Source organism: Limanda limanda, chromosome 1 (genome assembly GCF_963576545.1).
Source record: "Limanda limanda chromosome 1, fLimLim1.1, whole genome shotgun sequence".
NCBI classification, from domain to species: domain Eukaryota; kingdom Metazoa; phylum Chordata; class Actinopteri; order Pleuronectiformes; family Pleuronectidae; genus Limanda; species Limanda limanda.
This window is the reverse complement of record NC_083636.1, coordinates 12,950,506-13,022,594: the sequence shown is the minus strand read 5'-3', so window position 1 is coordinate 13,022,594 and position 72,089 is coordinate 12,950,506. Positions and strand designations below refer to the sequence as shown.

At 43.1% G+C, this 72,089-nt stretch overlaps 1 protein-coding gene across 2 annotated transcripts; it reads right to left on the bottom strand.

The window, feature by feature from the left end:
- Window positions 1-43,807: 43,807 nt before the first annotated feature.
- Window positions 43,808-70,711, bottom strand: mdfic (MyoD family inhibitor domain containing). 2 transcript variants are annotated; one of them, XM_061075252.1, is made up of 5 exons: window positions 70,503-70,711; window positions 70,064-70,361; window positions 67,359-67,457; window positions 52,637-53,020; window positions 43,808-46,265 (listed from the first exon to the last, which is right to left on the bottom strand). In XM_061075252.1, the coding sequence occupies exons 2-5, from the start codon at window positions 70,152-70,154 to the stop codon at window positions 46,015-46,017; spliced, it is 825 nt and encodes a 274-aa protein (XP_060931235.1). In that variant the 5' UTR covers window positions 70,155-70,361; window positions 70,503-70,711; the 3' UTR covers window positions 43,808-46,014. The 2 variants fall into 2 exon arrangements, with proteins under 2 accessions (XP_060931235.1, XP_060931227.1); XM_061075244.1 differs by having other exon boundaries at window positions 70,064-70,274.
- Between the last annotated feature and the right edge of the window lie 1,378 nt (window positions 70,712-72,089).

The window sequence follows — 72,089 nt, the reverse complement described above, 5'->3', positions numbered from 1 at the left end:
TCAGTGATTATGAATTGGGTTTTCTCACCTCTGGACCAGAAGCCTCGCTCTTCATGGATTCAGCTTCTAACTATGACTTGGAGGTTCCTGAGCTGCAGAGGCAGCTCTGCAGCCGCCTCTGCCGGATCCTGTCTCCATGCATTGTGTCTGAATGAGTAGGTGGTCTGCGCAGTATACCTGCGTCTGCCTAGCCTGCCTCACTGAGAGCCGGGCCATTAATCTGCCCTGACTGATGATGAGCATTAGCATACAGCACATAGCCGGAGAAACTGGTGTGCAAGTGTGTGTGTGTGTGTGCGAGCGCGTGCAAGTGAAAGTTTGCGCTTAAGTGGGCAAGTGGTGTTAAAGCGCCTGCAATTTTGTGCGCGCGTGTGAACGTTTGCACACGCGAGCTGTGTCTGCGTGTGTGTCTGAGTACAACTTCCAAACCCCCCCCCCCCTCCTTCATGACTCACTCCGACCACTTCCCCTCCACTTCCTGTCATTAAGACACACTCAGCCTTCCCTTCCTTCCTTCAAAAATATTCTCAGCAGTTTTTTGTCAATCCAGTAATAATTCAATTTAGCAGGACTGGCCGGGCTAGGACTGCCATTAGTTTGGAGGAGGTGATTTAAGATTGATGACTTGTGTCCCCCGGGAGACGATTCCTCATCTTTTCGGGGAGAGGGGGGGGGGCAGCGAGGGAGGGGGGGAGCCCGCCGGTGGCCGGGGCGCCTCGGCTTGCACCGGGCGTAGGAGTCGTCGAGCGAATTAAGGTCCCGAATTGATTTCCTCCAAATTTGAGCTGACTAATGTGACAAGTGGCAGCTGTGAGCGCCTCAGCACCGCGGCCTCGGCTGTCTCCTCCGGGCTCCTCATTGTGACATGGTGCCGATGCAGGTGACGCAGGGAGAGAGTTGCACTGCTGTTTCGCACTCACAGGTGCGCACACACACACACACACACACACACAGACACAGACACACACTCACTTAGACACACACACGCTGCAGCTGGTTCACGTGGACACATCTCAGGATGGAGACAGACAAAGTCATGCAGGGCGCCGCAAACACACACACACACACACACATCCAAGTACACACACCCCTGTGACACAGTGTTGTGCGGAGCTGCTCACCCGTCACACTCAAGTCAGTGACACAAATTACAGGCGAGGACTGGATGAGGGGAGCGTTGCTTGGCCCTGACACAGACACACACGGGCACAGACACACACACACACACACACACACACACACACACACACACACACACACACACACAGCTACACTGCTGACAAGGAACAGGTCAACATGATGACACTGGTGAATAATTCAAGAGAAAACTGAGAGTGAAAGAGAGAGCGTAGTGAACAGAAGGAACTTAGAGAGATGGTTGATATATACAATAAATAAAAAAGAGTGGAGGGGAGGCATCAGTCTGAATGCATACTGTACATACTGTGTTCCTTTATAAATCATAAACCTTGTCACACACACTTGTACATAGGGCTGGGCGATATGGGAAAAAATGTTATCACGATATGTTTTTCCATATTGATCGATCTCGATTCTTATCACGATATGTAGTTTTTGATCAGTTTCCTGAAGCCGTCCCTCTCCACTGTGCTCAGGGGCATCATATCTGTAGCTAAGCAATAAGTAATAGCGCTCGTTATATTTTTTCCCCGCTTCGATTGTTTTCATATGGGGCAATGGCTGCAAAACACGACTGGATGGACTGTTGTTTTGCTAACATAGCATCGCTAACGTTAGCGATGCTAACGGGAGACGTAGTGGTCTTGCCTGTCTCTTTGTTTGGTGTCGTGCAAACTTGAGTCAAACCAGAGTCAAACTCTCTGTGTAATCACTGGGATGGAGCCGTCTCAGGTGATTGAAAAGGTTTGTGGTGTTTCCCGTCCTGGCTGGTACCGACCGCCGGCATTTTGCAGACCGGCTTCGTCTGCTCCTCGTCCTTTTAGCCGTATCCAAACCACGTCCACACAACTGACGTCGCGTTACGCTTTTTTTCGACAATGTCTTCGGTTCCGGGTGATGTAGTGATGTCGCTCTCACATTCGGCATTATTTTTCGCTGTCCCCGACTTCAGTTTCACTCATTTTTTCTCCTTTTTCCAACTTTGTTCTGTCTTGTTGTCTCTCTCGCAACTGCAGCAGCTCTCACGATGGGAAGGGGGCGTGTCGTGTCCTAACTGCAGCCGGCAGCCGGCAGACTCCGACACTGTTGTTGCGCTTACTTTTGCCACGTGAGATCGAATACATGTCACGAGGAGATAATCGAAATCGATCAAAATTTTATCGCGATCCCGAATCGGGATCGAAAAATCGCCCAGCCCTACTTGTACACTATCACGACAACGTTGTACTCGGACGATAAAGTTCCATTTATCCAGGATTAATGAATTTTCCTGTTAATTTCCTTCAAACTGCAAATCAATAAGGTAATTTAAAGTACCCAAGTTGTATTTTCTTCCACTGCAACAAAACTTACAAGCAGCAGATGTTTTGGTTTTCAGCGGCGCCTGGTCCCAGGACTCTGAACGTCCCCGCAGGTCCGTCTCAGTCCTCGTGACAGGTTAGAGACGGCTGAGAGGAACCTTTCGCAAACACTGTCTTTCTTTTTCCTCAACGAAAAAAAAAAAAGAGAAAGTGCAGCCCTTGACAAGTCAATGTTGGAATTGGTTTCACGCATGAATGCAGCCTTTAAGACAAAAGCACCTCAGGAGATAATTACAGTGTCAAGCATACCCTGCCAAGTGCCTGACGATTGCCCAATATTTAGCTTTAATTAAATCAAAGCAGAAATGTAATTTCTCCTGAGTGAACCATACACAGAGTGGATTCCCAGAAACACACAACATGGCTGACTAATGCGTTTCCTTTGTCCCTGTCACGTTGACTATCGCTTGTTATGGCCCCAAACCTCTCCCGTGTCCTGGAGGTTAACCATCTCACTGCTTCCTCTCAGGAATGGGAAGAAGAAGAAGGAGCAGGAGGAGGAGGGAGAAAAAAAGAGTCTACGGCTGGTATGTTTACATGTGGGAGCTGCAAATTAGCCGTAAACAATTGGAAATTGTGTCCGGAAGCTTTTTAGCGTCAGTCGTGTCAAGAGGCCACGCACTGGGATGTGTCTGCTGCTTATTCAAGCAATTTGCTTTTTTTCCCTTCAAAATCTTTAAGCTCCGAACACCTGCTTTGTGAAAGTGTGCATGTCTGACTAATTTTCTTTTAACTTTCTTCACACTTAACTGCTGTCATTTTAAGAATCCAGCACAATGCGCCTACACGCTGAGGCAGGGACAATTACCTCTTAATAGCTGCAAAACTTTATAATGAAAGAACCCATTTTTTTTCCATCAACATTTAAATATGAGGGGTTGAACTTGCGTCATGTATCAAGGCTGAGTCATGGCAGCAGCAACTCAGGTCAAACTCCTCCAGGCCTTTTCATCTCTGTCCCCTGTCCCTTCAGCAGCTAATTGGCATCTGTCGTTCGTGGGCAAGTGAAACAATAATAATTAGACGATGAAGAAGTAGAAGAAGAAGAAAAAAAAGAATAACAATAACAAGAGTATGAGGAAGAAGAAACATTTGAATAAGAATCATAATATGATTGAGAAAACCCATAAGATAATAAAAAAGAACAAAAACAACAACAAGAGCCTCTTTAGTAATAAGAAGAATATCAAGAAGAAGTATAAGAATATGAAAAAAAAATAAGAATACAAGTAATAAGAATAATAAAAAAATAAGAATGTAAATGAGTATGCGAATAAGAATATGAATAAGAAGGTTAGGAGGACAAATTATTGTTATCATAATTATATTACCACCACCACTACTGTCATCACCACCATCATAATCATTATAGGAACAAGAGCACTACAAAGCCTGCACAATACATAGAGGCCGTAGATGGGGAAAAAAATATCAAGATGCAATTCCTCCCCATCTTCCAAAAAAGAAAACAGAGAGATATATGCATAAAGGTTGCAAATATGAAACAACAAGCGTGGAACAAAAACAGCAGTGAGAGTCTTCAGGATCTCTGATTGTGAGCTGAGATAAAGTTGAGGCCGTGTCGAGTTTACCTCTGATTTAACTTCTCATAATGTGTGGCGAGCAGGCAGCTTCCAGCTTGAGACTTTCTTTTTTTTTCTTCTTCATTAGAGTGCTGTGCTGTGTATGCGTGGAAATGTACATGTTTCCCTCCCCGGGACCGCGGAATTAAAAACAGCCTCTTTCTGTTTGGACTGCTGCACGGGAAGCCGCGGATGGCAAAAGGTCAACACGAAATGAATATGGGCGTTAATATTCCTCGTGCAAACTCAGCTCTGTGTCAAAGTTCTGACTGAGGTCTTTAGAAAAAGTTTAATAAGAGCTCGCCGTGTGTGATCTGTGCTCGGCACCTGGAAAAGTTCACCGAGCGAGTACGAGCGACACACACTCACACACACTCACACACACTCACACACGTGCACATTGTGAAACTGTAAAGCGTGCCGTATACGTGAAAATCACAGACGTCTTTGAAGCCACTGAGTGAGGGAGCGGCGGTGCAGAGGGGGCTGTGGGGTCTAATTGATTGTAAAACAGTTTAAAAGGTGCTGGAAGTGCAAAAAGACTGAGGTTGTGTGGAGTGCTCAAGGATGTAATTACTGTTATGACGTGAGGGGGGGATTTGACTCCACAAATTCCTTTAAACTGTCAAACGGTGTATGTAAACACGGCAGCACAGCGCTTCTGAAAAAAAAACCCGGAAAAGATTCAAATAGAGGAGAAGTGCTACCGCAGAAGACGCTAATTCCGATGGTTGCATGTCAGATGTTAAACTGAAAGACCCACACAACTGCAGTAAAATAAACAATAACATTTAAATATTTGCTTTTTCGCTTAAAATAGAATTTGTCTGTCGCTAAAGGGAAAACCAGCTCATTTTTATGCATGTGGGATTCTTAAGTGGCCCCATCTGTTGAGCTCTACCTGCTGTTATTTATCCAGCTCCTTGTTTAAGAATGCACAACTGCACGTGTCCCTAATTAATCTGGCCGACAATTAGATATTGTTTCAACTCGCAGCAGAGTGCAATTAGCATGTGGCGGTCTGCATATGCCGGTGACGGGCGCAGGCGCTTTTTCTTTTACCCCACTTGTGCAGAACTCCTCGTAATGATCCTCTCAATGTTGTTGATGGAGAAATAATCCATTTCTCCTTTTGTTAAGCGGCACCTTCACAGTTTCGTTTACTCCATATTAAACCAGCTCATTAGCATTAACAGTTTACTGGTGCGGTGCCCGTTCTAAACATGGTTGTGTTAGTGTTGCTTGTGTGTTGGAAATGCTGTGCAGAGCTTTTCATAAACAGTCTATGGTGCAGAGTGACGTTAGACAACTGTGTTCATCCTACCTGGTTTATCAGCAATGAAGATTTTATGGTCAATATCTTCAACAAAATTTAACAGAATTTGATTTATTATTGCTGATGCGTGTGGTTTAATAAATAAGTTTAAATGATTTACTTAACAGGCATTACATGTTGGGTATTTCAGACGTTTGTTAAACAAGCAACACATTCTTCAGACCCAAGTTGACGTTATTTTTTGAATCTTGATAAAAAGCAATAAAATTAATGCTTGTAAAAAAGGAAGTGATTATAAGAGTGTTGCTGTCATAACAGAGATCAGATCTTGTTGCCGGCTGTCTGTCAGTTTCTCAGTCTGATATGGTGAAATTAGATAAATCTAATTATCAGGATCATGCGGCAGAGATGTTGACTCACGGTTTGACACAGTTGTCGACCAAATCGCACCAAATACAACACTGCACTTCCCAGGGCCGTCAAGAATCCACATGTCAAGTGTGAAGCAGATAAGATGAACGATTTACAAGATATGCATTCCACACACAAACAGAAGTTTGTGGAATTAGGTAGAAAGTGCACTTGGTCTGTGGCGTGAAAAACTGGTCAGGAGTTTGGAAGAGGTAGGTAACATCGTGAAAGACCACCTCAAACTTCTGCTGCGAGTGCGATCTGACTGTGATCACTCACTCTCTCGATATTCTTTGGGCAAAAATAAATTAAACATCCCATTATTTTCTCCTCACTGAAAGGTTTCCTCTATCATCCTCTGGTTGGACGCCCCAGGCCTCAAGGAGAGAAAAAGTAAAGGCAACAGGGGAAAGTAGGAAAAAGAGCTAAGTAGCAGAGCCTCACACCCTGATCAGACTTGCCTGGATCGTGTCCCCCCCCCCCTTTTTCTTTGCCATAGCAGTTGCCCGGGTGACGCTTCACAGACCGCGCTGACCTTCCACAATTTCCAACCGTCAATCTAAATGGGAGCCCCTTATCTCATCTGCTCCCCCGCTCACACCCCCTTTCTTTGTAGATGTGCACATCTTTTTATTCTAAATCCAGTCATTATTGTTCCTCTCCACTGGCCAGCAGGAAAAGCCCTGCTGAAGTTGGGGAGTTAATTGAGCATGTCTCTCTCTCTCGCTGCCGGCTCGGAGGGCGAGAGCGACTGGCTCCACTGTCTGGCTGCTGCTGCTTGGCTTTACTGGCTAGCCCCTCTTTCTGCTCGACGTATTTGCCTAGATTGCCGATGCCGGGGCCTGGCCGAGGATGTCTTGTCCACCGGACTTCACTTGAGCATTCATGTCTCGGCTGCGGCAGCATCCGCTCATTACGGAGAGAGAAGTGTCAGAACAGGAGAAACCAGACGACTAAGACTCCTCTAATGTAATCTGGACACAGAACTTTTTCCTGCTTAATGATATGATAGCCTGACTTTATTTTAACTGGTGCCCTGTCAGGCCTAACAGCTTGAAGTTAGGGGTCCGCGGAGCTCCCTGCATTGCAGAGCTGCTTTCCTCTGCAAGTCTTTTGTGCTTTCAAGATGTAAAACTCGCACACCCGAAGCCCTGGCTATCTTACAACGGGCACATTGTTACCTAGGCAACAATTAAACACACACCTTACAGACTGATATAGCTCAGAAAGATTTAAAGCCTAATCTGAAATGTTTCTCGCTCCTTGGGGGAACTAAAGGTGAAGTCGGTTATCTGCCATTATTTGGTTTAAAACATTCCCAGCAGTATCCAACATCTCTGCCTATTTGATTCACTTTGAGCATGTCTCTCTCCTGGATGCATTCATCCTCCCTAAACTCCTGAGTTGGAGTGGTTCGCCTCAGGCAGAGGAAGCAATAATGTGAACCCTGGAGAGCTATTCAGAGTGAAGAGGAGAGTGGAGAGGAGCCTCTTGCACGGTTCTCCTCCAGCGGGCCGTTTGGGAGGCTAAACGGCGCCGATATCCCTTATTAAACCATCTGGCTGATGCTAATTAGATTATCAGAGATAAAGAGAAGGAGTTTTCTTTGTACATTTTAATGAGATAATGTGTCAGGCGATTGCGAGGAGGAGCGTTATTTTCCGAGCACAAGAGTTTTTCAGGTAATAATGTACAAGAAAGAACAGATGCGAAGATGGGAATGATTAATAGTGGATTAATCTGGAAAAATCTTGCATACATGAGGGAAAAACGATTAGGATAATGAAAGTCTTGGTCTTTTTGTTTAGCGTCCTTACTACGGGAAAAGACTTCCGAGGAAAAAACACAGGATAAACCTCATGGTCTGTGTCATTTGACCACCAGCAAACTGACCAAAGATTATATATCAATCATCAATTTTTTTTACTTTTTGATTTCTAATGCAGAGCTTGGCTGAATTAGAAGAGAGGTTTCGGCCATTCAGGCACACGGTCAGATAGATTTCCCGGCTAAAGATAGCGTTTGGAAGCTCTCGCCCCTAATGAGAGCAAGGAGGGGGACTATTGATTAGGCTTGTCACCAGAGAAGAACATAAAAGTACACATTCAATAAGGGACTTCATATCCCGTTCGGCTAGTGTAAAGGTTAAGAGCTGGAGAATATCGCCTGGATCGATATTTGTCTGCAACTTCACGTATGGTCCACCACTACCACCACTGCAGCCGCTGCTCAGTCCTCGCTGCGCTAACTCAAGTCACATATGAAAGGCCACAGGAGGCTTATGGGACTTTGTGGCTCCTGTTCGACAGACCCATTTTCAAACAAACACCAATTTTTTTTGCATTCCTCTGCCCCTTTATGTGACTGACACTCGGGAGGAAGCGGACCGGAGATAACGTAACAGCAGATATTGGAGGTTATTAAGATTTAATAGCCTATGTACACAACTGCCTGCGTGTTCTCCTCTTACAATAAATAACTAACTCAATTTCCCTGTGGTAATGGAAGGAGAGAGGCTGCTTAAGCAAGACAAATGAAGGGTTTGCAGCACCGGGTAACAACATTAGCTGGCTAATTAAACAACAATGGAGGATGCCGCCGACTCTCGCCATAATTATGCAATGTGGTTTTAATGAAAAAGGTTAACTGCGCAGAAGAAATGGAACGGTGGAGTCTCCCTGCGCCTGCACGCAACAAAAACGCACTTCCTCCTATTTGTCTCGCTCTTATCGGGGGAGAGTGATATGTATTTCTGCAAGTGCATTGTCTCTTCCTAATGGCAGCTCTACACACTTCACAGATGGATGCCCGGTGAAATGGAGAGAGCGGCAGTATTGTGTGGCCCCGCAGTGTCGCTGGGATGACTGCGGAGGCTCGGCTTACTGTCAGCCCGAAAGAAAGAAAACGCAGAACTTACTTAAAGTGCTGTGCTCAATGAGTATGTGATTGCCGTAGATGGCGGACACAGTTTCTTCCAGGATTGAGACAATGGAAAAGAAGCCGCTGTCCTCCACAAATAAACAGCTGGGTGACGTCATATAACGGGATTTCAAATGTCACTTCAAGTTGACTTTGTAGCTACAGGATGTGAAGAAGGGCAGTGTGTGTGTTCTGAGGCCTCACCCGCTTCCTCTCAAAACGCAATTAACTGCGGCCCCCTGCTGCGAGGTGTTCATGGCTATTCCACGTGGACCCATTTTCATGGAGACACTTAAATATTCTATTAATTGATAATGTAAATACCCTTCGGGTTTTAGAGGATCTCTGTTGCACTCGAGATTCGGGGGGGAGAGATTCGTGCATGTGGTGGTTTATAAGCAAGGAGCATGAAAAAAGAAAAACACTTAAAGCCCCTAAAACAACACCTGCGCTGCTCCTCTGTCCGTCCTGAACCTTGGGACCTGCATAAACGCGGGTGTGAAACTATTTTGGACCGTGGGGCGGCTGTTTTCTGCATCCCAGGCCATGGGCCCATTAGATGTGCCTGTGAATGTGTTTTTATTGGGGTAAGGGGTTGCGTTTTCAAATGCTGGGTTATGTGCTCACCATGGATCCTTCTCCCAATAAAAAAACGGGGAATGAGACGCAGGTGGGTGCAGCCCAAGACGGAAAAAGAAAGAGATGTGTGATGAGGTCAATGTCGGTCGGGGGGGGGGGGCGGGGGGGTGAACATGTGCTAAAACCAAAGTCACCTGCTATGCTGATCTTACTACCCTCCGTCATTATTTCGATTTTGTGTCGCTACAGAACTTGCTGATTCTATGGGGTTAAGGATTAATTCAAACAGGCCACAGTGCAAAACAACACCTGCAAGGCTAGTGCCGTGTTTTTTTAAACGACTTAATCTGACCTGCAAATAACACAGCACTTGCTTTTGCTTTTTTAGAAAACCATAAACTGTAAATAAAGATGGACGTCCATCTGCTGCCAAAAAAAGTCATGACGTTACAAAAGGAAACCCTAACTTGTAAATGACAGAAACCATCTTTGAGAAAATAGAATTCCATGTGCATTTTTACTTTTTGCTTTGGCCCATGTCCCATAAACTTCCATGGAGGAGGCAGGGTTTATGACCTATACCGTAGCCAGCCACCAGGGGGAGATCAAGACGCTTGGCGGGCTGTCAAGTCCTCGATCTTCGTATACAGTCTATGAAGAAAGGTTTTACAGTAAGCTCTAAAAGCACAGCAATGTTATTTATTCACAACAAGCCGCTGCTCTGGAATGTTTGAACAACAACTGTGATGATCAATAATACAGCTGTTTGACTGTACATGTTGTACAAGTGTTAATTATTCACTAAACAAAGTGACACAAAAGTCCATTAGTGTTGCTCTTCTACAAAACGAGAAATTACCGCCGGCGCGCGTCCAATCTTAGGAATTATGTTTTATTGGTGTAGCGCTTAAAAAATGCATGATACAAAATATTTATCTTTGTTTTTCTTCAAAGGACTCGGGATGCAAATCTCCAATGATGAGTTCTAAATGGATGGTGTCTTTTCAAAAATGTATGCACCGCACAAAGCCTCGTCCCAGTGTGCAACTTGAGAGGCTTTTTTCATGAATTTGTTATGAAATGTTGGTTGACAAATACAAAAACATGAATACTGAAAGCATTTTGCTTTATGAGTTGACACATTTAATATGCTGACTAAAAGCCTACAGTTCTAAATTACTGTGCGTGACTGCCTGTGTGTGTCTGTGTGTGTGTGTGTGTGTGTGTGTGTGTGTGTGTGTGTATTGTACGTCTCAGCCACTTAAAATGCATTCTGTGGAGAAGAAGCTCACTTAGAAAAACATTCTTGTACCTCAAGGCTTCATAAACACCCTTGCATGCATTACACAGATAAGATGCTGCTGTGCATATTGTACAACTTCAAAACATGCTCTCATTGCATTCATCAAAACCCTGCATGACTGATTAGAATGGAAGTGCATTAAGCTTTAATACAGATGCCTGAGAAGCCTAAACACAACCCAACAGCTGAGTCCGCGGCGCCGGCACGCACACGGCAGCGCCGCGGACACAAAAGGGAACGGCAGATTACCATTTAAATGCTTCACTGTAACCACACGCGTTTGATTCCCGAACATTATAACAAAGCGACCAGACAGATGTTGAAAGAAACAGGTTGATAAGCAAATTTTGCGGGCGATACTCCTTTGTATTTGCGGTGGAATGTGCAACAGTGCGAGCTGCCGTGTGACTTATTTGACGGAAAAAAAACTCCAGAAAAAAAGATTGCTAACAGATATATTGAGCTGGATATGACATTTTACGCGAGGGGGGGGGGGGTTGGGATTAACAGAATTATTTTCTGATGGAGCACATCGACAGTAATTTACAATTCTCCCACCCCCTCTTTCTTTTGTGGGTAACACCTCACTGCAGGGAATACCACTTCTAACTTTTGACTCTTTTAATATTCAGTGTTTGACAAAAATACAAAAAAGCCTCGTCGCTTTGCTCGGAGAGAAATTGTCACAGAAGAAAACGATAAATAGCACTACAACCGGTGTGACTGAACCTTGTTGTGTGAAGATCAGAGTCCCAAAATCGCACCTGACAATTCAAACACCGAAAGTTATACACACACGCGCTCGCGCACACACACAGACACACTTTATGTCTCCCCTGTCTCGCTCTCCGGGGGCGCTGCTTTATTAATGAGTTCGACACATAAAAAGCATCCGGAGGACAGAAAGTGTCACTCATCAAAAAAGGCTGTTTTTGAACAGTCTTGGCGCATGTTAAAGAATTATTCTCTTTCATAACGACAAGAGACAATCAGTGATTGCCGGGGCTTTTTCAGATGACCAGACCGTGAGTCCTTATTCTCAGACATGGCATGAATATTGAATGTAAAGTGTGCAAAGTTGGGCTGCCTGGTGGGAGAGCGCGAGGACTGAAGGCTGTAGACATTTGGTGCTGTTCATTATGACTGTTTGCAATGGGAAAGAGTGTGTGGTTTTGTCAGTGTGTGAATGTGTATGTGTGTGTGTTTGTCTACGTGCTTGTGTGCGAGGAAGAGACAACATGAGGGTGTGATTAATTTCATTGATTAAATGCAATGTTTTGGGTAAATACAGATATGGGTAAACCACAAATGAATAGAGCCGATCGATAGGATTGATTTTTGTGCGAATAAACTTTCGGGCCGGCTCAATAACAGCTGCTTTCTCAAGACTAACCTGCCAAGGCCGGTAATAACAAACCGCCATATGACAGGTAAGTGAAAAGCTTCTCTACACACAATCCACAGAATAAAGTCCACCTGCGATGATTTGGATCTTCAACTGACTAAAAATACACACGGACACAGTGCAACTAAAACCCAGCAGTGTGCCACTTCATGCACAGCCCACACACATGTACATAGGGAACACACATGTGCAACAAGGTGACACCACAGCACTAATGCCAGGCGATGACACACACTCAAGCCGTGCACTCACCTCACAAACACACACACGCCGAGCTCTGCTCCCGTGTGATCTTGCCTGTGCCTTCCCAGGACTAGAACAAATAATGGGGGGGAAGTCGACTGTGGGATTTTGAAGCTCTGCCTGTCAGTGACAGTGTCAGCCCTGCATCTCTCTCTACCAAACACACACCTTTGCTGCCCCCCCTTACTAAAACAGCATAGGGAACAAGGCCTTTGAATAATAAATACTCCAAAGTTCCTACACAGCACCGGCCAGAGATGCCCATCCGGCAAACAATGTTGATGTGTGGAGGAGGAGAGAGCCGTGGAAGGACCCTGGATGAATACAAGATACCGGTTCAGACACAACACAGGAGCGGAGCAGGGGCTTCGGGGGAAGCGAGTCGGGCCCTGCAAGAGCAAGGGAGCGAGTGGCCTGAAACTTCAAAATCCCCTGTATACACACACAGAGACAACTGACATTCCTGCAAGGAGATGGTACAAGTGCAACATAAGCAAAAAAAAGAAAGTTGGAGACTTTTTCTTGTGAAAGTGCAGGAAGAGAACAGTCCAAACGAAAGATACAAAGCAGAGCGAGTGTGCAAAGCTCCTAATTTAGAGGATGGCATGTGGAGTGTGGCCTGTTTTCCAAACTTTCCCCTCCAAACCAAAAGAAGTTTTTAGGAAGTATCTTATACCAATGTAGGTTTACCAATTGTATCCATGAACCATTGCAGACAAAGGCCAGATGCTGTTGGCTTTTTCGATCAGTGGTTTATACTCTTCCCAGTCTTCATTAAGATTATTAAGAACTTTGAAAAATAACCCGAAGGCCTCTAATGATCAGCATTAACAGCTTACTCACAGACACAAGGATGATAAAGAAGTGGCCCCTCCGTACTTCACTTTCCCTTCAGGAGGTGTAACGTGGGAAGATGAGGGTCGGCTGATGAACACGGGGCCATTGCGCTGGTTGATGTGTCCGTCGTCAGCCGATATTTAATCCTCCGGTTCCGCAGCGTGGCCTGAACATGACAGAAAATCATTAGCCACCGTGGGCCGTTAACTGTCACATGAGTGATTGAATAGGCAGTGAGCCGTGGAGTTTTGTATGGCAGTTAAACGTCTGCCCTGAAGACTCCGCGGTGGCGGCCCATTGAGGTCAATGATGAGGCGGAATTGGCAGGCGGCCACTCCCACTCTCTGAGGAATGGGATTCACTGACAGTCTCACGACGGAGGAGAGGGGTCAAACATAGTTTGCAGCAGTGGTAATACAGTAACAGCACATTGACTCAAATGGGATATTTACAAGAATCTTCTTTTTGGCACTACTTTACACTTTTATCCTACTGCAGTTCAGAGGCACACATTGTACTCACTCTACTCACTTGTTTCTAGATCCTATGTATTCTGCAGAATTACTGTAGTTGAACCCATCCTTCCTAACATCATCACGTGGGTCCGGCCATAGACCACATCTTTGATCTGGACTAACTTTTGGTCTGTTGGTTCAGACCGTGTTCCGAGGCACCTTTCACAACATCATCACATGTTAAGGGGGCAATTCAAAAGGTAGGAGCAGCAAATATAAAGTAAGTGAAACTACAATGTCACTCAGTGGAGCACGTACTTCTGCCATTCCCAGGACAGTCCCCTCGTGAAACCAACTTCAAATTCACTAGATCTGGATTTTTTTTAATTTGGATCTGCACCTAATTATACAGTCGCCTAAACGTGACAGCTTATTCGTCAAGATCCAGAAATCATTCTCTGAGAAATCAACAAAAATGTTGAAAAATACTCATCTCGTAAAATTAAAGAATGATGGGTCCACACATACATTGAAAGTGTTCTTTCATAATTCATACAACATAATTCTGCCAAGTTTCGTGGAAATCCATCCAGTAGTTTTTGCGTAAACCTGCAAACCAACAGACAAAGAAACGCAGATAGAAACAACCTCCTTGTCTCTTTGTCTCTTCTTTACCAGCAGCAACATCAAAGTGATGCACACATCAATGCATCGCTAATTATAGTGCAGTAATATAGTATTCATTATACACTGTGAGCATCGAGTAAAAACCACTGCATGCATTAGGGCTTTTACAGTGAGGCTCTGCAGAAGCTGGCACAACATGCTGCCTCTGACATTACAACACATCCAAGTTGGCAACACTACAGTCTCAATGGGCAGTCTAAAAATACCACTTGGTGAAACACTTTCCCTCAACCGTCCAGCCTCCTGCCACACACGTCCACTGCACCTCCTTCCCCTCGGAGCCCTGACATGTGTGGACCTTGCTCAGCTGCTCTGTGTAACCTAAACATAAGCCCGGCTGTGTTATCCTCCGGGGCCGAATCTCCATACGGTTCCCCCGTGGCCTCCGTCTGCCTCCTGGAGAAGAGTAGGAGGCCCCCGCTTCGCACACAACCTCCCTGACGTGAGGGGTGAGTGGAGAGGGGGGCAGGGGGGGGGGGGGTTCTCTCTTGGGTAACGCAGTCCACTTTAAGAGGACGGACCACGGATGCCATTAATGTGAGATAATTCCGCCCGTCCTTTGCACCGCGCCACACGTTCATTAAAGTCACCGCTGTTAAATGTTTCTCTCCATTTCCTCTTTTCTCTTTTTTAATAAAGGAACACATGAAAGAGGGAGCGAGGGAGAAAAAAAAGAGGCAGGAAATTGTCAAATTATAAATTGAGCCGCTGCTTCAATTATTTGCTTGGTTTGATAATAACATGTGGTTAATTTTTGAACGAGGTTAATTACAAGAGGGTTAATGATATTCTAATAAAAAACCAAGAACTCATCACATTCCCCTGCCTAAATTACACTGACACATATGAACCAAATATTTTCCTCAATTAATTCCTAATTGTTAATAAATATCTTACATTTCAGGGGGCGCGCGCACGAGGCCGAGGCCGCGTCCCCCCCCGATGACATATTTGAACAGATCCTCGACACATTCTGTAACAGTAATTGCGATAAACCGACTTCTCGCTGGAGGTAATCTGACGCCGGCCGCCTTTGGTAGGTGGCCAATTTATTTCATGAAGTGGGGCAGATCTTGCACTTGCTGCACGCGGCGTTATTGAGTCGTGGTGCGCGCGTGTGAGAGAGGGGCCGAGAGACAAAGAGGAAGAGGGAGCGAGAGAGAGAGAGAGAGAGAGAGAGAGAGAGAGAGAGAGAGAGAGAGAGAGAGAGAGAGAGAGGGACAAACAGGGGGCAGGTAGGTGCAATCGCTCATTCACACCGGCGCTGCTTGACGCTGAGCCCTACGGGGCATGATTACTAGGCCCTGGGTGATCCTTCAGCTCGCCGCCTGACACTTGCTGCCTGCCTCCCTCCCATCCCTCGCTCTTTTTTTCCCCACCCCTTTCACTCCTCTCTCCTCAATCCATCTCTTCATATCTTCCTTTCTTCAACTCCATCTATCTCGCTCTGCAAGTTGTTTTATTTACTTCCCATAAACGCGTCGCTGTGTCGCGATAATGTCTTCCTGCCACTCGGATAAATAAAGCCGGTCCGTCTCTTTACAGTGGCCGGGACACTTCCAGTTAATGTCTCCTCGTCCGCCTCTGTTATTTATCAGACTTCAGACATGCGTTTACTGTGTACGAGTCTCCCCCGCGGCACGTTTCAACGAGGATATTAGATTTCATGTGCGGAGGAATAAGTGGTATCTCGCTTCGGGGGGAAATGTTCCCTCTTTTCAAACAGTAAAATTAGGACTTTGACATCCGCGTTGTAGACATCGAGTTGAAGCTTTGAGCCGGATCACCTTTTATTGGAGTAAACAGCTGCATGGGCCTTTCTTCCTTAGAACCATTTCCACTGTGACAACCAAGGTGGCTGTTCATGTTGAATGTTGTTTCCCCGGCACTTTGTTTTCATTGGACAGATTTACACATCGCCATGAGAGTCCCATCAGGGCTGTAAAGTCTCAAATATATGTGCTGGCTTTCAACCTTTTTAAGATGAGGCTAATTTACTTTTCTTCACTAGTCTGACACGTTTATGATCAGTTTCCTCTTCTCCTCCACACGCTCTATTCACCCCACTGTCACTTGACCCCTGGAAACGTCACACCAGTTGACAAGATCAATATGCAGGATATGGACAGATGCATGGATTGGTAAGATATCGCAAGAATCACTTACTCACATCATCACCACCGATTTAATTAATTGAATCAGTTTAAGTATGAAAATTACCCTGTCCACACTTACATGAAAAAAGAATTCTGACGACATGAACAATAAAGAATGACCCTCATTTTCCCTTAACTGCAATCAAACTGCACACAATTATAAACATCAGTTCCCCAGACATCATGCAAATTATCTCAATTGAGAAGCTTAAACTATAAAAATAAGTCTTATTATACATTTAAAAGTAACTTCAATGATTATATTTAAATAGTTGCTGATTGACTTTTTCAATGCAATCAATGAATTTGATTAACTGCTGAATAAATTCTATAGTATTTTCACCTTGAATCAAAACAGAGGCTATCTGAACATATGCTGTGTTTATGTATAACTGTTAATGTATCTCACCCACTCTCCTGAAGTTGCACAAGGAGAGCAGCTACACAACTGACAGCAACACAAATAGTCAATGTGGCCACAGTTTTTCAGTGCAAACATGCAAACCTTGATAATTAAATTTTGATTAAAATTAGGGTAAATCATGGAATACAAATGTGTCAGTTTAATTAGCTACAAGTTCAATATCTTGCAGGCAAAGATGATTTATTCCTGGTAAACTTCCCTGCCCTCACTCAAATGAAAGAAAACTCACAAATTGTCTCTCGGAAAACAGTAATAAATCAAAAATAGCAAGTAGGAAACTAATACTAAAGTGAGCACATTAAAAACCTGAATATTTCCGTCCAACAGTCCAGGCGATAAAATCGGACAGATACGGCCAGAGCCTTGCAGGAAAAAAAGTTAGGGAGTGTGAGCTGATAAAACTGCTTGAATTTAAGCTCATAGTCTCTGGGTTTAATCTGCTCTTGTTAGAAGGACACAAGGGACCTGTGGTGACTTTTTAGGGGGCTAAAACATTACCATGATGGGCTCGCAGTATCCTTTCATGCTCTATCCAACAGAGTTCATATAGACATGCTTGGCTTAAAACCACCTTGTTAACAAAAAAGAGAGCGAACAAAAAAAATTGCACCCTGTAAAAATCCTGACACTTCTGCAGCGTGCGTAGTTGAATTTTTCAAACACTTGTCTTTTCTTTACCATAATAGATGTCAGTTTTCTCTGATGTAGCTGGAGTAGGGGGAGCGGCACGCGGAGGGTCTCACTCTTTCCGCATTTGAAGCTATCACTCAATAGCGAATCTGTGTTGTTCGACATCAAACGGAGGAGACATTCGCGGCATCACCTGCCGAGCGCTCCAAAGGGATGAAGCAAAATATCTTCAAATCACTTGTCCAAGACATTTCCCCCTATTAAGGCTGCCTGCGCACAGGCTTTAAGGCGGAGACAGGCCTTTAGATAAGCTAACCAAACCCGAGTGGTACAGCCGGGAGATCACACGCACTGTCTGTGCTCTATTACAGAACTCCCTTGCAATGGCGTGCCATTAAAAAACTAAAGAGAGGGCTCAACATTTGACGGAGGTAAATAAATAGAAAGATCTGTTTCTGTGCAAGAAAACAGCAAATCAGAAGAAAAAAGAAACAAATTAACAAATTAATGTGTTGGACAAAGGGAGAACAGAGATAAACTCAACATCACCTTCCGCTCACTGTGCCAATCACACATTGTTGTATGGATGGATAGATGGATATATCGAGATAAAGATATTATAGATAGATAGAGAAAGATAGAGAGAGAGAGAGAAATGTAACTTATAATTTTTTCTCATTAAATGCACGTTATTTTGAGGATTCTGGGTTTTTCTGGTCAAAGATCTGTTCTCAGAGTCAAAAATAAAAATGTTTCAACTTTCCATTGCATCTGTTTGTGCACCTGTGTGTGCGTGCACTTCTTCCATGTGTGTGTATGCCTCTAATAGTAAATACATGGTGCCAGCACTACAATGCTAGGTGCGTTTTGGTTTGTCAGTGTGTATGAATGTATGTATGTATGTGTGTGTGTGTTGTGTGTGAGTGTGTGTGTTGTAATCTCAGCAGCAGATCATGTTTTCTAGGCCTCAGATGAGGCAAAGCAGCTTTGGCAGCGGGCCGTTTCATCTCAGGCACTGGGGCCCAAAACAAAGAGAAAATGATTGATTTGATGATGAATTATTTAGAGGTGGAGGGCTGAGGAACGAAACCAGCCATGCTGGAGAGTGAGAGGGAGAGAGAGGGACAGAGAGAGCATAGAAACCAGGGAGAGAGGCGGAGAGAGAGAGAGTTCAGCTTCCCTTTATCGCTCTCTCTCCTTGTAGAAGATGGGAATCCGAGTAAAAACTTTCCCCTAATTGTACTAATGCGTGTCACCGCAAATTTGCCGATATAAAATATTGATGTGGACGCAATGACAGGGCTGTGCGGCGCACAGAGCTGATTGGAGAGGAGAGGTGTTTGCACAGGGATCTATAGGACGTTTGAACCTACATGTAACACTACACCCAAGACAGAGGAGGGGAGAAGACGCTCCTCAGCTCCACACATTCGCCCTTTCACCACAAAACTGTCTGGATCTCTCCATTTTTAGCCCGGACCCACTTTCGCTGCGTGTTTACCTGCAAGTGAGCCAATAATATTTTGACTGGCAGCAAGAAAACAACACCGCTTCTTCACCGAATGTCAGCGGCAGAGCTGTGTGAGTGAAGGCAGCTGCCGACCACTGTGTGATGCCCACTTGGACCACAGGGGGCACTGATGTGATATGTGAGGAGGAGACAGGCAAGAGGGGAGGGAGAGAGGAAAAGAGACTTGGGGAGAGAGAAAGAGGGAGAGAGAGAGAGGAGGAGAAATGCAATGAGGCAAGGCTACAGGGATGAACGCAAAAAGCGTCTCTCTCCCTCCATTTTTTCAATATCCCCTCCTCATGAAATTTCATTTGGATTGTAAATGTTCAGTAATTTACCATCATAAATGTGTAATGGGCCCCTGAATCCAATGACATTGTGCTGGCTAATCAACTCATTTGAAAATGAATATAGATCTATTAAAGGGAACTCAGCATTTCCCCTTTGTTAAGACTGGCATGCTGTCAAACATGGGAACACTTCCTGAAAAGGAGGGGGAGTTTTTTTGGGGATCGGGATCCTCATCAGGGAAATGAAAGAATTAATCTACTCATCAGATGTTTTGATCTTAAATAGAGATGATTTATGAGATTAAGTGCTCGTGCTAAATTTGTTTTGTCGTTCGGGCTCATTCAAAAAAAATAAAATAAAAGCAGTGACGGGAAGTTAATGACACTTCAGTTCCAGTTGCTGGAGAAAAAAAAAAGCAAAAATCTAATTCTGGAATTTTTAAACTGTTCCTTGGTCCCAGCTGCAGACAGCGACAGAATCCTGCAGAAAACACACAATAACACACACACACACACGCCAGGATTACTGCTTCTTATCTATGTGAGACGAGGCCCGAGGCGCTACCTACAAACACTTAATCAAATACCAAGTTCAACTCGTGGCAGCCAGTGAGTCTTACAAATAGAGAGCGATGAGGAGAGAGGGTGGAATGCAATTTGCGAATGTTGTGACTCGACGGGTGCGTGAGTGAGTGAGTGTGTACAATGCGCTCTCAGGGCGCGTAAATCGGCGCCCGGTAAAAACCAAATAATGCATGGAGGAGTTTTAAGTAGTGTAACATTTTCCGGCAGAGATACAGACAGATGAGGGAAGGGAAAAACCAACAAAATGAGTTTCAGTGGGCTGCTCGACGACAACGTGCTTCTAAATCCATTCAATGGCCTCCTTGTGCACCAGGGATGGGGTTCGGAGCTGAAATCCAATCTGATCGGGAGGTACCAAGTTAACATTGCGCTTAACTCTGATGGCCACACATTCTCTAAGAAGACACACATGCACAAACATGCAAAGACACACTCATGCATTGGGGAAATTAGTCCTCTGCATTTCACCCATCTGGTGCAGGACACACTGCAGAGCAGAGCAGTGGGCTGCCAGGTACGGCGCCCGGGGAGCAGATGTTGGGGGAGTAAGGTGCCTTGTTCAGGGGCACTAGACAGGGTAGGGAGAAGAGTCCTTTTGAACTTTGGACAGGTCCAGGTTCGTTACACCATCCAGGCAAGTTTCCGCCGAAACTCCGAGGAGACGAACCGTGGAGTCGAACCAGCATCGAACCAGAGACCCCTTCTCTGCCAGTAGTCCAAGTTTTCTGCCACTAGTCCACCGCCTCTCTACACAGCTCTGGCAGCACATAAGTCGACACGACAAAATGCCTAAAGCCAAACGGTCAAAAGTGTGTCTGTATAACTCCTGAAAGGAGAACGCACCTAGCGACGCACAGGATACAGGATGTTGCATGGCAGGATAAAAGTGATCTCTCTTCCCTTTCAGGTCTTTCAGTTCTCCTCGTGGACACCACACGTGCCCGGCTGTTGAAACCACGGTGAAGGATGACTCATCTGAAGAATATATGACTTCTTTCCACATCTCTGTCGACCAGCGCCTATGGTTTTTGCACCACTGAATTCTCAAACATGGAGGATTGCAAATGAGGGGTTTATGCAGTGCAACTGTACTATTATATCCCTCTCTGTTTAACTGTCGACAGGCTGATCTCGCTGACCTTGACATTCTCGGGCACATGGGAGTTGCTCTTGTGTTTTTCTGCATGACATTAACAGTACAGTCTTCAAAGGAGCACTGTCCACCACACATTTCCAATATTATTTACTGACATCTTTCCTATATTCCCTATAAGACTATGAACTCCTGTTATTTGTGTTTCTAAGTCAGTTCAGTCTTTTCAAAATCAGACAACAGGACCTTCCCAATATTTGTATACATGCAGCAATTCACATGTCTAGCAGCATCTGCGTCCGTTTAGTTTCTCTTCTTATTTATTCAGGTTAATAGATTAATTTGTCACCAGCCAGGTCACGCAACCAGTGGTCAAACTTTTAGATCAACTTTATCGTTACTCTATTTCCAATTCAATCAGAAAATCATCCTCAGCAAAAATACTCAGGAGGACCTGGACTTCATTGTCGGCCCATATGTCATCGGCTTTCTTCTGTAGCTACATAATGTCCATACAAAAGATTTATTTTATTATACGAAACTACAGGTTTTAAGAAATTAAATCAAATACAGAAGTACTCAACCGATCAGGTATATTTAGTGCTGCAAGCCCCTCCCCAAAAGTTCCACTACTTTCACAGAGTGATACCCCGCGGCTAGGGACTTATTGGGGGGTTAAAAGATTTACCCTGGTCCCTGCGGTAGAAACGCAGAAAGGAGTTTCTGCAAAGGCTCCTAGTTCCAGGGGAAAGTTCGAGCTGTGGAAGAACAGCTTAAACTCCGCACAAAGACAAGAAAAGGGAGGAAAGAGACAATCCTACATACTCCAAAGGTAAAGAATCCACCTTCAGTTAAAGGTCACTGATTAACAGCTCATTATATCTAAAAAGAGATGAACTGGTCTCACTCCAGTATAACGTTTGTTGTAAAACTGCAAACTTTTACATGTTGACATCTCACAGACTCATCTATGTGAGGTGTTTTTCCTAAAATGGCCAAAATATCCTTGAAACAATACTGGCCTCAAATTATTGTTATTAAAATACAGACAGACTCATAAAAATAAATCCATCACATTGTTTCACATATATATATAATAATCAATACTCTGACTTTCCCTGAAGTTGCTGCATCTACATCAATGTTCCGCCTTTCCATTTCACCCTCACTGCTCCCTTCTTCACCATCTTCCTCTTTTCTTCCCATTCACTCTCTCTCCCTCTACTTTCTTTCAATGCCCCTTTCCCTGCTCTCGGCCCTGATGCAGCAATCAAGGGAGAGAACTCATTTATCAGGACTGATGGTGGCGGGGGGTCTATTGTGCGCGGGTGGGGGGGCTCAGTTCGCCTGAACGCGTGTCTTTAGGCTGCTGCCCCGTTGTAAGGTCATTGTAATTAAGTCTTGGCTCGCAGGGGTGGATTCTGCCTTTGAGGTTCAAATGTCTTTCCCCTCCATCCTCACAAGTCCTTTCCACCACCACTTGCTTGTGCGATTATACCCCCCCGCAAAAAGAAAGTCTTATCCCACACCAAATATTAGGCTCCGTCTGTGAATATTGATTTATCTGTGGACTCAGATGGGTTGGAATGAGTTAGATTCCCTCTAACTTCCTCTGTGATTACTTGGTGGAAATAGAATATTAGAGTTTCGGTGATTGCAGCGAATGGAAAAGTGCAGGACTCGACCGAACACTTAAGATTGCTAATCTCGGATCCTAAATTTGCTCCAGCTTCAATTACAGGTATCCACTACGAGTGAGAAAGATAAGAGCGGAGATGACTTATGGATACATTTACAGTTTATCTGTTCCATCGGTCGCCTGCTCTCTCTTTTCTTTTCCTCACTGCCTCTCGTATCCTTGTTTTTGGAACTTGCACTTTGCTGTAAACAGCCTCGCCTGCTCCGGATCCAGCTCGTCTCCCCGTCCAAAAGTCATGAGCCACATAGAGTCGGGTCCAATCCAGCGAGAGCTCAGTGGTCTCCGTCAGTCGCCTCCCTGAAGGGAAGCTGGTCCAGATGTGGCCGCTGCAGTTTGCCAGTCCCCTCAGCCAGTGTTCTTCTGCGTGCGTCACTGCGCTGAGTGGCCCCAGGTGTTATGGACACATTTTCAAAATCTAGACACCATCGTGTTCCTTTTAAACACTCGCTCTGCTCTTTCTATCCTCTCTTCTCTTTCATCGTTTCTCAAATAATGAACATTTTTCCATTTCAGCTTGAAAAAAACAACTTGTTGACTGTGGATCTCAAGTTTAAATCCGGCTCCAGAAGCTCCAAGTTTTTACTAGTGAACTGCTGACTCGTACTGTATGTTAATATTATTGTGGAGTGGCTCTGCACTTTATTGCCTGTTGTGCTTCTGAAAATGGCTCATTATAACAGCTCGATTCAGCATGATGCACGAAGCTGTGGGGGTTGTTATGCAGTCGTCACATAATCATGACTGAGCTCTTCCAAATCCTGGGACAGTGTCAGTGACCCACACTCGCTGCAACAATATGCAACATTGCAACACAGGCTAAACTATAAAATGGATGCATACTATAAAGCCAGCTATATGCAAGGGACTAGCCGGGGAAAGTTTCTGCCATCTGACCACACAGTTTGACAAAAACCTTATAGAACTACGACAGACGTAAGGGATGACAGACCACATTAAATACCACAGCAGTGATTTCATATCGTTTTTCCAGGCGGGAAAATTGAATGTATGGAAAAAAAACATATTGTTACATAAGCGCAAAGGCCAAGTATTTGGGTTAGAAGCTTTAGCACAGGGTGTGTCGTGTTTTTCTACTTTGCTGGATACTTGAACAGAAGCATGCAGAGAGAGACACACACACACAGACACACTAATAACGGATGGGAATGCAGTTCATTGTGTGTTTTTCCGTGACCACTGTGATCATGATGCAGACGCCAAGTTTGAAGCCTCTACAGGATCTTTCTTTTGAAACAGGACCTATAAATAATCGCACTGTTAAACAATCTGTATACATGCTAGGAAAATACGTTTCAGTCAATAGACACCACTGACACACACAAACACTATCGACTGTGTAAAAAGATGGGCGACATGACTCTGCTCCAAAAGTGTCTCATTTGTGCCCAGGCTTAAAAATTCACAAATTAAAACAGTTTCATGTCGTACGAATATGAACAAAAACCAACAAGCCGAATTTAAATTTGAATTTCATAAACTCAAACTGCTGCTGTCTTTCCCCTTTGAAACTCTAACTGGCAAACAACAATAGGAAACTTAACTTATTTTTGAATTTCTCACATATCAAAGGGAAACTTTACAATCGTTTGTGCCACGTTTGATCTTCATGACATGATGAACACAGGCACCCGACAATATACAAAGCTCTTATTCCGCTTACATAACATGGAGGGATTAGAACCCTTCTTTTTTTTTTCTCTCCCTGTGACTCAAAATGCTCCTCACACGTCTGACAGTGGGCTGAGCTGCATTTCAACTAGCGGTGTACTGTGGCGTATCTTTGAACAACCAAACAACTCAAGTGAAGTGCCTGCAGTCCTTTAAGCACTTTATCCTCAGAGCTTCATTGGGCAACAGACAGGCAGCGGGAAAAAAAACAAGACAAAAAATGCAAATGAACTCCTCGACACGCACGCCATTCAAAAACCGCCACACACACAAAAAAATAAAAAAAGGCAGAGTGCATTTAAAAAATGTTTTAGAATGCCAGACTCATAACTGCACTTTACAACAATGTGGTGGAGAAAAATAAGATGGAGGGGGGAAGTGATAGATAGAAAAAGAGAGAGGGGGGGGGAGTTGAGGAGAGAGACGTGTTCGTTTCTGAGGCTTCTTTGCATCGCGCTGGGGATTCCATGTGTCTCATCGTCTTGTTTAGAGTGCATTAGCAGCCAATGACACGGCTTCCCTCCCTCCCCATCGCTCCAGTTTTCTTGTTGTCGGGGAAAGTGTCCTGAGGCGATAGCAGCAACCATCAGCACTCCACCTCCTCCTCCACCACCTCCTCCTCCTCTTCAGGCAGATATACGCCAGGGCCTAATTTTCCATCAGCAAAGCATGAAATCAAGAGAGAATGCCACACAACAAGCACTCTTATGAGGGGACACTTTGCCGCTTCGCCCACCCACACAAGCACTCACACACAAACACACGCAAACGGCGACACACACACACACACACACACACACGCAGAGACACATCCAAACTTCTGAATAAATTATGACATCAAGTGGAGGCTAAGCTAAAGTGACAATCAGAAGCTTGTTGATGAGAGCACACATCTGACTTTGGGAGATGGTTTTACAAATTTCATGAAATTACTTGCCAGTGGTTGTTTTCAGACTCGGGCGTTTCATTGACACAAAGACGATACAAAGATCTTTGATCATCTTAACTGGTTACTGAATGAAAACACTTGCGGTAACATATTCAGAGAGCTTTTGTGCCTTCACCAACCACAAGTAAGAAACTGCTCAGTGTAAAGAGACAATAGGTCGTCTGTGCAGCTTATTGCAACCAATTGTTACATTTAATTCTTAAGCAGCCGTAGTCAACATGACAGAAGCAAAGGATGAAGTAACATGGAGGTGACGTTGTGTATAACTGCTTTGGGAAGAGTGTGGATGAATCATAGACTGAACATAAAAATATATACAGTATAGATGGTTTCTGTCTTTTTAGGTCGTTTTTATCACACCGTTGTATGTTCAAGTTCAATTATTACGGGTAAATTTAGTTTGAATTAGTTATTTGATTAAAACGAGGTGAAACGTCATGATTGATGGCTGAGACGACTCTAGATTGGTTTAGAGCTTGTGTCAGCGGCCGATCGCAACTGCACAAACTCTGGCTTCAACTGGGCAAGATAGCGGCATTTGTCTTTGGTATATTTTTGCTTCCTTTTTGAATTGTGGGAGGAGGTTAGGAGGAAGTTATTCATTTTTATAGTCAATCTAAAACAGTTTTCTTAAAGGGATAGTAATCCCTCATTATCTGCTCACCACTATCCTGATGGTCCTCCATCAGTGAAGTTTTTGAGTCCACAAAACACTTTTGGTATTTCAGTGGTAAACAGCATTGCAGCCAAATCCAATACAATTGAAGTAACTTGGAACAAATTCTTCAAATGTGAAAAACGACAGTAAATGTTAAATGCTCCGGTGGTGTCATCAAAGCATCTTAAAGCCCCGACATTCAAGTTCGACTCGAAACGGCTTCATTTACACTTCTATTATATTGGATTTGGCTGCAACACTGTTTACGTGATATTAAATTTAAAATATGGATGTCTGTTGATGAAAGCCTTTATGACTGTACGTTTTGGGGTCACAGTTTTAACCGCGGCCTGACAGACTCATTACATGTCTGAACAAAAAAATAAATAAGACGATGACAGAGGAGCAAGAGGAGCAGAAAAATAAGCCGCTTTGAGGAGGTGCTCGAGACTCGAGAGGGCAGCATCATGTTTTTCGGAAGATCACGCAGCCGAGCCGAGACGCCGAGCAGATGTTATCAGAGACCAACTGCGAGGCTGAACAGAGCAGCGCTGTATCTCAGCTTTCCATCAACTGAAAAATAAGGCGGTTAGTTATTAGGACAGTAACACTGGCAAACACTACAGAGAGCGGGAGAAAACTCTCTCGACTACACACACAAACAGAGAGAAGAAAAAGATCTCGCAGTGCTGACTGACAAAGATGCCCTGCAATATAGATGACGAGAACAAAGCTCCACATAACAAACTCCACTCACATTGAGACGATTTCCTTTTCAATAATGAATCGCCATCAGCATCAGGCGTCAATACTACGCCTCTGTGTTGTGTGTGCCAGCGCTTGCCTGTGTGTGTGTATCTGTGTGTGTGTGTGTGTGTGTGTGTGCTGGAGCGCAGGAAAAAAAAACATCCACCCTCAACGAGAACAAAACTTCTATATTTAATCTGTGCTGAGAACAAGCAGTCATGCAAAGTCAAAAACAAAATGGGGATGCAAGCCGAGGCTTTCTGTGGCATGCAAATCGCATCCGGACCAACCAGCTGCTGTGAGCTTATTCCCCCACATCTTTTATGATTGACAGGATTTTTAAAATGTGTAGATTATAAATATTTATAATTGACTTAGTATTGACTATATTCTCTCTGTTTGGTTGAACTTGTATGGGGAGCGGAGAAAAATAAGGGGTGGAAAAGAAAAAAAAAAGCTTTAATTTTCGCACAAAAAAAAACACAATACCACAATCCACTTCATCTGCAGCTCCATCTTCACATAAATAAGCCTCCCTGTGCAGTGTGTGTGTGTGTGTGTGTGTGTTTTCCTTACTGTGGATAATGAGCATTACTTTGACTCGTGTGTAGCTGCGAGGTCTCCTTCAGAGTTTGTTCTCAGAGAGATCAGCAAGGTCACTGTAAAGCCATGCTCGCCTTCAAGAAAACTGTTGGAAAACATGGCCCGGATTTGTACAAATTACTTCGATAAAAGTATCACGAGCCGGTCTGATCATGGCTGGGACAGCACCCAGTGTGGAGAAGGGGCGAATCGAGTGGTGGAGCAGGGGGCAGAGCTCGCCTGTTGTTCTACCTCCTCCATCTATCAGCTTATGTAAGAGACACACAGGGACGTTTGAGCACAGACACAAGCAGCCGCACACACTCGTACCCGCTGACCTCAAAGCATCTGAGTGCAGAATGTGTCACCCTGCGCTGCTGTTGACAGTGCTGGCAATTTGGTTGTGAGGTGAGAGGAGGAGACAGGAGCTGTGATCTCTGAATGATGCTTTATTGGCAAGAAAAAAATACAAATTACCATAAAGAACACTCAAAAACACAACAATGAATACTGTTGTATATATTGGACTGGATCCAACCTCCAAATAGATACAAAGTAGAATTACTTGAATTGTCTGCCTCCACCAATGAGTGCAGTCAGTTTTCCCAATCATACATTATTGGATTTTTGAATTCACAGGAATGATAGAAAGTGTCACTATATTGATATGGTATTCCTGATATATCATGTTCACGGGAACAAATGAGGTCACCGTGACCCTAACCTTGACACCATCAAAATTCGATCTGGTAATTTCCAGCTAGTCAAAGTTAAAGTTTGTACTAACTCTCAAGAAATTCCCTCGAGATGCTCTCGAGAAGTCGTGCTTACAAGGTTAAGAAAGTTTTGTGAGGTCACCTTGACCACCAAAATCGAATCAGTTCATCTGTCACTCCAGCTGAACGTCAAAACCAAATTCAAAACTATGGGGTGGACAGACAAACAGATGGACAACTCAAAAAAATGCCTTCCATGATTAAAAAATTAAGCACCAGGTATTGTGGCATCACGGACATCTTCATATGCCCAAACAGAAAAAAAGTCTTACAAGTAAGAGATAGCTTTTGTAATACACAAACTCCATGTTCAGGCGACCCCTGAACCTAAGTGTAACATCTGAACCTCACAAAGCATCCAAGTGCAACTGCCAGGAACAAATGCTGTTGACGCCCCCTGTTCACAGTGAACTGTCAATTTGGTTTTGTACTTTTCTTAATTCCACGGTCATGTTTCACTGCAGAATGACTGAGAAACAACTGCAAACCCAGAGCTCCGAGGTGTCATCACACAGTCGAGGTCCAGACATAAAAAAACCACAGCCGGCCAAGAGGAGGAGGCCCGGCCACTGTAGGATGGACTCAACCTCTAAGAAATTGAAATAGCTTTTGGCCTTTGATTGAATTGCACTCTGTGATCTCACTCTTCTGTATGAGCCCTCTGTGTGTCTCTGTCTGTCGAACTCTTTCAGATCCACATCAAAAAAGCCATCTGCAGTAAAAAAGGGCCGGCCAACGCACCGCCCGCTCCCACCTCATCCGCAAGTTTCCTTTGCCCAGCGTCCAGACACAGTACTGCCCACCGTCTCATCAATTTTCCCCTTTGATTTCATCTCAGAGTGAAACTAAAGTGGCGTTACAAAGTTGGATTTTTCCCACAGAGCAAGTTTCTCAACTGAAACTGAAATCCAGAAGTTCTGTAAAAAATATATAACAAAAAGTCTCTTATTTGAGTAAAAAAAAATGTAAAAAAACTGTGGTGCCAAACAAATACACAAGGATTTATTTTAGAAATGCCGACTGCTTTCAATCCCACAGAGCATTGGGATTTAAAGTGAGCATGAAACACAAACCCTTCAAGCAGATTAAATTTCAAATCAAGCAGGCCATGTAAATGATGTGGTGACAGGGGGCCCAGTGCAATTAGCATGCCAGGCTAGTGTTAAAGCAATTAGGCAAAACAGACGGCTAGAGCACCAGGGCTAAGCATGGGAAGAGAGGAAGGACGAGCATTTCCATATTGCTCTTCAGGCCACGAGTGTGTGTGTGTGCGGATGATTTGTCTGTGCACGTACAGTTTGTTTGAGGTCGGTCGACACTCGACTTGTTTGTGAAATTCTCGGAGGGAATCAGAGGTTAATGGGAACTAGACTTTGTTTACTGTATCTAGCCATTCTGAGTGCAAGTGAAGTGTGTGTGGGGGGGAGACAAATAAAACGAAATACAAATGCAGCTTTTCTTGTGACAAAAAAAAGGAAACAAGAAAAAAATAAAAGAAACGACTCTTGTTGCTTCGGGAAATCACAAAAACATTTAGTGGTAAACAAGCCCAGAGCGGAAACTCTGGATCCCACTTTGGGGAAAAAGCAGACACATTTGGGCAATTCTCTCAGGTGGAGCCATCAAAAGCGGTGTCGGCTCGAACGTGGAGACGTGGCAGGAAGGACCACCTGGAGACGACAAGTGACATTCGTTTGAGCGTAAATTACTCAAACAAGCATGCCGGGGAATGGCATTTAACACTTGATGTTTCCCCAGTGGGAACGGCGGTGGATGCCCCTAATTCAAACAAGGAGTTGTGATTTACAGAACAAACACTGCTAAAAAACAAACACACGCGCAAGTTGTGTACGGTGAGGGGGGGCCTTTTGGGATGCAAAGTGGGACATCACTGTCTCCGTCGGCAACGTGGGAGGAAAAGTAGTAATAATGAGGAGGGGGAGGCAAATAAAACTGGGATTTTATGGAAGCGGAATTAAAAATGGTTCCTCCCTTGCAGAGCATCTTTTCTTTACTACATTAGAAGCACAGTCCAATGTGATCAGATACAGAAATCTTTAACAAGCATGATCACACCCGACAGAGGGTTTTACACAACAGCCATTTTCAGACATGAACTCCAAGAGAAAATTAGGTAGAATCCTTTATTTGTCACCCTGATCTACAGGTGTTGATACAGATGTTATAATTCAATACAAGTGTCAATTTTTACTCAGTGATGGTGTGTTGCATTAAGCTGCATGATATCAGGAGGTGTTTCTTATCTCCTGGGAGTGGAAATGTTTTTCGGGAAGTTGGGGGTTAAACAACTAGATTTTAGTTTAGACCAGGGAATGAAATTTAATTATTACACAGGAGGCATAAAGTAACACAGCAGATCTGAATCTTTTTTAAAGTCATGAGTTTTCTGTACTCTTCATGAAACAGGGGAACAGGGCAGATGGCGAGGTTAAAAAGGAAGTGACATATGCTCGCACCAATATTTGCTGACTCTAAGGTTTTCACGGTGTGTGGTGGCAGTCACACTGTTTTTGAAGAAGTTCAGACGGAAGTGTGCGTGTTTTCCTGTCACATTTTCCTGCCATTAAAAGTGGAAGGACACACAGGATGTGTTTATATGTTTTGGAGTTGCTCAGATACAAGTTCTCTACGGAGCTGAGGTCAAACCTAATTCAAGATCTAAATATGCATTAAGGCAAGGTAAACAATACACCTAAACTCAGGAGAACTTAAAGCAACACAAGGCAACTTTTTTTTATCTCAAAATGGCAAATTCAAAAATAAGTTTAAAGGTTCTGTGAGTAAGATTTACGTTAAAGGGATCTTTTGGCATAAGGTGAATTATCCTAGTGATTTTTATACCAGTGTATTTCATCTAAATAGTCCAAATTGATGTTTTCTTTACTTTACTTTGAATTAGCCCCATCTATAAAATGCAGTAAGAGGACAAAAGACTCTCAATACAATTGCTTAAGTTCTCCAAAAACTCAAAAAAGCAATCAACATTTTAAATGCTTATGGGATTAAACAAGTAGTACCATGTATTCATAACATGATTAATCACAGCAGCGAGGTCGTACAAAATGGTAATATCCTGCTTTTTTGCTATCACATATTTTCACACTGCTACTAATGATTAATGTGCTCCAAAGAGGCCCAGCTCATGATATCCCCCTAACAGAGACACTTACTTTAGGTAAGTCCTTATATGCACAGCTCAATTAACTGAAATTTAGATTAAATGGAAAGTCTGTGCTAATTAGTTCCTGTTCCAAGTCATCGTTGTGAATGTACGCCATGTAGTACAACCTATCAGACTGTGTAGTGCCATATGGTCGACATGGCCTGTGGGCGCCGTGAGAATGACTTCATGGAGAGAGTCCAAGCCAAACAGGTGAGGCAGTGTTTTGGTTGCAGCGCAGCAGCCAAGAGAAAAAAAAAAATAAAAGGCCCATCATGAAGACACAGAGAGACGATGTGAGAAAGTGATCAAGAAAACCAGGTCAAGCCCAAACTGATAGCGAGAGGAAGACGCTATGATAGAAACACCCAAAACAGAGCAACACAGTTACTTCTGGCCTGTCGCCAAGTGAAACAACTGACATGATGTGGCAAGCGGTTGTTTCCTGGTAACACAAAGCCCCAAAGAAGAAAAAAACAATGGAAGAAAACAAATAATTTCCAGACTGAGTCATTTTTTCCTTCACAACAGGAGAGATGACTTGAGTAAGGATATTTCATACAAACCCTACTAACAACTTAGAAACTACCTTGAGAGCAAACTTGCTCATTTGTGAGCTAATAATTGACCCTTGGAATAACATTATCACATCACATGATTTATTCTGTTTCATAATCGCATTTAATGGGATATTTTAAAAACAAAAAAGACTTCAGCATTGGTGACCAGTAGGCAATTTGTAGGGGGATGTGAGAAAAAAAAAATTCAGCCCTCTTGATAACCTGTCAATTCTGCCATCGTCTCTCAGACATCCCCCAGATGGAGAATTTGTGAGTGCAGGTGAGCATTATATTCTATAGTTGCTGCAAACAACACAGGATCTGGAGTATATTTTTAATAGGCTTAGGCATCCTTCTGGGTAAAAACAACAACACTTTGCCCATGTATTTGAACAAAGCTGCTTCGTTGTGGAACATGAGCAAGAGAAAGCACACGTGACTTACTTAATGGAAGAGTGTTCATCTTTTTCAGTGCTTCGGCATCAGGCCTTCGTCTGAGGTTTTCATCCACAGGTTTCCAGAGTGGGGAGAAGCAAAGCCTAAGTTGGACACAAAATGGACGGCTATCAGTTTTACAGCAGGTCTTCTTCTTTCTTACGACAAATACTGGACTTGTCATAGCAACAAAACTGTGTGCACCTCACCAGCACCCAGGCACTGCAACACCTTCCCCTTCATTGCTGCTACTCATTACACCTGTGTTCCCTGCTTTCACATGTCTGAGTATCTCATGTTTGAGTTGACCAATTTCCTTTGAAATTTCAAAATAAAAGTTCTAATACATTGGGAGATGGTTATATTACATGTTATACAGGCTGTGCTTTTATCCTGAATGACCATGAAGGTTCTGCATCAAAGGTGAACTTTTCCTACACTCAACACCAGATGCACAACTACAGAATAATCGTTGATGATGCATCGGAAAAAAAACATTTGAATCCTACCCAGCTCATTCTTGATAATTACAAAATTGCAGGGTACTGTACACATACACACATTCAAACGGTTCACTCGGATCACACATCTTGAAATTTATGTGTATATACACTCAATGTCCAAAACCCATCAGGTCATTACTGAGGATAATGTTGTGCAATTTGTCAGAATGACTGGATTAAAGTTTGAACTCTATTTGTGGTCAACAAAACTGTGCTCGTAAGTGACATTGAGTCTGAGAGTCTCATACGGACACATAAACATTATAACTTGGTGATGGAAAAGTGCGTAGCTGAGTGTAAACCAACGCTCAACTCAAATCTTGGCGGGATTACGTTGTGGCTTTTCCTGACCGTTTTATGACATGACCTCCCCATTTTAAAGAGGACTTTCTGCATTTCATGGTCCCACAGTGGAAGCAGAGCAGGGAGCTTTGCTTGATTCTCATTCAATTCTTCAAAGAAGCCCTTTGATTATACAATTTTTAACAGGAAAAAGTTTAATGTTACACACCACAAACAAGCAAAAAAAAAAAGATCTGAGGGGAACATGAACGATCCAAAGGGAAACTGGCACCATTTCTGGGACAAAGTTGGGTGAACGTGTTTGAGACTCATCTCAGGTGCAAGCAAGAGAGTAGATGTTTGCTTTCACCGATCACACGCTGCCATTCGCTAATTTCCAGACTATCATGAACAAGGCTCGGGCTGAGAAACAAAGGGGCCTGCTAACAAAGCTTCCCACGGAGAATTGGCTGCAGCCTTGGTCGCTATTTACATACAGATGCACTGGCAGCAATTTGCATAATGTTTTTTGTTGCCGGGTGCTCAGGGGAGTCGCATTGTAACATATTGGTGCCTAATGAACTCTGAAAAAAATTGATTTTCCACAGAGTAAATTAAGAAATGCATTATAGCTGTTAAAGCAATCTTGGGGGAAATCGGAGCCTTCCTCTGCTAAACTACGCTTGATGAGTAATAAATTACATGTTACACTTATTTGCTTTAATTCATGCTAATTTCGCCCAATTAATGTATCACTGTAGTTGTGAGGGCAGCCACTGGAGATTTAATTATTTATTGGATCTTGACATGTGTGTGTAAGTGCTTGTGTTGTATTGTTGGCGTCTGATGTGTGCGTGTCTGTGTGTGCGCATAGTAAAGGATTGTTTGTAGATATTGCTGTATTACATGCGATTGTATTTGCGTCTGTGGGCTTCTACTGTAATTGTAAGTGGGTGCAAGTGTTAGCGAACGTCTATCAGCAAGAAAGTTAAATCCCATGTCTGCCGGGACTTCCTGACAGAGGCCTGATTGTCTGTGGCTGCAGACTCTCAAGGTTCTCTCTCTCTCTCTCTCTCTCTCTCTCTCTCTCTCTCTCTCTCTTTCTGCCACTCACACACGCAAACACGCACACTCAAACTAGTTCTGGCCGCCTTTCCTCCCCTTCCTTCCTTCCCCTCCCCTCCTTTGCGAGCAAGCAAGGGTGAGTCATTGTTTACAGGCCTTTTCGCTCCGCTGTCCTATCACCCTGCTCTGACACCACTTTTCCATTTAATCACGGCCCCCGCATGTGGGGACATGACACTAGCCCTGGCCTTGCATTTTGTCTGTCCACATTATAGTCTGACTGCAGCTTTCCACCACTAATCGCTGCCGTGTGTTTTCTCCAGGTGATGTTTGTGTCCAGAGAAACTTTTAATGCACATGCGCAGGGAGAAAATAGAGGATTCAGGGAGTTGCCCCAGAAACTCTGACTATTCTGTTGCCGGAGATCAAATCTCGGAGCCTACTGACAAACGAAGAAGCCTCTGGGGCGACAGGCAATATTTTAGGAGGACAGCAGATACTCCGATTGCCGTGCACTGTTTACAGTCTGACTAAATTCTGTGTCTATAAGTGTTTTGGGTCCAGACGACATTTTGGCAAGTCTCTATTAAAGGTTCAGTGTGTAGAATTAAGTGACACCTAGTGGTGAAGTTGCATGTTGCAGCTGAACACCACTCACCTCACCCTCCCATTCAAAACATGAAAGAGAACCTGTGGTAACCTTCAGTTGTCATAAGAACTCAAAAGGTGTCCACACGGACTATTTACCTTCGGCTAACCAAAGCCTCTCAAACATGAACTACAAATGGAGCCTGGCAGGCTTCTAGCACCAAAATCCTGTCCCTCACCAGATTCTACATATTCACATGCAGAATCTGTTTATAGAGATTACATGGGATTAATCCTGTGACCCTCCAGTAAAGGGACTGAATTTGCCTGGATGGGTCATAAAAATAATAAGAAAAATATGTGTATTTGGGGAGGTAACAGGGAAAACTGTGACACTGTGACACAACCAAATGATTGAAGTCCACGTATGTATACACACACACAGACAAACGTTATTGGGAGAGCGAATGGAATCTCAAGCTGCTGCTAAACGTCCCTTTGCGAATGTGTTTGGCGAAGCCGCTGGAAACATTTACTGTTGAATTCGCCTTTTGTTTCAGGGCCTGTGCTTCCCTCCTCATTACCTGCAGCTGAGGACATTTCCCCCACAACAGTGACTGCACGGAGCTGCTCACACGAAGTAAGTTCCACCGGAGAACTTAGTGTGTAAATCCAACTTTTAGTCCCTAAGATGTACAGGCATACCTGTAATGAAAAAAAACAAAATACCTCCACAAGGATGACATGATGGCCTAGTTAGCTATCAGCCTGCTGTCAAACCTAATAGGAATTAGAGGGAGTTAACGCTACTTTGTTTCTCTCCCCTTCAAGTACTCCCTCTACCCCTGCACTCACTTCTGAAGCATCCACTAAGTATCCACCCTCATCACGCCAATATTAAAAAGCTAAGCCGGCGATGGTTTTTCAAGTAAATTAGAGAAAACAAAATCTCTCAGATTAGTCAATTAAGTGGCACATTAGCTCGAGACTTAATTAAAAGATAGTGGGGCATGCAGTCTTTAAGGATATAGAGAGGCGACGGGAGTGTTTAAACAGCAGATTGAACAAATGGCACTTATTAAAAACTTCACTGTGAGTCACTTGACACCTCCCATATCCCCTGCACCTTGAGCTACATAAACAGAGTGTCAGCTCCCTGGGTTGCCGCTATGCAAATCTGCAGGATGAGGCGGCGAGAGGAAGTGCACTCGTCACGCAGCGTCCCTGCCCGGTACGGAGAGATGCCCTCCCACAATCAGCAGCTTAGAAACACACGAGCGGAAACATCGGGTTTACAACGAATGTCGCACTTTCCTCCAGCTAAAGCACGTCTGGGAAGCGATCATCGATACTTTTGAGAAGCTGGAGGGAAAAGAATAAATATAAAGTCGGAAGCATCTTTAACATGAGAAGTGCGTGAGTAGCTTTGGCTTCTTTGAAAATTCTGTGTCGGGAACACAAGCACTCCCCCCCCCCCTTCTTCTGAGATAATGTGTGTTAGTGTGCATGCTTCGTGTCAACTCCTCTTTTGAGAGGCATCCTTAATTAAACCTTTTGTTCTTCCAAAACGGTAAAAAAGAAAAAGCAGCTGAGGCAGGCGAGCAAAAGGCAGTTATTGTGTCAGAGTGCTGAGAGTGAAGAGCAAGGTACACTAAAACATCACAGTTCACTGCTCCTGTTGCCGTCTCAGCGTCACTTTCTACCCAGGAACAATGCGACAGCTGACAGCTTGCACCCAAGAATTATCACGCTAAACTGAATTATTTCTGCCACGTGTTAATTTATTAACAACCTGTGCATGCTCTAATGTAGCCTGCATTTGCATATACATTTTTAACCTGCGAGAGCTCGGTCTTGAATATTCTTTCAGGGAGGGTGCGAGGAGGTGTGGGGTGGGGGGGGGGAGCAGAGAATATACTTCAATCTGCCTTTTGTTGCATTTTTGAATTTTGAAGAACGGGGTGGTGAAAAAGGAAAAGGGGGGAGGAAGGAAGACACATAAATCTCACACATGTCCACAGGGCGCGTATTCTTTAAGGGCACATATCTGCACTTCATCACCTTGCAACATAGGAGATGTGGCGTCTCCGATCTGAAGCCTCCTCCTCCTCGCTGGTTCCCGGGCCTTGCTGCCTGCTCTCTTACCCCGGCTCGCGATCACTCACACAGGAGGCACCTATGACTGCTTTCAGGGGGCTTCAAACACCGGGAGCTGGCTTGTTTAGATGGCTCCTGAGGACTTTTCTGATAAAGAAGAGCAAACATACAGTATTAATAAGCGCCAATGAACTATTTATATGTGGCTTCAATACACTTGATGGAATATGTAACGGGGAAAATTCCATAACATGCCTTGTGAAGGCTCTTATTTGTAAACCAAAGGATGGGCAATAAAACAATATCAATAATTGTCGCAATATAAGTTACATCAATAACAAAATAACACAAGTTCAATCGTCACCGATATATCGTGACCTCAGATATGTAAAATGTTTGGTTGTTCATAAATTGTTTTTCATTATCTCTCCTCAGGGGCAAAAATCTGCCTGCTATTTATTGTGATAATTTTCATATCATCTGATGTGAAACTTTTATCTTGATTTAAGTTTTGGCCACATCATCCAGCCCTATGTAAACCAACACCAGGTTAAATGTTTGTTTTCAAATGTATTAAAATATAAGAAGATAAAAAATAACAAAGTATTCACAGAGACTTGATTTTCATTTATTTAGAAAAGCCATGTTCCTACAAACTATATTCGACAATTATCATTTAGCGAGACAATGAGGCTTTAGAAAACAGGCATCAGGGAAAAAATAATTCACACCGACACCTTCCATGTTTGCTCGCACCAGATGCAGCGTTCAATGTGCCGCAGAAATCACCTCTTCCCACTGAGCCTACTCACACCCACTCACCTTTATATGTAAAGTTGCTGCTTGTGTCATTTGCCCTATTATGCAGTGGAAATTAAAATGTTTTCATTAAAAAATACTCTCCATGTATCACACATGTATATATATATATGTGATTTTGTGTGTATATATATATATATATAAAAACAATATGTATGAAACAGTGCTGCACTGGCCCTGGCAATGAACCCTCTATTCACACGTTAATTAAACTTTATGAAGTTCTCTCCTGGATGAGGATGTGAGCAGGTGTTTGCCGTCAACACACACCTGTAAACATTCCCCCGCAACTCCCCCTGCAGCGGTTTGTACTAAACACCGCGCCGCCGCCAAGTTCACCTGTCTTTGGAAATCTGTGCATTCGCCGCCGCCGCCGCACCTCAACATCATCATCACAAACAAACTGTCACCGCAGCGGTTTGTTTGGCGAACGAACAAAGATGCAACGGGAGACGTGTTTATTTGTAGCAGATGACACAATTAAGGGCGACTGACAGGCAAATAAACACGGTGAGGCAAAACATCTGGTAGGTAAGGGAAGGAGGTGGTGGGGGTATTTGTTGCTGTTTGTGCTGGAGCTTGTAAGGCAGCGGCAGCAGCCAGGGAGTGTTTCGAGATGCGCCTTAGAGCGGGGAAAACAATTTAACAGATCTGACAAACAATTACTGTTTGTTTATTTGAAAGTGAAGAGGAACCAAAATGAAAAAAACAACGAGTTCGCCGTGTGGAATGTGGAGAAAGACTCAATATGAACATGTTTGTTTGATCTCGTGCTGTTGCCAGTCGTTACAAAGCATGTTCGAGCCTGCTTATTTATGTGTGTGTCTGTGTGTGTGTGCGGCTGTCACTCATGTTAACTCAATGTGAAGAGGCTGCTCCAAGCGGAAAGTTGAGTCCTATATATTTGCCACAATGGCTGGTGTTATTAAGACCGTGTTTTCTTTCTGCATGGGGGGGGGGGGGGGGGGGGGTGAGCTACTGGAGGCTGCATGTCTTGGTGCGGTGGCTCGAGTCAGGATGGGAGGACACAAACACACACAAACACACACAAACACACACAAACACACACAAACACATATCTCGGCTCTGTAAACGTTGCTGATTCAAACCAGCATTAGGGGAAACTCTCTATAAACACAACTAAAAACATTGTTCATGGAAGTTAGGAAAAATAAATACACAAAAGACACATAAACAGCCTAATTTAGCGAAAGGAAAGTATCGTGCAACTTTCTCTGACATTTAGAGTTTGTTTCCTGAATTGTTTCACTTGGCAGAACAACAAAATCCAAGAAAATTGCAAAAGAAAGCAATTGATTGGAAACATAATTGTAGAAGACAAGTAAATATTTCAGTGTGTTCCTAAATAACACATGGAAGTGTTTGGTAAATGTGCAGAACATTAATCCTGCAGCGTATCCTGTCGTGTATGCCAATCGAAAACTTAAAGAGCACACGCGTGCATGCCTGCCAAGCAACCTGCCAATCGACCCACGAGATCCAGATGACTGGAGGCCAGTGGAGCCCCCGTTCATTTAAGTGATGTTAAGAACAAACAATCAAAAGTGCTGCCTGGGAGACCGCAACACGTCCACATCAGCGCGTGACATGTAACAATGGTGACATCCCATTTGTAGCTCAAGGAGCGTGAACAAGCAAATAAACAGGCATCCCCGGTCCGCACGTCCCTCTCAATTTGCCTCTCCCACAGTCCACTGGCCAGACGGCGGAGGGGAAAATAGAAGAAGAAAAAAGTTGAAAGTGCACAACTTTGAGCTGATGTCTTATTTACAGTTTAGTGACGCCAGCCTCCGTGAGACAGAGGCAGAAAAAACACACTACAACAAGGGGAGGCCTCAAGAAAACAATTCCACTTGCGTGTTCCCTTTGAGACGCCACAACATCCGAACTGGGGGAGAGGGGGGGGGGGGGGGGCTGTTGTCTGCAATGTGGAGGAAGAAAAGAAACAATTTGAAAACATCTCTGTGTCTTTCATTCCAGTCGGATCCTTTTTTTTCCTTCTCCCAGGCAGTTGTTGTCGGCGCCGTCTTCGCGGGGCACGGTGCGTGGCAGAAACTTTGAACCTCACCGTGCCCCATCCGCGTTCCCCCCCTCCCACCTTTTTTTCTCTTAACCCGAGTCTCGTGATCTCGCTAACTGCAACATGTTATCTTCGCATCGCGGTGGCGACGCCTCCAGGTATCAAGGAGATTAGAAGCAGCGAGAGGCCCGTGTACCACAGCAAAGCTTTAGCGAAAGGGGGTCTTTAAATATTTAAGGTGTGAGCACGATCACACATTGTTACTCTTAGAAGAGAGGGGGGGGGGGGACAAAAGGATACAAATCTTTCACTTGGAAATCATTTACATTTCATTGCCGAGGCTCTGTTCTGACACTCATGTAATTTCGTACGTGTTGAATTTGAGACTTGTGTATAAAAAATAAATAAACGTTAAACTTGTCCGTGCCCCTTTAAACTGAAAATAAACAAAACAATCTCATCTTATCAGCTTTTCCGTCACTGCTGATGCAATTTTGATGCAATTTTCACCACATTAATTATTTGCGGGAGAGAAAGAACAAACAAATAAGACATGGCGCGAGGAGGCAGGCATCTTCGTCCTCTTGTCAAAGTCAATTAGAGTCCTCAGGTAATGACCCGATTTGCATTGTAAAGCAGGCCCTTGTGTGAGAGGGCTAATGGGGCCACTACCTGAGGAGATGAATTGAAAGTGACATTACTTGAACTCTCCACTGGTTGTTTTTCCTCTTCCTCCTCATCTCATCTTATTTTAATGTCCTGCTTCAATGTCTAAACAGCCAGGTCGAGTCTTTTCAAACTTTGACACGAGCTAGAAGAGGAGGAGGTGGAGGAGGAGGAGGTGGAGGAGGAGGAGGAGGAGGAGGAGGAGGAGGAGGAGGAGGAGGAGGAGGAGGAGGAGGAGGAGGAGGAGGAGGAGGAGGAGAGAAGGTAAGCACATACGTGATGTGAGCACGCACTGTAAAAAAATAAGCACTGGCAGCAAAAGTTCGAACATTTCGCATCACATCAGTTTTGTTGTTTGACAGTGATTTTAATGATAATGTGATTTAATGATTTAGTGATAATAATTAATCAAATGCATAGTTTTAGCAATACAATGTTTATTTGTATATACAAATACATTTTAATTAACGATCAAGGTGATTAAAAAATGTAATAATCCTGTAAAAACTATATTTCCTGTTAATTTAAATTCACATTATTTATATGGATCTATTTATTCTTTAACATATTATTACTCTTTTTTTAAAAACTTTAGATAGCTTGTATGCCCGTTAAGGAAACCATAGCATTCCATATAACTGGATATAACTGGGTGCAATGGCATTTCATTCTACTTTGCACTTGTATTGTATGTGGTCATAAAACACTAAGTTCCTGTACTTTTTTCATTTAAGGGATTCAAATGCACCAAAAATGTATGACAAAAGATACTATTGAAGCCCACAAAAAGTTGGCATCAAACTTCTATAAATACGTGTTTACAATCCACTGTGCCATTATGCAACAATGCGCGTAATTTTCTGATGTGCCCAAGATGCAAAAAGGAATTTCACACAGATGCCGACAGTTATTGTGTCCGAGAGATTACACTTAACGACTCGCAACACAATATCATAAACGTATCAAAATGAATCACTTCAATGCTCACAGCCAGTTAATGACGGCCATTATGGATCGTATGGATTGACGGAGGGGGGGGGGGGGGACATCCGTTTTACAAATAGAAGCATTGATGTTCCATCTGGAAAAAACAGATGGCGAATAAAGAGGAGTGTCACACATTACTGCCACCCCATCTTGGCCTCGTCTAATTAATACTTATTATATGTAATTATAATATGGTTGTAATCTTATCAGTAGACAAATCTCAGGTTTTTCTCTCATACGAAAATGAAGGAAACAAAACACCATCAATGTAGCCATCTGCTTTTTTTTTTCTCACATAAAGCAAAGGCAGTGATTTGTCCTCGTGGCCGAGGGCAGGACACTTTCATTTTCTGAGACAGTTGCATCCCAGCCTTGTGGGCGAAAGAAGCAGACGGACGGACGGATGAATACGTGGCTCGTCGTCGTCGGTGGCCACGGCCGACACGCTAATTTATTTAATATTGTAAGAGAAGTGACCTTGAGATCAGACGAGTGCTGAATTTATCCCCAGATGGGAAACAGAAACAATGGAGCCGTCCTAATTGTGACATTACAATCCAGCACACAGTGGACGATCAGAGGGGGATTGATTGGAGGAGTGGAAAGGTGGGCGACTTTGTGAAAAGGTCACTGCACACTCTACCTGGAGTTTTTTTCATATTTTCCGCCTCCTCTGTGAACGTGGACGAAAAGGAAAGAAAGAACCCAAAGTGCGACTCCTGTGTGATTGTGGACTTTCTGCAAAGTGATATTTTCCCCCAACGCATTAGTGAGCTAAGATGGTAATTTTCCCGAGGCCAGGGTGTATCCAGGCAGAAAATGATAAAGGGAAATAAAGATAGAATGGAAGGAGAGGAGGAGGAGGAGGGGGGGGGGACTCTTCCTCTCTGCTCCACCAGCAGGGGGGCTGACGTGGAGGTTAATTGAGGGGTTAACAGGGGGTGGTGTCAGCTGAAGGTCAGACTACTGTTCCAGCCAGCGGGGGGTCCCTGCTCTTCGATGACCCCAGCGAGTGTTGCCGGCCATGTTTCCATGTTAGTGCTAATGCTGCGCTCTCAAAGGGAAAGAGGAGGAGGAGGAGGAGGGTGCAGCGCAGAGCTGTGACGGGGGTGAGAGGTGACCGAAACTTACACTTTCCGCCGCATCCTCCACAACAAGTGGAAAATAAACATGGCAGAACAACCTGGAGTTAGGAAAACATAAGTCTCAGATTACAGATGTGCAAATCAGGCTTTGTTATGTAATCCAAGACTGCAATGTCTGCAACCAGTTGCTACGGTGATGAAATAATAATATGAAGGATGCCAAACTGGACAAGAGTCAGTATAAATATAAAACACATGCAAAGGAGGTAGTGCAAGTACTATTTAGAAGACAAATAACAAGTGGATGGGCATCGCAGCAGGTCCTGTACCAAACTTTTAAATTGCATTTTATATCAGGTTTGCAACTTCAGATCAATGACTTTACACATTTGCTGCAGATTGTCTTGTTCAATGTACAAAGTTTGTCTATAAACCACTGGAGAACTGTGAAATTCTCATTCACAACTTCTCACAATCCAAGGGTGAAATATTAAGATGTGATCAAAATGACAGAGACCATCTTTAAGAGTAATGTAGCTTAGGTGTACTTTTGACACTAACATGGAGGAGGTGGCCATTGAGAAACTTTGGCTTCACTCGGCCTGGGGAGCTGTCATGTCGTCCATCTTTATATAGAGACTATTATCATAACTTACAAAGAAAAGCATCCATACATTGCAGAAGCTACAACCAGCAGATGCCCCCTAGCCCCATTAAAATGATTAAACAGATAATAATAATAATAATAATAATCAGAACAGATGATTACTTTTGTGTCAAACGTTTGTCAAGTGATTAACACAACTAATTGTTGCTTTATTTGATTTGTGTAACATGATGCTTTAAACTGACAACTTAGAAATTAAATGTATATAAAAGCCGTTTGAGTTATTTACACTAGTTTTTCAGAGTAACTGAATAGAATGTTAATTAGATGTGTAAATTAATGTAAAAAAGTAACATACTGAAGAATCTACACTTCAAAATTAGAGAGGGTTCGTCTAATGACAGTCGACTGAGAGGTCATCAGGTCTGACATCTGGGTTATGATGAAGTCAACTTAGAACTAGACCAGATCCAATGTTTTATTTGGATCTGCACCATATGACACACACTCATATATACAAGTCCCGTAAATAGGCTGTGCCTGATTTTTTGAGAAATCAAAAAGAAAATATTGCGCAACATGTGCTCGGAAAGTTAAAGAAAATGAAAAATAAATTCATGGATCTGCACCAAAATGGTATGGCTTCTTAACTCACTCATACAGAATCTTTCCAAAAAGTTTTGTGGTCATCCATCCATTAGTTGTTGTTTAAACCTGTTAAAAAAAACCACACAGAAACAAACAGAGACAAAACCATAACCTCCTTGGTGGAGGTAATTAGTGCAAAAACAATCAGTCGTTTTTTCGTAGTTTTTTATTTTTTTTTAAACTTCTCTTTGAGATTGAAGATAATGTACAAAACTAATATAGCAACTTGTAAACTCCAAGTTAGGAAATGAAGCATCAGAATTAAAAATGAGAAGGATCAAGTGTAAGGAACAGAATAAAAAACAACAGTATAGTATCGGAGGACTGTAGCTACATGTGTACATGTTTTCTTTTTTACATAAATTCTTCACATTATGTGTATGGTGTTGACTCTTCAGCCCATGAGGAGCTTGAGTTAATCATAAACAAGAGAATGAGGTTGCACGGAGGTGCCCGTCCAAATTCCTTACACAATGACAGCACGCCATTAAGACGAGCCGCGCATGCCAGCACATTCTCTTTGTTGGCTTTACAGAGGGACATTCTTTTTTTGTTGTTATCGAGCGGTGCTAATGAAGGGCCAGCATTAAGCGTCATCACTTAAACACCATCAAAGCAAATCTGCTAGACAAGAAAATGACTCCGCTGGTGATTCACACCACAACCTCATCTCCAAATACACAGAATTAAGGAACAGAGATAGAAAGAGGAGAAAAAAATAAGAAAACTGCCTTTACCCTGCATTAGTTTACCACTTCGTTGTGACAGTTCATGATTCCTTTGTATTGTGAGCCACTGGGCTTGATTCCGCGGAAAGCCGCTTATATTGCAACCAGGGTCACCATTTCTTAATTCCTTATCACAGCCCTCGTGAGCAGAGAGCGCGGTTCAACAAGTCACACTTACACAGTATGTATGTAAGGCAGCATCGCAAGAGGCGGCTTGTACCATAGGCAACTGACAAAGCCTTATCGTCGATGGCTAATGGCAGAGGAGGACGTTCCAAGGAATGAAGACATAAGCTGCAGATGTTGTTTATCTGGCAGGAAACTGTACAGTGAGCTGGTCAGACGCTTTTGTACTAAACATGTGAGGATGTGCACTGTATTTCCAGTAAACCCAAGGATTCAAATAGTGCCAAATCAAGCGGTTGGTCATAGACATTCCAGTACTTTTGAACATTACAATTATCAGCAATTTTGTGCAGTTTGTTTCTGTCATCATGACAACATGAAGCATTCGGTCTCTACAACATTCCCTAAGCAGATGATATGATGTGCTTATTCGCCTCTGATATTTCACTAGTTTTAATTGTTCTACAGTGCCACAGTCAGACTGTGTGTAAGTGAAAGTGTGTTGCAAAAATATAGTATGAATCTAAGAGTGTAGGAACTGTCACATAAACATATTTACTAGAGATGTACCGATACCATTTTGCTGTTCCCGATCCAGATTCTGAGTTTGCATATCGGCCGTTACAGAGTACCAATCTGAGACGGTGCATTTTAATAAAACTAGTGTAGTGCTCTTTGTAAACCTGCCAGTTTGGACTGGGCTGCGTCCAGAGTATACCTCAGAATTAGTCCTTACATTTTGGTTGTAAAAAGAGGTCTGTTAGGCCATCGACGCAATCTTCAGACACATTTTCACAACTTTTCAAAATAAAAGCTCTTCACCTGTTTATTCCCGTTTATATTGAAGGTACCACAGGTCCAAATGGCATCAGCACTGCACTTTGTCTTTTAATTTACAAAACACACATGTTTTTGTGTGAAGCCAATTAGATGAACAACCCTCTAAAACCAGTGGCAACTGCTGTTTTTGGATGAATAACTTATTTTCAGGATAAGAGTTTTATCAGGGGGGAAATAATCTACTTGAAAGACTTGTATTGGATCGTTACATTGATTTGCAGACTCACCGTGGAAACTTTTCTGATTTCTGAGTATCGGAACATCTCTAATTTTTACAGTGTTGTACAGAACTAAGACTGTAACCTCAGTTCCTGAGCATAAAAAACACAGAAGTACTGAAAATGAAAATTAACAAAAAAAAAAAGGGCAAGAAAAGATACAAACAGCATTCCTGATGTAACAATAAAATCTGTGATAATACTTTTTTTTTTGTCGCTAAGAACAGAATACTTAACAGAAACAAATATAAACGATAAACTAAAGATTTAAATGACACGTTCATATATCTGGAGTTACTTCTAGCCCGTGCTATGCTGGTTTTGATGGTGGAGCTCAGTGTCAATACATCTTGAAATGCACGTTTTACTCAGCCAGCTCATACTATTTCACACACTCAACAGCACTCATAAGTTCACATTCACACACACAAACACACACTTATTCCCTCTGCTTGTTGCTGAATTCAAAGTGACAGCAGCATCCTTCCATATTTTCTTTCCAGTTATCCCCTGCAGAGTCACGCTGGTCCGCAGCAGCGCCGGCCTCCTCCCTATGTGGGGAAGCAGATGCCGCAGCACTCCATACAGAATTCCAGGCAGTCCGAGGACTCGCAGCAGGCGTCCATGATGCCACAGTCAGTGTCACATGGACAGTTGCAGTCGTCGCCCATATCGTCGCTGCAGCAGCAGCAGCAGCAGGCCTCCGGCGAGCAGGCACCGCATGAGGCCTGCGTCGCCACCATGTTGCAGAGCGTCAGGAACTCGCAGAACAGGCAGGCGAGGATGCAGTGCACACAGCAGTCTGGTCCAGGTCAAACCAGTCAAGGTGCCAGGGTGACAGATTGTAGAATAAAAAATAAATCAATGACAATAAAATGAATCAATCACAAAGAACTACGTATTCGGGCCGAGGGAGAAAATCATAATATTCCAAGAAGTTGGTCTTACTTTAACGAGAAAGAAGGGATATTCCAAGAATAAAAATGTTATTTATCATAATGTGAAAAATTAGCAGCCAGGAGAACCCGTGCTTGCCAAACTTCCTCTTCCAATAAAAATGAAACTTCTTCTGCAGAATTCTTTACTCAGTGTCTTGCACAATCTTTGTAAAATCCTGATAGTTAAAATATGAATATATGTAATATTATAAATCTGAGAGTCTGAGAATTAAGTTGTAACAATATGTGGCCAAATAACGAGAATATCACAACTTAATTCTTGAAATATCAGATTATTTCCACTTTAAAGTGGCCCTCATACTCTATTACATTTAGTACATGTTTGGAGTTTTATTTTTTACAAGAAATTAGTTACTGTTAGGGTGAGTGAGCAGGTTAGCATGCTTGACAGGCTGGGAGCAGAGTAGGCGAGAGGTCGAGCAAGGAAAGGGGGAAAGGGGGATAAATGAAATAAGAGATATTCAAAGAAATGAATTCCTCTCCTGCAGTTTTGATTAGCAGACTGTTAAATAATTGTGGCATTATCATGCAAACTGCTGGGCTGATCACAAAAAGATGATTAGCAAAGTCCGAGAGTCTCTCCCCGGCAAATAGGTGAATTAATGCAAGCAACGCTCAAACCTCTGATTAACATTTCACCTCCTCACTTCATTTGGATGGTGGCAAGTTTCAGCTTGTTGTTCCACAGCAATAAAGAGTTTCCCTTTAAATTACCAATGTGCCCATTAAGCACCTGTTTCTCAATGGCTTCATTACAATTCTACATGTGCTGGTTCGAATTGGTAAAGAAATATGACAAATGTAAAAAGTTTTACTTCAAACCAACAGAGTAGAAGATGGTGCGTAGGAGTTTTATTTTATTTTCAATTCAATCAAAGATTTAATTTATCTATTTTCCTTAAAAGAACAAGTGAACATTTTTTTTCACTTTAAATTAGTATTATGAAGTAAGTGTTAATTGCACAATTTATTGGCTTTATAATATCAACACCATCTGCGTTTAGATTGATCCCTAATCAGCATCACTTGCACAATGCAAGTCTGTCTGCCACCAGGAATCAAATCTTCCAGGAAAAGGAAGGATTGATTCCTGGCAAAACTAAACTGCCATTGCAAAACTAAAACAGAAAGAGGGTAAAGCATTTGTTCTCCCCAATAGAACTTGTGGCTCTCCCCAGGTAGCGGAAGTGGTGGACAGGGGAACAACTGAAGTAAAAGGAGTTGAGAGGGTTCAAGACCGAGACCCAATTGGCTTAATTTCTATTAGATTACTAATGTCCTTTTCAGGCTCCTGAAAATGTTCTCGAAATTGGGTCTGGACATTCTACGGAGTTTGCCACGAAAGGAAAAAGCCAGAAACATTCAGGAGAGGGGTGGCTCCATGAGTCGAGTATGCAGGAGGCAGGACATGACATGTATGAATTCATCTGTAGAATTCATGTGTTTTGTTCTTGTCATTTCGTGATACCTCATCTCAAAAGCTTTTGAATCTCATTGTCTTTCCAAGTTGACGTCCTCCTGGCCTCTTCTATGAATGATACCTGTTTTTCATCCTGAGATATTTGTATTCTTCTGCGCCTGACACGTCGACACACCCACTCGCTCGCTGTCAATGTTCCTGCTGTATTCTCACATGGGCTTGCTCTGACATTTTTCACATTTTACTAGGGGGCTGGCAGGAACAGTTCCAGAAAATGTCTGGAGCAACAGACGCTCTGGTATATTTCAAGAAAATGTCGGGATTTCAGTGCATGTTCGAAAGAAACTTTACAAAACAAAGCAAATGTATGTTATGCCTTTTAATGTATTTATTGTATTTAATGTTTTCGCTCAATTTCTGGTTTGATGCAACAGCAGCACCATTAATCACAAAAATGTATCCAATGAAAGACAATAAACGATCCTTAACTTTAAAACCTGTGCAATTGGAATTACCACTGGAAAACTTGAACTAAGCTTGACAACTGAAATCGCTTTTTAACAAATAGAAAAATAAATTCAGAAATTCAGAATAAATCTAATATCAGACACATAAATACACAAGTGAAACGGTTCATGTATAAAATCTATGCAAAACTCAAGCTGCTCCACATCAGAGCTTTCTGTGGTTGTATCCATCCAAGTTACTAAATCATCTTAAATATCTTTCAGTAAGTGCACCTGGCACACGCTCCTGCAGCTGTGTCCTTTTTGAACCGAGGCCGACAGAGCGCCGCTGCTTTGGAGTGTTAAAAAGACATGATGTGAATGGATGCAGAAAAATAGCATTACAAACAGGGCACATTTGCATAACTTTCATCAGGCCATCTCGAGCTGTCAGGAGGGGCTGTTACTGATTGGGTTGGAGGCAAGGCGAAGGGAGAGGAGGGTGCAGGACGGCACGGGAAGGCGAGAGCTCAGGACCGCTGGATGCTCATGTTTGATTAATCAAAGTGGTGGAGATTTTTTTCCCCCTATTTTTGTGGCGCTCAGGGCTGCGGCGCTGACCAGAAGCACTGGCTGACTGCGATACAAACAAGATAGAGGAGGGAACATGAAAGGAAGCGAGCGTGTGTACGTGTCTGCGCATCTGCGAGGGCGCCTGAAGTTTGAATGCATCTTATTATCCTTATCTTAGACCATAACATTGCGCTGATGGGAGATGCATGAGAATAAATCCTTCGCTTTGAAACATCTGCCTCGGACATGCAGTACATCGCTTTTGGGCAGAGTGCGGGATTTGTTTCAAGCGAGAATAACAAAACTCACACCACAGTCCACACTGGCATTCGCTGTAGTTAGTGCCATCTGAGTGCTACAAAACGCCAATGAGAGCAATAATCGCCGTCCGACCACAGGGGTGTGCACGAAACCTCAAAGTTCAGCCTAACAAACTTTGAAGGACCCAGAGGGTATAGCCGTGCCAGCGTTCAGAATATAACAGTAGACTGAGAATACGAGATAAACAGTACATAGGCATTAAGCAGCGGCTGGCCATCTCAGCTATTCACTTGGATGTATAATTCAACACCAGCGATTAGTCTGGATCTTAGAGGAAACGGCGAGGAGGCGGGGAGCGAGGGGGTCGTATACTGTACACAAGAGAGTTAGGACGCACACAGGCACATCTCCGAGAAAACAGAGGGAGACGGACGGAGACACAGAGTGAAACCAACCGGCAGACAGACAGAACAGCGCACGCTGACACCGCTCCTGTTTAATGTCAGCGAGCGGCGATGAAGCCCGGAGTTCGCAGGGGCCAAGAAAGCGGCGTCCGGCGCCTCTGAGGAAATAGTTTGAGACATCTGGAAAGCTAACATCAAAAAAAAAAAAAGAAAAAGAAAAAGGGAGCGGCATGACACAAAACAAGCTGGCTGGGGCCTTGGAGCGGCAAGCTGTGCAAAACATTCAAACTCACAAAGAGGGAGAGAGGCGGAGAGACAGACGGAGATGAAGAGAGGGAGATTGATCAGTCGAAGCCTTGGTGGCCGAGGGGAATGCACACAAGGCACACATGGGTAAAGAGGGCAGGGGGATGTGAGCTGGACAGCAGAGGTCCACACATGCACTTTAAAAGCAGGTCTGTTGGTAATGCATGACTGAGGGGAAAGTGAACGCTGGAGGACTGGAGCTTACACAACACATCCAGGTTTACAGCTTAGGAAAAGACTACGCTAACTCTCTAAATGAGGCTAAAGCAGCTTGGAGACATTAACTGATTACACACAATTAACCAAAACACCAGGCGGATGACAGGAGTTGAGAGAACCCACTCTGCCAAACAAAAGCAGCGCGGTGAATGACTCCTCAGCGTTATCACAGATTGGCGCCGGTGCCAACAGCGTGTGCCAAGAAACGGCAGAGGGAGCGGCAGAATCCCCAGAGCTAGTTCATGCTAGCTTACGCCTTTTATTTCCTGTGTTCAGGGGGCTGTTTAGGAGGCTAATTTCACAGGCAAACAGATTATGTTAATCCGTGTAAACATTCAAACACAACAGCTTGGCTGTTTTCCTGGGGGAAATAAATAGTTGAGAGCGAACATATTGATTCTGAGAGCTCTTGTGTCTGCAAATAAGCAACACGAAAAAAAAACATAATGAGACAGACTTGTTGAGCTGCTGCTGTTTTATTTTTTTTTCCTCTTCACACCCTCTCTTCTGTTCTTTACCAATTAAGATGTGGAAAACATGATGCGTCTGGAATATCTCTAGCGGATGCATCCCACCTCTTCTTGCAAAGTGCTGTGTACGTGTGCCTCCTTTTTGTTTGCCTTAACTCAAACTGATGCATGCTTCAAATAGATCATCGTCTCATATTTTCTCTTCACTCAAAATAACTTGTGCAGTGCCCTTTCTAAATCTGCCTCTTGGAATGGGCTGTTTGACCTGCAGTTATTGAGCAGAGAGAAGACCAGCTGCTGTACTCAATCCACAGAACCCTAAAACCTGAACCCTGAACCCTGAACCCTGAACTCAGGCTGCACAAAGAGCTGTTCACCTGTTAATTCAGAGTTCAGTGAAGCTTGACTCAGAACTCTGGAGAATCAGTTGTCGTTACAGTTGTCGAGAATGCACTGATGTAGTGATCGACAATGTCAATTCCGTTGATGAGTTCCAGGCGACACTTCTAAAGGCCTTGGTTACCTGTTTATTAAAAGTTAAAATCAACGGGAAAAAAACAGCGCTGTGCTTTTACTTTGTAGACAAATTGCTAAAGAGTAAGTGATTCTATGAATGCTGGTGCCAGTGTCTGATTTCGACCTGCAGTTTGACCCAGTTGACCACTGCCCTAATTTATTTGAGGACACAGAGGTTACAGAGCCCTGGTCACTTATTTATTTATGAATGTTTATTAATGTTCCCATTAAACTAAACAACGCATTCTTGAGATATGGGACAGATCTATGGATTTAGTAGGTAGATAATTGATCCAGAGACTTAAAGTAAAATCATTCAATAACACATCTTGTTTTTCATTCTCACCTGAAATTATAGCAGGAGTAAAACAAAGCAGCAAAGTAGGATCCACCTCACCCAAAGAGGAAGAAATGCCTAAACCTTAGTATTGTACGGGCTGAATAAAGAACACACGCATGTCCACAAACACATGCACAGCGAGTACAGTGGTGCGACAGGGTCCTGTTAATGAAGGCCAGGGTGGTGCTGACGGGTTGTGGGGAGAGCCAGGGAGGGTCCAGAGAGGTGTGAGGGGGTGCGAGGGGCCCAAAGAAGGCTGGTCACGACTTTTAATAGGCACCCCGCGCTCTCAGTCCTCGTTAGACGGTCACACCTATCTCCCCAATGGAAGGAAAGACCAGCCGACCGCCTTCATTATTGGCCTCACCTCGGCCTTGCACCTGACAAAGTGACGGCTTCCCCGCATGGCCAGCGGATCACTCTGACTTGTTGTTAAAGAAAATAAAAACCACGGGAGCGGGATAAGATGTCATTTGCTTGACGGGAGTGATAAATATGAGAGGCCATGCACTCCCATCATTAAAAGGTGAGAGAAGGTAAGAAGGCATTATCAATATGAAGGTATTATTTCTGGAGCGCCTTGCAGGAGCAGCACCTCCGACAGAGGAATCACTTTGATGGTGATGATTTGATGCCGTTCTCATTACACTGTGTGACTACAGTGTTTTTAATCGGGTTGGACATCGTGTGTATAATGTCAGAAAAAATTCAGCTGCACAGAAATTGTTCCTTCCTCCATTCCATATAAGAAATGCAACAAGAATGTTGTTTCAATTAACTACACAAACTATTTAAATCTATGAATTAAAAATAATTGAATGGTTCCTAGTGTTTACACAGATTACAATTAAGGTTTATTTATGCTCAACATTAGATATATACGGAAAATGACAGAGCCTTCTGTCCGTAGTCTGCGTTATTTTTGACCATATTTGTGAACATCATCCGACATACGGACATTAACGAAACAGAGCAGTACCACCGGAAATCATGGGGGGGCAGTGTAGCCAATAGTTCAAGGAAGACGAACATAATGGAAGAAGAAAGGCAGCATCAATGAGCCTTTAGATGTTTACAAACGGATATGAAGCAGTCTCAAACATATCCCTCATTACCAAAAGAAGAAGGGATGCAGGAAGAGAAGCATGCCGGCAAACGTGTTAAAAAAGTTAGTATGAGTATCAGTATTAGTTCTCAGTGTGTGTACACTTGTGCTCTCTTTGCTTGCTGTCGTTATTGCCTGGCGTGTGGATACTCACCCTCTGGAAGCGGAGCTCTCTGTGACCCAGTGGAACTGCCTTTGCTGCGTCTGCTGCTGTCACTGTTGACCGACAAGCTGGACCTTAATTTCCTCTGCATCCTCTGCGACACCGGTGTGGACGGCTGCTTCCTGGGCTGCTCTGTCGTCGGCCGCTCAGTCGCTCTTGTGCTCGGGCCTGAGCCGCTCTCTGCGCCCGTGCTGATGTTGGCACCACAAGTGCAAGTGCACGTGCGTGTGGCGCCATCGATGCCAGGGTGGATTCCTCTGCCGTTACTCAGTGGGGCCGTGCCAGTGCCGTTGTGGGGAAGGCCATCTTGGTCCTTGTCAGCGTCTCCCTCTGCGAGCTCCAAGGGAACGGCTTGAGACTCAGAGTGAGGTTGAGCTGCAGGGAAACATGGGGAAGGAAGGATATCTTTTTTTAATCCTGTTTAGATTCAGTACAATTACTTACATTAGTATTTAAGTGATTCAATTTCCCTGGAGTAATCCATCTTTAGTGCATTCATTCAGCTCAAACACCTGCAAGCTAAGGGCCTTAATATAAAACAAATGAAACTGAATATTAAGACAGAGCAGAAGACTGCTTATTTATTCAAATTTTAATTTTTGATGTGATAACTAATGTTGATGTGAGCACCAAAAGGAACTTAACTTAAATTACATACATAGCGTTTATGGCATATAATATTTAAGGAAGACAAAGAGTTGTGGATTCTTTTCACTCTTTCGGGGCTAAACGCTAAACTTTATTGTAACTGAGAAAGAACTTTATCTGCACTCTCTGCACCTCAAATCTTTTTTTCACATATAAAGTCAGCGTATCCTGTGATCTTCACGTCTTACAAATCGAATGCCGGCGGATTTCTCGACGAAATGATTCTCAGCAAATCTTGCCACCGTTTCCTGGCTCTGTAATATCGATCGTATGGCAAACATTTCAACATGGAGTGACGGAGGGAAGTGGAGAGATGCAGGGAGCTCATATGTGACAGGTTCACAAAAGCCACCGCTGTAGGCAGAAAAGACGTCTGTGGGAGCATCACCAAGGTGAGTTAAGACGGTGCGAGAGGAAGAAGAGATTAATACAGTAGAATAAGAGAGAGGGAGCCTCTGATGCTATGCATATACAAAATAGCTGCTGTCTGCAACAGTAATGATCTCCTTCCTTCTGAAAGCTCAGAGATGGCCTCCACGAGTCTTTTTAAGTGTGTGCGTGTGTGTGTGTGTGTGTGTGACAGCCCAACAAAGTCAGGAGACAGCGACCTGTCTGATGAGAAAGAAGGCGAAGGATGTTAGTGAGCAAAGGCGGTGGCATTTTACTGAGAGGAACACCTGCACATTCAGCTCTACTGGGAGTTACTCCGACGTTACCTTCCCTCCACATCAGAGCCACGGTGCTTGTGCACACGCCGCCAGTGCACGGTTAACTTGAGATTTGTGTGAATTATTCATCTCTTTCTAAGTTTCCCTGCGTGAACTGTAGTTATTCTTTATTTTTTTCCTTATTCTATACTTTCCTTATATTCATTGAATATACATTATCCTCAGCCGCGAACTCTGGTTTCTGGCTTGTGCTCGACGGAAAGCTAGAGCAGTGTTTTGCTGCCGTCCACAAAAAAAGTAAGATCAACATATTTTGCAGAGTGGATGCAAACCTTAATATGATACCGGTAATTTCTTTCCATCTCCATTTTCTTTGTGTCAGCTCACCAACAAGTGCAATTACGGTTAACAAGAGTGAGAGAGAGTGTGGGAATCTCGGGGCCTCGCGCTTTTTAACAACACATCACTCTGGGAGAGGCCGGACATGAATGTGGATGTAAAACAAAGCAATTAAATACACACACTTCTCCTTCTTCTTATTCAGGGTTCTGCATGCTGCTTCTGATAAACAAATATAGACTTTAGGGATCAGGATTTCATGCAATTTGAATTAGACAACTGGGCAGCGGACGATAGAATTCATTATGCAGTGATTTAAGACCAGGTTGATGGATTCTCTCCTCCAGAAGACGAAAGCCTTTCAGCCTGCCCATGACAATGTGAGGAGACTAAAGCTCGCTAACAAGGAGACTCGGAGAAGGCTACATCTGTTGTTGTTCTTCAGTTTTACCCCTGACAGCTGCAACTGTCTGTTTTTCACGTATTTCTTTCCCACCACTTTTTTTTTTTATACGTTACAAGAAAGCTGGAAACATGTGCACCACAGAATGTCATTCACATCAACACAGTGCTCTTTACTGAAGAGGCTTAGGATCATGTTTGGATGGTGGAATGTAAAGTTGGAGGATATGACTAAAGGATTTATCAGAATGAAAAAGATCACTTTAACCATCATTACCAGACACCAAGCAAAGACAGATTTCTGCTTCTGAAGGAAGATTGTGGTTATCAACACTTCTTATACATATCGATTTGTATTGGACTTGGCCTTGATGATTATGATTATGTTTCCCAGCTACACATTAGTTGTAGTTACAAGATTCAAACCCCATTTGTTTCCATAAAGTGGCTGAAAACAGTCTACAACACCCCTATGAAACCACTAGATCCAGATTTTTATTTGGATCTGCACAAAATGGCACAGGCTCCTTAAATCCAACCCCCTAAATATTATATGTCTGAATTTTTTAATTAAGATTCACATAAAAATATCTGAGAAATCAATTGATGGATTCTTCCCTACCATTTTGTGGTAATCTGTGGAGAGTTAGGTTTTTGGGTATATAAATATCTGCCAATATATCTGTATCAGTAACTCTTTACTCCTTCTCCGTATTGGAATCGGCCTCCAAAAGTCCACATCACTCGGGATCCAGCTGTGGTGTACAGTATTTCCTTAGCAGCAAATCTGGCTTATTCTCTTACTATGCTTCAATTTCCACCTCATGAAGATGTTAATTTCAATGTTGGAAAATTTGTTTTTACATTTGACAGAGATTTGAAGCCAAATGAATCAGAAAGACAAATTTTCCTAACACATATTTTTCTGTCTTTGTTTCCTCAGACATAGCCTCATACTTAAATGTGTAAGCACCAAAAGTAATGGCTGACATTTATGGGGTTGACAAGGGAATTCCCTCTCTGCAGCTAATGATTAATTTGTCCAAACTCATTTGCAAAGAAGCCATACACACACAAACAGAGCACAAGTTGCAGCTGCTGTATTAAGAGCTGAAGAATTCACCTGTTTCTACAATAGCATCAATGCAACGCAGCAAAGTTCTGAATAGAGGACGACAGCTTCTTCACAAATCAATTACCTTGCGTAATAACAGTCGTTTTTACCATTTGGGTTAAGAGAACCAGCCACACACACAAACAAGTCTGTGCACAGAAAGGCCAAAGTAGACTTGGGGGCATGATTACCTTTCCTTTTGAGGAAGTCAAGCCTTCAATTTACCAAAGTACAAATAGTTATTAAGAAACCACAACGTGAAACCCAGAGCACATAAGCAGCGACTCAGGTTTCTGACACGCTGCAAAGCCCAAAAAAAAGTGGTTCACGTCTGCCAAGTTGTGGGCCTCAGTGGCAGGTTCTTTGGATGGTTTTTATTTTTATCCTGAAGAACGCTGTGACTGAGATGAATGGACAGAGCAGAATAATATTCATAATCATTGATCACGATAATGATGATCCTGTCAAAGATGGCAATGACGGACTTGTACAGTCACCACAAGACAAATGAAGACGTAATGAGGAAAAACCAGGGATATAGTGAAGTCTGCCGGAATTGTTCAGCAGCTGCAGGATGATAAGTCAGCAAGAGACAAAGTTAAAACTTTCTGATGAATATAGAGAAGAGTTTAGCTGCTGTAGAGACAGATATTTACCTCAGGAGTTAAAGACCAAAAACAGCGAAAACACAACAAAATGTACAATTTGACCTTATTGAGGTGGTTTGGTCTTTTTTTTTTATTTAGTCAATAGGAACTGATTTGCATTGCAATATAAATGTTGTATTTATCTGAAGTAGTTGCCCTTGGTGTAGAAAACAAATACATATTTAGAAAAAAGCCATTTCAAAGAGCCATTGTGCAATTCCCATTGCATTAGGCAATTCAAATGAACCAAACATTTTACATTATTATAGACCCTATTATATTGTGTATACAGCTTCTATAGGCTTTTACTTTGGCTTTACACAAGGTTGAGGTTCACAATTTCAAAATAACATTATACAGCAATGATGTTTCGAACATTTAGTTTGATTCCATGACTGAGGATTCAAGTTATTTGTGCAAATATGAGCTTGTGCCTGTTAAGGAGCAGATTGCAAGTTTGACACCCCAGTGAATCAGTGTGTAGGAAAATTATGTCGAAATTAGATAAAAAATAAATAAAAAATGTGTTCTACTTTTGGAGTCGTTTGGTAAGAGAAGTTTGCTTCCACATCTGAAAAACATAAACCAAATAACGTATCATAAGGGAGATGGCAAAATTGGATCACGTTTAAAATAATAAACACGGAATAAATAATATGGAATTAATCCTGACGGAGCAACAAAGACACACTGCTGCCGCATCCCATAACAGAGCAGGAAACACAACCAGCATCAAAATTTGATATGAACAACTTCAAGCAAGTTTAAAAAAAAAAAAAGCTTGTAGACTTGGGAAGGTGTCCTGAGATAACCGAACACACACAGCCTGACAGGTTGCATTAAAACACCATGTTTTGCAGGAACAATTGGACGAATACACACGCACACACCCACAAAACACACGCTTCAAATTGGACTCGTAACCGCCCTATTTCTAGCACATCAACAACTGTTGAGGGTGTACATTTGTAGTTGAATAAAACATGGTATTCCCCTACACACGCTGTCACACACATCACAGGGGAAACTAGGGGGTGAGTAGTTCCTGACTGTCTAAGCAGCATCCCAATTTGGTCCCAGCTACTAGTAGCTGACAGCCTCAAATATCTGGGGAGCATTTTAAAAGGCCAGTGTTTGATGGATTCATGAAGAACACACAAATATAATTGCCATTTGTCACCGAGTCTTCAGTAGCTGCGCCACACAGGGACCGAGCACCGAGTGCCTTGAGAGCGCTGGAGCTGTGCCAGAGCCGTGCGGGGGGATCGCTCTGTATGTAAAACTGAGTATATAAACACCTCCGTTTTTTGTCACAGAAAATAGGTCCTGCAGGAGGGAGCTGGAAATTGCACCCAAAAGACAGGAAGAAGGAAGAGGAATCCACATACACACATATAGGTATATATATGTCTCTCTCTCTCTTTCTCTCTCTCTCTCTTTCACACACACACACATACGAGAGAGAGAGGGAGAGAGACGAGCAGACCTACCAAGACAGAATATGCATGCATGCATGTCAGTTGAAACAGAGCTGTATAAACAAGAATTCTAAAATGGTCGGGAACATGAAAATATAACACAGAGGTCAAACAGGGCAGCGCGGAGATTCTCATTTGCACACCGCAACGCCGAGAGTCGAAGGTAAAGCAGGGAGCGGATTGAACAAGCGCACCAGCTCTGTGTTTCTAAAGCTCGGGCCTTTTTAATATTAATGCCCCCGAGACGGAGAGAAAAGAGGGAGAAGGAGACGAAAGGTGTTTGCCTAGGCTTATTAGAAGGCCCATCATGGAGAGCATACAGTTATTCAAATGTCACATCATGTCAGCCAAATAAACACCACAATCCAGATCTTGTATTCATCTCCTAATAGCCGCTATTACACAATGCAACGAGTTTGTGAGTTAACACTGAATTGAATATGAGCGCAGAGGAGATGCCTTTGTATTTTCAGTTAGGAGTTACAAACAGAAAACGCACAGAATACATAGCAGTAGTTAGCTCTGAGATGCTAATTCCCCCAACAGGGCCCGTGTTTTGTTTATCTTTTTGTGCCGTGTATTAGAAAAACATGTATATTTTCTGCTCGGCTGGCCATGTTACCTGCATGATTGAAATGCTAATTTGTAAATGTGCAATGACCTAGCCAGACTCCCCTCACCACCACCGCCGCCGCCACCCCCCTCCCCTCACCCTGCCAAAACAGCCTGAGGTATCATCTCTCCTCCTAACAAACAGCCACACGTGGACCAGCTCCTGCCTTTCAATCCAAAGGGATATATTTTCTCATTAGAAATTATACATCTTCCCTGTCCATATTTATAGACGCAAAACCAGGGGAATTATACTGCAGAGCGAGAGAGAGAGAGAGGGACGCACAGAGATAGGAAAATAGTACAATGAATGTTATTACAAAGGGGGCTCTGATTGAAATTTTCCTTTCGGCGTATCAAAGCCTCGTTTACCGTTTGACCTTCCAAACTCTGAGACAAGGACTTTCCTTCTGGTCTAGAGGGACGGGTTGGAAGACAACTGACAACAGACAACTGAGACGAGGATCATCTTTGAAGTGTCCAGTCACAACAACAACAAAAAAACATTGATGTGATCAGTATCAATAAAATGCAGGTATCAGTGGGGTGAAATGGGAGCTAATGGACAATGTCAACTGGCAACCAAGAGCTAGCATGTGATTGGTAGAAATGGTCCCGTACCACCATTGGAAAGACCTCCGACACTGACAAAAATGCAGAGTCAGGCACAAATCTATTGCCCGAAAAATGAAATATTCTTTTCTCAGAAATCACTTTTTCTTTTCTCCAAAACAGCTGTTGCGCTATAAAGCCACTGGCAAGTACTGTTTTTGGAGCGACTAAGTTATTTCCTGAAGTGTAGCGTTAGCCAGAGTGAGCTAAATGTCAGTAATTTAGCAATATTTCACGCTGGAAAGTCCAAAAAGCAAAACGGAAATGTGTACCATATGCAAGACATCAGTTTTGAGGGGTGGCTCTAATGTTCCCAATTACAACACCATAGACATCTCATGAAGCATTTGAAGATCCATCACACAAGAACAGGAGGAGTTCACCAAGGATGGAAAAACTAACTACAGCAGCCAATTTTGGAAAGGGAATCCAAAAGACGCATTAAATTGAATAAACAGGGATACGCGTCAAACTTGTCGAGTTCATTTTGGTGTATTCCCAGACTGATTTATTTTTGTTCTTTTTCGTTTATGACATTCATTCTCTGAAAGAACTTGTTTTTCCAAAGGGTTTAACCTGAGCGGGGCCATTCACCAATGATAGAAATCATCACATTTGTTAAAACACGTTATTTTTTAAATGCATCGGCAGCAGGTTGGTACTCTGTATCGGGAATGGAAAACTGGTATCGGAACATCTCCAGTGATTAGCGTAAAGATGTGGGTGCCATGCCAAGTTAGTGGTGTTGTCGTGAGCGTTTACACAGAGTGGACAGCAACCTGACAGGCTAACAGAAATGTCACTTGTTCCAACAGATATGAGGGAAAAAAATGTGACCGCAATCCTGGCCCTGTCAGTTAACACACACCCATGATGTTTTGTATTTATCCAAGATAAAACGATGGTGATGGCTGCACAGATGATGATGATGAGGACCGCTGAGGATCGGCTAAATTACTTGCTCAGATATTGGATCTTCATCAGCTGAAGTGACATGCTGTGTATGCATGTGTGTTGGTGTGGGTGTGCTGTGGAAGCCTGCAACAGAACTCTATTAGCTGTCTTCACCTGTCAGGGCTCATCATATTGTGTAGCATCTCATTTAAGCAGGAAACATCACTGTTTTTCCATCCGGCTCCATAGCAGTCATTCATATTTGGCTCGTCTGACGTGCTGAAGGGGAAGTGACACTTGAAGACAGCACTTATTATTATTTCCAATCGGCCCTCACCGCCATCGCTCCCACCTCCATCCAGCACAGAGAGAAGTGGAGTGTCAGGGGTTTCCTAATTTCAAATTTTGCTGCTGATTGAGTAGAAAAAAAAATATTCCCCTCGGACCTTGTCCTGTTTAATTACATTTTACAGTAGCAAAAGCAACTTGAAAGACAAGAGCTTGATTTGACGACAGGAGGCTCTCAGCGCACTCGGTGCACCAGGCTGGTTAAGGTGTGTGTGTGCGTGTGTGTGTGTGTGTGCGTGTGTATGTGTGTGTGTGTGAGAGAGATGGAAAAGGGAGGGCAGGTGGTGGAGGAGGAGAGGAAGGAGGGGGGGTCATCAATTAAACTTTGATTTCAAAACGGAACATTTTCCCAGATTAATATGTCTGACTGCTATCTAAATCATTGAAACTCCCAATGAGATGCCATTTTCTCTTACATGAATCATGTTGAGAGGGGAAGTCATTCACACCCTGCCCACCCCCTCGCAGCCCAGCTCCGGCCACAGAGGTCTCCGGTCCCTCCACTGTTGTGAGGAATTTGGCACGCTGCTAATTTGGGCGCTTCCAATGTAGCAGAACGCGAGACATCAAGGAGCGATCAAAGCCGTACGACCTGGCAGCCGTGAGAGACACTAAATGGCGCCTTATTCTCTTCCCCTCCACATTTATGAGATGAATTTGCACAAGCTTGTTTCTGCATTAAGCTTCGTCAAACGCCTTTCATTCTCCCTCATCTGTGTCTTACCATCCAAGTGGGGAGCAAGAGTGTATTATAAAGACAGCCGAACTGCAGTGTCTCTAAAAAGCTGCACATCTTGCACAGATTTAGGCTCTACACGGCCTAGCTACCACAATTTCTAGAAAGATCAATTATGACTTGACTCAGAGCGGGCCTGAGGGAGCTGCCAGGCTCCATATTCCAAAAACGTGCTCCACCCTCTCCTCGCTGATGACTCAAAAACAAAAACCGAGCAACAGAGCAAGAGTGAACAGGAGAGGAAGAGGAGGAGGGGGGGAGGAGGGGAAATGGGGGTATTTTCAGTTTCAGTTACATCCATGACTCAAATATTCCACCGGCTTCAAACTCTCCTCGCTGAAGTAGAAGTTCCACGGGGCTCGTTTGAAATTTGACGGCGGGCGCGCAGACTTGCACATGCGCACATTTAAAAAGGCTCACACATGCAAAGCGGCACACACACAGACAACCACACACACCATATAAATACAGTGTGATAAATGCAGTGTGCACACAGCTACTGTCTGAGAGTCTGAGGGGAGGATGGGGGATCTGGCAGTAAAGCGCTACCACTCCCTTAAAAGACAAAATACAGCCGGGCTCTGTCTCCGGGTCAGAGAGGGGATAGACAGTCTATCAAAATACTCACATGCCCAGTTCCTTTATTTGCTCAGTATCAATCTCGACATTAACCCCCTACTAATGGGACAGCTGTGGGTCAGCGCCTCACATCTTCAGGATGCCAATCAAGGCCCTAAGCTGAGAGATCAGCCTTTGAGACAGAGTTGCTCGTCTGCCTCTGAGTGGCTTTTAAAACACGGAGACGCCTGTATCGATTTTAGCTCTAGCCTGAAAGAGAGGAGGGGGGTGGGGGTGCATTGCACTCGTCGGGGCGTGTGTCGACCGTGGCTGTCTGTGCGTCTGGACGGGAGCCATTGCCTGGTCCCCGGTCACCCTCCACTGATCAGGGGGTCTGACAGAGTGACCTAGCAGAGAGGCGCTGAACCTGCAAACACGAAGGGGGCAAGGAGCTGGATGCTCGAGGGGGTCGGGCTGGCGGGGGCAACATCAGCAGAGATCTCAGTAATAGAAAAGGGTTTTAACCTTAATGTTGGAGCCAAAACCCTGTTAGAGGCCAAGTAATCCCCCCTGCGCTGCTCTCATATGAACTAGCTGATATTTCATTCTCTTCTCTCTTTGAGTCAATTGTGGAAGGCAGTTAGACTTGTGAGGCATTGATTCAGACCAGGCCATGCTAATGGTGGCTATGGACCGGGGGTGGGCTCACACAGCCAATCAAAAGTTAGGTTCACTTTTGTTTAGCGAATGGAAAAAAACACCATATTCACACGTTAGCCATTTTCCTCTGACGTCAGAGTCAGAAAGATAAACAGTTAGTATTCAATCACTTCAGAGCACACCATGGGAACACATCTTGAACAGATTTAACCTTAACTTCGTTAACTTTAACATTAACTGTTTTGTTGTGAGCTCACATGACAACCAAAATGTTCATTAAGTCAGTCAGTTGAATTTTACATCCAGGCTTTAAAACTAAGTGGTTGACTGTTAATGTTAGCTGTTGTCTAATTGTGATCTAATCACGGTTAATGAGCTATGAAATTTGCTGTTTAACCTTGAAACATGGTCCAATGACCCTCCAGATTTTAACGACCCATCGTCTTTTCAGTTGCTGATCAGTCAGGAAGCAGTGACATGAAAACACGGTCAGATTTCCCCTGGCTAATAAGAAAAAAAGACAAGAGATGAAGTCGATGGAGGTATTGCTGAGGGAAATGAATGGACAGACAGACAGTAGGGCTGTCACCTCTTTACCTACATTAGATTACTGGACCTGTGTATTACATTTTGCTAATTAGTCACAGGTACTTTTACATAACAAAATTATTCAAGATAAATCTGTAGTATTTGCTACACTGAACCAAGTATTATAACTTCCACTTAAGTCAAACAATTTACTAATCCTTTCCACCACTGCAGATGCAGAATGAACCATTTAGACAAAAAGGTCAAATGTTGTTAAAATAACGTTAAAATGACTGTTAATAATCAAAATTCCCTGCAAATGAAGAAAAGAAAAACACTTAAAATCGATAATGTTGCCTCGTATCTAACATAAGCACTTAAAATATTTCAGTCCATGAATTAAGGGACGCAGATCTAATCATTTGGCTCAAGTATTTAAAATATCCTTGCAAAAAAAAATTAACAGTGAATAGGCTCCAGCACTTCGGGTAAAATATGCTAATTAACACACTTGAAATTTCCCATATGAAATCTATCTACACCAAGACAATGAGAAAATAATTACAACAGAGGTAGAATTACAATGGCCATTTTAATCAACCCCTACACTAGCATTTCACCCTATTTATACAGTTTTTGATTCCATGACCCACTGGTAAGTAATCACTTGAAAATTATGGCTCAGTTTATAATAGGTCTACGCTTTAGACACATTATTTCCACAGAGACAGGGCTCGGAGGATTACAATAAAGATATGAATCTTGCATAACAACAATCAGCACATAGTTCCTATAGCTGAACAAAAACACATCCCTGGGTTAAAAATGTCTTAAAGTTCTGAAGTGACCTGACCAACAGTGCGAGAGTCTAGGAATGTTTATTCAACGGCTGATGATTTAAATGATGAAGAGGCGCTTGCCCTTCGTTTTATCTTAGTCCAACTCCTCAAACTGTCTCCTATCATAACACAACACAGTTTTGTGTATGAATCTAAATTGTTGCACCGTCAAGAAGTCGCGTCTCGCAAGACAGGTGTAAGCATGAGACACTCTCCCATTAAACAATCCATTTTACTGCATTTATTAGGGGTCAAAAATTCACTTCTGAAAGGTCAACTCTACACACAGGTAATAACCTTGAAGGTGTGCCACTAAAGAGCCAATCAGGGATTCACACAAAGGTCAGACTAATGTCTTCCTCTTAAAAAAAGAGAGTCATGTTATTTGACCTTCCTTTTTCACTACAGAATTTCCCCGAGATAAAGAAAAAATAACAGAGCTGTTCTTTGGAAGCTAGTAAGGTCATCTTTATCAACCATAGAGGCATTTAAAAAAGAGAAAGTATTTGACAATCCGGTGAATAATGTGACGATTAAACTCCTAAAACTGATCCTGGGTGGGAGCAATTTATTTCAAGGCAGGGACTTGGAAAGCCGAGGTCCTGTTTGCAGGAGATATCAGCTGCTTGAAAACCCTGAACGGTCTCTTGAGGAATGTCTGTCTCCCCCACCAGATTCTCCCTCCTCCTCCCGCAGGACGGCGGAGCCACAGAGGAACCGTTCATTGACAAAGGCCTAACAGGAGGGTCACGATTGTACTTCTTTCTTTAACAAGCCACAGTAGTTGACGCTCCCGCAAGAAACAACACTTTAATGTTTTTAGCAACCACATAGATGTCTGAATTCAAAACCAGGTCAGACAATTCAGCTTTCCAGGTCACAAATGATTATTTTTTAGCAAAAGCTTGGCAAGAATAAGTTGCTGCTCGGCAAAGACCCGTTTTAAATTACTGTGGAACCGCTGCCATGTTTACTTTCCTGTTTTAAAAAGGGACAACTTGTCAAAACAAGGCTGTCATAAATGAAATAGAATCTGTGCTGCTAGTACAACATTACAATAGGCTTCCTCTTGTTTGTGAAAAGTCACCGTCCACAGAGTGGACACAGGCTGTACATCACACAGCTGGAGGGGGAAAAAACAGGATGTAGGCAAGCAGATGAGTTCTTATTGAATTCCTGTTTCTGTTTCGAAGAGGCCTCTCGATTACCCCTGGCTGGTCACCTCCGCAAACAAAACCACAGCCAGGTTGTCAAATAGGATAAATGTACAATAAATAACTTCCGCCACTAGGGTTCTGTCACTAAAAACAATAACAAAAGATCTAGTTTGATGACATTATGAAGCAGCATTGGATCATGAGGCTTGTCGTCTTCACGCTACTCAGGCGCAAATCGTGTTGACGGATGAGGTCATGTTTTTCAATTGTATTCATATTTCGCAGCAAACAGCAATGAACTATCATGATCGTTTACAAGTGACCAATACAAACAAGAGGGAAAAAACAGCCTTGGCTAGTTGTCACTACACTGGTCTGTAATGCAATAGACACAATCTTCTTCTTCTCAAAATAAAAGCTCTGATATTTAGGTCGATGTACAACTGTCGAACTGTCTACAAAGTAAAAGCACACTGTTAATTTTATTGCTGCAAGGTTTTTCTATCAAGCTGAAATACAGAGCTTTTATATTGAGAAGTTGAAGATTGTGTCAATTGCATTGCAGACCTCTGAAATAGCCTAAATGCAATAAAAAATGACAATATATTGTAGAACTGTTTGAGGAGGACTCACTATAGACAAGGAATAATTCTGAGGTAGTTCCTGAACATCAACACGACAAAAGTAAACAGCCTTTTCCCAATATTCCAAGCTGGCAGATTTACAACAGGCACTGCACTAGTTGTATATACTCAAGTCAAGTCAACAAATTACATAACATAGCTCAAGCCTTTTTCTGACATTTTAATGAAGAATATTTTTGTATAACTTGAACGGCAGTAAAATAAAGAATTGCCAACTTTGATTTAACCACACACAGACACAAGTACACAAAACTTTAACAAAGATTATCAATGCACAAATGTGTGGTGTTGTTTTTATTTAACATGACTATTTTATGTTCATGTTACTCCATCAAAAGAGATGTAGCACATCTTTTGCCTAAAAATTCCCTTTACACATATTTTCTGTGTGCGTTTGTGTGTATGTGTGTGTGTGTGTGTGTGTATGTGTGTGCATATGTGCGAGCGAGACTGCGTGTGGGGGCTTTTGGGGGTGAAGGGGGGGGGGGTTGCCTTCAATTACAACGCAAAACTGTTGTCACAGGGGCTTACAGTATCTGCTGAGATGAAAGAACTCGCATGCCTCCCTCCAGAAGTGCATTACTGCACATACCTGCCAAGTTAAAGAGACCTCTTGACAGAAAATCTTTTTTTTTTCTACTTGCAACTCAATCCCTTTTCCTCTCTGCTTTAGTAAACAAGCCACTGGCAAGTCATTATGCTTAAAACCCAAAAATAAAATAAAAAGCCAGGAAAAGGCGCCCTGGAAAAGTTAACAACCTAGAAACAAAAGAACTGTTGTGTCTTATGCAAACACAATCTGTATTATAGCCAGGCACTTACATGGATGGAAGCAATCAGCTGCTATTAGTCTCTGCTCACACATCTCACTCTTCTGAGGAACAATAAAACACACACACACTCACACACACAAGACATGCAGCCGGTTTCTTTTTGTGACCTGTAATCCATCGCTCAGTATCAAGTCATTTAACTGCACCAGAGTGCATCCAGACTTAATTACACCTGATAATAACTCAGCAGTTCAATGCCAAATTATTGTTTGTAAGACCTTCCTGTATCAGGACATTTGCATACAGCAGTGTGATTATTTCAAAAGTTACAACTCGAGCTTCCAAACTTTCCAAAGTCAGACTGTAAAAAAAGAGTAAAGAAGAAGAAAGAAGGGAAGATTTTAAGATCTAAAACATGTGTTACTAGTATGGTCGATTATTGACGCAATGTTGACTAAGAGCCGAATGACACTCGGGACAGAAAACGCCTCAAGCAACTGGTGCCGTTCTAGGTAAATGTTTAGTATGGAGTAAAAACATTGTGGCTAAGTTGCAATCAGTGCATTGAGACAGTAAATGCCAGAACCACAAACAGGATTTCCCCACTTCCAAAACACAAGTCTGAGGGTTGGAAGGAAAAAAAGGAGAGGCGAGCCAAATCTTGGTCATTATGGCAGAATGAGAGCGCACGCATATAATATGACAACCCTGCCAAGAGACCTCGGTGCCATCTTGATAATATATTAATTGGAAACACTGACGCTAATATTTTAGTTGGCCGAATGACTTTGTTCACGAACACTGTGCAACTGACACAACAACTATTCTTGACAGCTGGATTCCGACTTCATCTGAAATTATCACCCACATAAATGTCAGATTAAACATCGGTAAACACCTAGCACAGTTAAATTCAAGCATGTGAGAGTGCAGGCAGGATATGCCAATCAATTTGACCGTGTCTACTTTAACAGCTCATTGTTGTTTATTTTGAAAGATAACACCTGAGAAACCCTGCTGTCCACCCACAGCTTTCCAAGGTGATTAAAAACTTACTTCTTACGGGCTCGCAGTTATCCGTCACGTGACTTCGTCCTCCGGCGACTGGTTTCCTGGGAGATGACGTTCTTCCTGACGATTCGCTGTCACGAGCATCTGGGGGTCAGAGGCATTACGTACGCGTGTCAAACATGGTTGAAAAAGAAAAAACCTGTCCAACACAAAGCTAAATTATCCTATAATGAGCAAATGTTCTAGATTTAATATGTTTTCCTCCACACACACACAAAGGTGTTAAGTTTTACTGCAGGGTCAACCACAGAGGACGAAATATTAGAGGCCACTGCCAGTTTTTGCCTGAAAAAAAATAAAAATCCCACAAGCCGCTGGCAACATGGCTGCACAACACGGTGGGGGCGGTTCAGGTGGAGGCCTTGCCAGAGCTCTGGATCTTATTTTCTCTCCCTTTCTGCTCCCGGGTGTGCTCTACCTGCCAAGCTTCTCTTTTACTGCCATAAAGGCTGCATTCATCTAAATTGGAAAAAGTATGTGGGCAAAAAACTCCCGGCCTGATAGCTGCGCGAAAAAATGCAGGAGACAGTTTCACTCATCTCTCCTAAGCCGCGTCTTCTCGACCTCAAGACTCGCTGACGCTCTGCTGGTTGCACACTGCTGCTTTGTTCGGTAAATAAACCTTCCACAATGACTTTATTCACTGGTCTGGTGCCAGCTGCCTGCGACTATCCCACACTTTTTCCTCCCAGCCTTTAGGTTGTTTCAGTAGCAAGCTCTGTCTTGAGCCACTTTTTCTGTGATCTTTAGGGGGAAAAAAGAACGATTCGGTGAAACCTGTCATGTTTACGTGAGCTTGATGTGTTTGTTCCAGTGCTACAACGCTCTCTGTTTCAGTAATGGATGGAGGAGTGGACGGGGACGGCAGCAGGTCAGCGGCTCTAGATAGATATGGCACATACCTCAGCTCATACCTGAAGTATGAGAACAACAGTTGCGATAGCAGCAGCACCCTGTGATGCATCGCAGTATTTAGTGATCACAGTTAGAAATAAATTGGCCCATTCTCAGTACATCCACAGTCCCCTGAGAGGGGAAATTCAGACTTTACTGCGAGCGCCTTTGAAGGTCCAGCAAGAAAAAAAAAAATCCATTCCCAATCCAGCAGCCCCAGTGATTGCTTACTTTGTCCTACTTTGCTATTTTTTGACAGTGCCATAATGATGCTTGGTATAAATAGGATGGTTAACGGTTCATTGCTTGTTTGAAGAAAAATGAAAAAGGGGGTGCGGGGGTAAGCTTATTTTACATGTGATAATCTTAGGGGCAACTAGAAAGTTAATTAAAAACTATAATTGGCTGTGGTTGCTGTTAATAGTCACTAGGGCGTTTCCTCAGTCTTTATTGAGGGTGAAAAAAAAAAGCAAAAACATGATTAACGCTGAGCATTGGGGGGCAGATAGTGATGTATACTAAAAGACACATGAATATAATTCGAGGAGACAAGGCTGATATTGTCCCAAAGTTGGACACGCACCACCAATCTGTTAATGCGATCATTGTCTTGCTTTCCGTATTTGCTTTTCAGACACTTTCCCTCATGTTTGACTGTGCAAGCAACATGAATTCTTCACACAATGTGTCACTGATATATATACATAGCTCAATTTTGTATTTCTCGTGTACAGGCAGCATTGAGGAGAGGAAAAAAAACCTCTGTAAACATTCACAAGAGAGAACTTCATGTACATATGACTCATGCATTCGTTTGGATGGAGTCCAGAATGTTTGCAAGTTGCAGGGCGCTTACAGACACACTCGTGGCTTGTGGATCACAAAATTTGTGTGACAGACCCGCTGAGTGAGATTTTGTGTTGTTAGATGCAAAATAGTGCAAATGTGGACCTACGGCTCATTTATGCTCAAATATAAATACGGAAACTGTGTTTGTGAACAACTTCTCAAAGTTGACGGAGAGGTATGAAACAGACGAACCGGAGCAGTAACACAGTGCACCTGGGGGGGTGCAGTGTAGCCAATAGTTCAAGCAATACGACCATAAGAAACAAGGAAGACATCTCAACAGTGGAGGAGCTTTTTGAGGAGAGACTTTACTAGTTGGTTACAAACTACAGGCATCACAACCTCCTCCGCCATGTTTGCTTTTAACAGAAACTCTAGATTCTGCAGTGTCATGCATCATGATTTATTTTACTTTGAAAGACGTGCTTTTGGTTTCATTCTTTGTGGACAGAGAATGACAAACACTTGTGAAGATGCATGCATTATATTGTCCTGTATATGTGTTGCACCTTCCAGATTTATTAACTGGGACCAGCTAATATTTGGAGTACACTTGAATCCTCTGATGTGGAATCAAACAGAATCAGAAATTGGAGTAATATTGTATTTCACCTCCTCACTGTGTTTGCATGACACAGTAACAATATGTTTATATGCATTAAACCTTTCGTACATCGCTATCGATAAAGATTTGAATGGTATAATTGTCAACAATCATTTGTATATATTGGCTTAATGTTATTTTAGCTTGTCCTTTGAGTGTGTGTGTGTGTAAGTGTGTGTGTGTGTGCGTGCGTGTGTGTGTGTGTGCGTGCGTGCTTGCGTGTGTGTGTGTGTGTGTGTGTGTGTGTGTGTGTGTGTGTGTGTGTGTGTGTGTGTGTGTGTGTGTGTCTGTGTGTGTGCGTGTGTGTGTGTGTGTGTCTGTGTGTGTGTGTGGCCCCTCTTACCGTGAGAGGCTGACAGCAGAGGACTGCTCTCCTGCTGGGGGCCCTTGACTGGCCCTGGCACATCCGGAGGAAGGACCGTCTCCTTGGACATGAGACAGTCGTGTCTTTGTGGGGGACACACGCAGCAGAAGAAGGTGAAGAAGAAGAAGAAGAAGAAGTGTGTTTCCTCCTCAGCGCTGAGAACAGCAAGGTCTCATGTCAGCAGCTCAGGCTGGAAGACACGGAGCAGAAACAGCAGGTCACCATTACTCAACCTGAGAGAGACACGAGTCGTCTGAGGAAACAAAGTGACGTCGAGCTGCAGGAAAAGGGGGAGAGAGAAAACTTAAGGGAAAAGTGGAAACTCTTTCCTCAAACAGAGAAAAGGGCGAGGGGGGTTTGCGACGTGTTGTAAGTGTGACGCGGACACAGGGTTTGGAATAAAAGAAGCGAAACTCACCTTTCGAACATGTCCACTCCCTTCACTCCACGTTTATTCTCATCCTTCCTTCCTCCAGCTCCTTCTGGAAAACACTGGAAAAGTTGGTGAACGCAACGAAACTTCCCCTAACTCCGCTTCTCCTGTCAGTTTCTCTCTCTCCTTCGTTTGTCTCCGTGTTTTAATAAAGTTTTACAAATCCTCAATAAATCCTTGCGACGTGCTCGACGTTTCAGTGGCGGTAGTTTTCCTTTTTCTTTTTTCTTTTTTCTTGGTTGGGTCTAAAACTTCATCATATCCGGATTCCTGCAGCGCGGCCAGTGGAGGCGGCTGCTCCTCTTCCCTGGGCGGCAGAGCAGTGAACTGAGCCCTCCCTGAACATCTGTGCCCTCACTTCCAAGTTCGGAACAACTACAAAATATAGTTATGTTTGCAAAAAGTAACCGTAAAAGTTTTTTTAATCTACATCATAAACTGTGTGATCACGAGTGTTGAAAATTCCGGGCCTTACTTTGGGACTTGAATACAACATCTCAGAAGTTTAGAAGATCCAGTGGCTGAGCTCATCAGTTTATTTTTAATTGGTTGATTGGTGACTCATGTGACTTCATTACGTTCGTTTTCTCAACTCGTATCTCTAAGCACATTTTTTGGTTGTGTTTTTTATAATAAGAACTTGATTTGTATCTTATGTGAACAAGGTTAATAAGCACTTATAGCACAATATACATGGCAAAAAAATGAAAGGACTTAAAATAAAAGTTTTTCATTCATATCATATTAAGGTCGAGATTGATTGATATGATAATTTCAAATGAACACTTAAAATATATTGAAATCACAATTGGTTTACATATGCTCCACATCTGTGATTGGTCCTGTCAGTACTGTTTAAGAAGCAATACTCCTCCAACACCGCAAATATAGTAAGAATCTATATTTCTCAACAGTTTGTTTATAAGAGGTTTAAGGTTGGTAAGAGGTCAGGAGTTAAACCTCCCTGGAGTTGATCCAATCTAGGATGTATTAAGGAGTCATTTGGATCCATTCAACATGAAGTAGGTGCCACTTGTGATTGAATCATTGATCTGAAGTATAAGCTGAGTCTATTTAAGTCCAAACATAAGTAAGGTCACTGTGTGGAATTACAAATTTAGCATTTTTCTGTCTTTTTGGTAAACGAGGAGCATGATTTTGTTTAAGAAAAGCTCATTTTACCTATTTAAAATGAACTTTTTCATTATTTGAAGTAATCACACTGGTTTTTGATGACTGCCATATTTTATCATCTTAAGGCTATGAGAAGAATTACTCCTTCTATACATTTCTACAAACTGTCGCCTGTGCATGTTACCTCTAACAATGTGGAAGTAAATCTAATTTCAAACAAACTCATAAGTTAAACCCTTGTGTTTGTTCCTGCAAGAACTGTGCTTCACCCCTGGTATCTGGAGTTTTTTTTATCGGATACCTTTACAACCTCAGTTACAGTCCCAGGCCTCGAGGTAACTTTATCTCCATGAAGAATACGATAAAATCAGCAGCAGGACCTCAGCTGCAAAGTCAGCCAGCATGAGTTAAAAGTTTGAAAAAACTATCAACTGCCAA

What these genes read in the sequence shown, in the direction of transcription:
- mdfic (XM_061075252.1), bottom strand. Translation starts at nt 70,154, where the DNA reads ATGTCCAAGGAGACGGTCCTTCCTCCGGATGTGCCAGGGCCAGTCAAG. An exon ending in TCTGCTGTCAGCCTCTCACG is followed by an intron (nt 67,458 to 70,063) that starts GTAAGAGGGGCC and finishes TCTGACCCCCAG; the next exon opens with ATGCTCGTGACAGCGAATCG. An exon ending in TAACTGCGAGCCCGTAAGAA is followed by an intron (nt 53,021 to 67,358) that starts GTAAGTTTTTAA and finishes GTTTCCCTGCAG; the next exon opens with CTCAACCTCACTCTGAGTCT.